At 44.3% G+C, this 67,797-nt stretch overlaps 3 protein-coding genes across 6 annotated transcripts; all 3 read right to left on the bottom strand.

Moving 5' to 3' along the window:
- Positions 1-7,259: 7,259 nt before the first annotated feature.
- RBM38 (RNA binding motif protein 38) lies at positions 7,260-21,613 on the bottom strand. Of its 2 annotated transcripts, none has more exons than XM_059480642.1 (4): positions 21,266-21,613; positions 20,457-20,580; positions 19,789-19,843; positions 7,260-8,097 (listed from the first exon to the last, which is right to left on the bottom strand). In XM_059480642.1, exons 1-4 carry the CDS (start codon positions 21,431-21,433, stop codon positions 7,824-7,826), a joined length of 621 nt encoding a protein of 206 aa, XP_059336625.1. In that variant the 5' UTR covers positions 21,434-21,613; the 3' UTR covers positions 7,260-7,823. The 2 variants fall into 2 exon arrangements, with proteins under 2 accessions (XP_059336625.1, XP_059336624.1); XM_059480641.1 differs by lacking the exon at positions 7,260-8,097 and adding an exon at positions 8,266-8,698 and having other exon boundaries at positions 21,266-21,612.
- A 12,496-nt stretch (positions 21,614-34,109) lies between these two features.
- RAE1 (ribonucleic acid export 1) lies at positions 34,110-41,769 on the bottom strand. Of its 3 annotated transcripts, none has more exons than XM_059480836.1 (12): positions 41,596-41,769; positions 41,053-41,149; positions 40,816-40,920; positions 40,147-40,239; positions 39,669-39,755; positions 39,153-39,239; positions 38,847-38,918; positions 38,240-38,347; positions 37,827-37,933; positions 37,648-37,723; positions 36,948-37,142; positions 34,110-35,440 (listed from the first exon to the last, which is right to left on the bottom strand). In XM_059480836.1, the coding sequence occupies exons 2-12, from the start codon at positions 41,140-41,142 to the stop codon at positions 35,354-35,356; spliced, it is 1,107 nt and encodes a 368-aa protein (XP_059336819.1). In that variant the 5' UTR covers positions 41,143-41,149; positions 41,596-41,769; the 3' UTR covers positions 34,110-35,353. The 3 variants fall into 3 exon arrangements, with proteins under 3 accessions (XP_059336819.1, XP_059336822.1, XP_059336821.1); XM_059480839.1 differs by having other exon boundaries at positions 41,636-41,751; XM_059480838.1 differs by having other exon boundaries at positions 41,556-41,664.
- A 928-nt stretch (positions 41,770-42,697) lies between these two features.
- SPO11 (SPO11 initiator of meiotic double strand breaks) lies at positions 42,698-53,774 on the bottom strand. The gene is made up of 13 exons (XM_059480975.1): positions 53,677-53,774; positions 51,507-51,620; positions 49,033-49,121; positions 48,364-48,430; positions 48,063-48,171; positions 47,377-47,463; positions 46,027-46,063; positions 45,695-45,804; positions 44,704-44,803; positions 44,173-44,210; positions 43,450-43,526; positions 43,146-43,257; positions 42,698-42,901 (listed from the first exon to the last, which is right to left on the bottom strand). Exons 1-13 carry the CDS (start codon positions 53,772-53,774, stop codon positions 42,782-42,784), a joined length of 1,158 nt encoding a protein of 385 aa, XP_059336958.1. The 3' UTR covers positions 42,698-42,781.
- Between the last annotated feature and the right edge of the window lie 14,023 nt (positions 53,775-67,797).

The following is a 67,797-nucleotide window of genomic DNA, read 5'->3' as shown; positions in this document are numbered from 1 at the left end:
CAAAACTAAACACAGAATAAGGGAGAGCTGGAGCATGTGCCTAAGAGCTGAGAAAGGCTAAAGCTTTGAATGCCACTCGCTTGGCAGCGCTGTGAGGGCAGAGCCCAGGAACCACAGCCAGGGCACGGTGCTGGCCAGCTGGCACCAGAAGGGTTAAAGAAGCAGGTTCACCCTGCAAGGAAAGAGCTGGAAATGGCCTCTCCAGGAGGAGATGCTGGCACCCCACTCTTGCCCTTGGCACCCAGCCTGAGAGCCACCAGGGCCCCCTGAAGGACACAGGGCAGCACCAGGAGTGACAAAGGCAGAGAGGGGACGCTTCCCTTCCACGCCCCGCTGGTTCCCAGCTCTGCAGAGGAGCTGTGCAGGGAGCAGCAGCCTCCCCCAGCTCCCATCCTGGGCTCTCTGCTTTTGTTCCTGTGCTGGGGATTTGGCCAAGCGGGGTTTGGCCAGAGCCAAAGGCTGCGAGAGGGCACGGTGCTCCTGCAGCCAGCCAAGGATGGGACGGGGCCCTGCAGCGGGGCCCGTGCGAGAGGGGCACCCCAAAAAGGCAGAGCCTGCCCTGCAGAGCTGGCAGTGCCATGGCACACTCACTGCAATGTCACACTCACTGCCATGTCACACCCAGTGCCATGCCACACTCAGTGCCATGGCACAATGCCATGTCACACTCAGTGCAATGCCACATTCACTGCCATGTCACACTCAGTGCAATGTCACACTCAGTGCCATGTCACACTCAGTGCCATGTCACGCTCACTGCATGTCACACTCTGTGCCACGCTGCCTGTAGACCATCGTGCTCCAGGACAGGAGCAGCTCTGTTCTGCCTGTGCTGTTTGCATTTCAGACCCAGCCTTGCTGCAGGGATGGTCCCGGCTGAAGCCAGGCAGGGAGGACAGCAGCACATGGGAAATGCAGTGGCACAGGCCCTGATGGATGTCATGGTGAGCTATTTTCAGACTTTATCTCGCTAGCCTCTGACAAAAATGTGCTGTGGAGCAGAGCTTATCATGTGCAATTTGGCACATGGGGCCGGTGAGGGGACAGTGGAGCTGGTCCCTGGAGCTGGGGCAGGTGACACTGAGCCAGCAGAGCAGCAGTGGTGGGTGCTGCTGGTGCAGATGTGAGTGTGTGCCACAGGGATGGGCATGGACAGGGTGAAAAAAGGTACCTGAGCCTAAATCCCAGCCCAGGTCTGAATCAGGGGAGTGCCAGCTTTGCTGTGCTCCTGTGTTCCTGGCGTCACCCAGAGCACGAGGATGGAGCATGAAGTTGAGACCTTCCTTACCTCCAGTTTCTAAACTTTGGATTTTCCTAAACAGGGTTGATTGAAACCAACAGCAGCACCCTGCACTGCTGGGACCCAGGGGCTCTGGGAGTTATCACCCTCAGCCCTTCGGCTGCTGGGGCTGGAGATTAGGGAGCTGCTCCTTATCAGCCCCAGTCCTGCCCCTGTGGGGCTCCCCTTTCGCTCTTACTCACTGCAGAAATGAGTAAGCCTGTTGTAACCACCGTGCTGGGACCTGTGGGGCAGCGGGCTGTGCTGATGGGGTGGAGGTTTGTAAAGCATCTCTGCACAGTGGCCTGCAGCAGCCAGGACATGCTGCAGACACCCACAGAGCTGGGGCTGTGCTGGAGCTCAGGACCCTGCACATCCAAGGCTCACTGAGGCTGGTGAGGATGGCAAGAGTTAATTCTGTGTGTGTGCAAAGGAGGGAGGGGAATCCAAGGCCCTCACATGCCCACAATGTTCAGTGTCTCACTTGCACACAGACCCCCACACCTGCCCCCAAAACCACTGCCTGTGCACAAAGCTCTTGGCCCAGTCTCTGAATTTGTACCAACTGCTGTATGTGTGTGTATCCATCCATCCATCCATCCATCCATCCATCCATCCATCCATCCATCCATCCATCCATCCATCCACCCACCCATCCAAGCAGGTCTCAGCCCCTGCCTCCTCCAGGATCTCCACACAGCCACCATTTCCAGCAGTTTATTCGACAGCTACAAGAAAATATTCCTGCACTCTCCAGCCCCACGAGGCACATGACCCGGCCAGTGCCAATGGAATAAACATTTGGATTTAATTTATTGTCTCTCCTGCAGGCTGTGTCTCGGCTGGTGGCTGCAGAGGGGCTGGGGCTGCTCCTGCCTGCGGGACAGGGCCCGGGGCAGCCTGGCAGCCTTTGCCCAACTCCATGGGATATTTTTATTTTTTTTCCATTCAAGCCTGTGCAGGATTCCTGGCAGGACTGCAGCTTTCGTCCAGATTGCAGATGCCCAAAATATCTGTATTCTGGGCTGAGCAGACTGAGGCTGAAGTGCCCGGGGTTGGCTGATTGAAGAGGACATAGCGGAATGCAGAAAGACAGACAGACAGAAAGACAGACAGAGGAAAACTGCCTGAGAATGTATGGCAGCAGTGGACAAAAGGATGGGGGATGCCCCTGGGGTCTGCCCCATCTCCAGACGTGGCTCTCACACCAGCATGGGATATTTTTAATGTTTTTCTCAGTCTGCTGAAGCCTGAGCTCAGTCCAGGGCATGGTTTTGCCCCAGATTAGCTTGTGCTACCAGCCATTAAATTTGGTTGCATTGCTGTTATGTTATGCTTCTCATTTTAAATTATCTTCTAAACTGTGCACACCTGGCATCTTCAGGAGCCAGGATTTGTGAAATAAAAGTTAAAATGCCAGTTGAAATAAGGGATTTATGTGTATTCTTTCACATACACACATGAAAGCACACAGCTACTGATAAAAACCACGTGTTTGTTCATACATACATGTTTCTAATCAGATTTATAATGTATATAATATAAACGTTTTTCTACATATAAAATTCATTGGAAACAGGAAACCAAATTAGTTTACCTTACTAAAGTGTCATGAAATAAAGAGTAGTGTGCACTGTTGAAAGGAAGGTAGGATGTGGTTTTTGGAGGACTTTTCTTTCCCCAGGGCTCATTCTACCATGTTTATGTCTAAAACCTGCTAATTTTAAAGCCAGCTCACAGGAGACTAATGGCATGACTCATTTATTTCATTTCACTTTCATTTTGCAGAGCTCAGGGTTTGTTTAAGGTGCTCACATGTCAGCAGCTCGTGGATGCTACAGGAGACCAGGAATGGCCGTGAGTACCTGCACACACTGACCCCCCATTTACCCATGAACAGGAGCCACTCCAATGAGCTGAGTCTGATTTTAAAAGATCTTTTGAGTGTTAAACATGTAATAAGATGCTCAGTGCTATTTTCAAACCAAGACATGTTCCTGGCTGATTTATAAAAGGCCACAGTCTCCACTTTTATGTGGGCAAATGCTTTTAAAAATTGGCTCCTGGGATTTGGGGTGCTCATTGATTCATCCTCTCACAAGCCTCCATCTCTGACCTTTCCATTACCAACTTTTCCATCTCCAACTGCTTCATCATGCTCCTGAGCATGGGCACACAGCTAATAAATCTGTCTTTAATTGCCCTCCCACACTGGGTGGCTTTATCTGAGCCATCATTCCTGTCGCTGTGCCTTGTTGCATCCCTCTGCTTCCAGATTTGTGCTGCTGGAGTCAGCAAGAGGATAAAACTGTTATTTAGGTTTGGGTTTAGGTACAAACCCTCAGTAACACACTCCATGGCTGTGTGGCCCCACATGATGTGTCTGACATGGCTGAGTTGGCTCTGCCTGGGGTAGGTACAAACCCCCTGATTTTATCTCATGCAAGGTCCCATTTTTGATTTTTTTATGCACCTGAAACATTGCAAAAAACTTACGTAGGGAAAAAAACCCACAAACCCACCATAAATTCCCTTGCTAAAGACATCAGTAAGGACAGAGAGTCCTGCTGGCCCAGTGGTGCCAGCAGCACTAGGATGGAAAAACCTCAAGAACACCCATTGCCTTTGGTACCCAAGGGAGATTTATTTATTTATTCTCCCCAGTTTATCACCCTGTCAGGAAGTTTCCCAAGCCCTGCAGGAGTGGGTGCAGCAGTATCAGCAGGCACAGGTCTATCAGGCTGAGCAGAAGCTTTTCCAGGAACTATCTAGTGCCACACGTGACCGTGCCCGGGCGATACGTGACAGGCATTCACCGGCCGGTCAGTTGACTTTGTTATTCAAACTATTTTAGTGATGGTTTTTAATCCCAGGCTTAAGTTTTTCTTTTTCTATTTTTTTTTTCTCCCTCTTCTTTTTTTACTCTCTGAACAAGGGAATCTCTATGCTGGCAGGATTCAGAGAGGCACAAAGGAGGGAAAAACAAGTTTCAGCCAGAAGAGAGAGAGAGAGAAAAAAAAAAAAAGGATGCTGTTAGCATTCCCTGTATTTGAGGGGGTAAAAACATTTTGCTGTCAACTCTGTTTTAAAGGGTAAGTGCTAAAAGCAGCCCAGTTACTATGCAAATAAATGGTGTGCTCAGCCTTTCCCTCTCAGCGCAAACTTGTTAGCCAGGGGAGCTGGGCTGTGGGGATCGGCAGTGTCCCCATGTCCCCAGTGCTCCCATCCCATCCTGGGGACACCCACTGGCTGGGGGTGCCACAGCAAAGATCTGGACCTTGACAGGAGCCCGTGGGGTTGCCCAAACAAGGTGGGACAGCGTGGGGAGCACTGCAGAGGTGTGGGCTGGGTACCCCCTGCTCCTTGTCAAAAGCAGATTCAGGCAGCTGGCAGCAGAGCCCTTGGCTGTGCCTCTGTGTCAGGGGACACCCGGGGAGAGGGAGTGCCTGGAAAGGGCAGAAATCTCACCCAAGACATCCCCTTTCATGGCAGGCAGGTGGGGAAGGTCTGGCAGCAGCCACCCTGGGGTACAGGGCTGTCTCTCACTCCTGCTGCCAGGTGGAACGGGAGGTGATGCCAGGACATGATGCCAGACTGTGGCTGGGTTCATCCACATGATGACCAGCACCCAGCACTGGTATTTATGGTGGCACTTCCCCATGACAGCAGAGGGGCTGCACATTCCCCAGCCCACACAAGCCACAGCTCCCCCTGACAGCCCCAGTGTGATGGTTTCCTATAAAAAAGATTTGAATTTGTCATGCAAATGACTGGGCATGTGGGCACAGCTGCTGAGAGGTGGCCTGGGCTGCCAGCATGGCCACAGGGATATGCCCAGGACAAGGTCTAGCCCCCCAAAGCTGGTCCCACCCCAGGAACTGCCAAGCAGATGGTGCTGCCAAAACCACCCAGCCCTTGCTGCTCCTCCTGGTCCCTTTGGCTCACTGAAGCTTTTAAAACCAGCATTGTGACCCCCCTGCTCGTCCCCTCCCTTGGCTTTTGGCTGGCTGCAGCAGAGCCGAGCTGCCCAGAATGAGCTTTCCTTGTGCTGGGACCACATAAGGAGGTGGAAGATGATGGTCCATCAAGCAATGCACTAAAAAAAAATTAAATTATACTGTTAAGCAATTTCAAAATTATTTAAGCACTTGTGCCACCCTGATCAGTCGGGAGCCAGGCAGCCTCTGCCTCTCACCCACACCCCACTGCTGATACCCTGCAGTTTAGCTCTTGTCCTTCTAACACAGCAACCTTTGAGCTCTTCTCACTTTCCCTGCCCAGCACAGGACAGGGAAGTGCTTGGGCTCCTTCTGGAGGCTGCCAGCCCCACCTGGCAGCACTGCCCCGCTCCCACCAGGAAGGAGCATGGCAGAGCCCATGATTCTGCAACTTCACAGCCGGGTTTTTGCAAGCAGGAAGGAGGCAGGTCGGGCTGCTCCTGCTGCTGTTTTGATGTGGCTGTTTCTCGAAATGAGCCCGGAGCAAAACTGAGCAGGATCCAGGAATGGCACTCGGCACTGCGGGCGCTGGGAGCGCCGCCTGCGCCCTCGCTTCCTGGCAGTTTGGCCACCTTTCAGGAAATCAGATAGCTACATGGAAAATCATCACACTTTTCACTTCAGAGAGCACTGCACCCATGGGTTTTTCAACAACAAATCCATGTTCAGCAGCCTTGCTGTCCCCATGGAGCAAAGACAAAAGCCCAGCTCAGCAGTGCCAGGCACCACTGCCTGGGGATTGGCACCTCAAAGCTGCTCCCCAGCACCCCCATCCAAAAACCCTGCCCTCCCTTCTCCTCAGGAGCACTCCTGACAGGGAGAAAGAAGAATTGCTGAATAATCTCCAGCCCCGATAGCACTTCAAAGGCAGGGCCCGGGCCAGGCTGGATGCAGCGCTCGGCTCTTACTCCTTTGGCAGCCCCACAGCGGTTCCAGAAAGTAATTACTTAAAAAGGAAATAAATGTCACCCACATGGTTGTAAGCAAAACCCCGGGCAGGATGAGCAGAGCCCCACCAGGATCTGCATTCTCACGCAACACAAGCAAGGCAGGGGAGAGTTGTTTCCATTCATCGAGATGGGCTCTTTACTCTGAGGGCTACTGGTGACATTTGACATGCCCACCGTGGGCATTTCAGCTCCCCAGGGCAGGCACAGTGCTGAACTGCCTCTGCTTTCATCCTACAGCATTCTCTTCCCCCAGGATGGCTTTAGGCATCACCACCTGAACCAGCAGCAGATGTTGGTGCCAAAAATGCAGCCCTTCCTAGCACCAGACCTGCTGTGATATTTATGGAGATGAACCAGATAACTGGCATGATCAAACAGAGTCATTTTATTTACTTTTAAAAGATTAATTCTTGAAGTTTGTAATTGTTAAAACCTGAACACCAAACTTCTAAAGCACGTTGGCTGGGCGAAGTCAAGTAGCACCAGAGCAGCAAATGAGGCTCAAGGGTGAAAGGCTCTCTGCTGCTGGCACCTGCCTGTTCTGCTGGATCTGAGACACCCTCAGCAAATCCCCTTAACCAGGACAGGGCTCTGGCAGACTACTCTCTTTCAGAGAAATTCCATTTTAGAAAAACAACCCCCAACTTATTTTAAGCAAATAACAGAAGGAAAGTGATGGCCCGAAAACCCTGGGATGAGATCCCATCTGCCCCTGCTGCCTCTGGAGCTGCACCAGCATGGCAGCACCTCCCACCCTCTGCAGCACGCAGTGTGAGGAAGCAGCTGGCACCAGCCCACGGGGTTCTGTGAGCTCAGAACCCCTGAGGTGCCCCAGGACACGCAGAGCAGGGCAGTGTGGCACACGCTGCAGGATGGTGGCAGCCCCTGACGCCTGCCAGGGTGGCAGCAGGAGCTCCTGTCACAGCCCACCCTGGCACACTGGAGGAGGGTGAAGCCCAGCATGGGCAGCCAGGTGGGCTGGGAAATACCCCCTAAGGCAGCCAAGCAAACATGGTACCATACAGCATGGAATAATCTTAAAAGTTAAAATAGTTTATTGCTGTCTTTGTAGAAATGCACTTACATCGCCTGTTCTCTTCCTTTATTTGGCTGTTGGATTACAGGCATAAAAAGGTTACATTTACCCATTTGTTCAGTGACATAACACCTTTTTCTCTACTGCTCCACTCATGATATTCTCCCAAACCTTGCTGGCCAACAGCCCCAAATCTCTTTTACATAAATACTGTAAATGTCTCCATAGGTTGCAGCATTGTAACAAAAGATCTACCAAAGTAGACAAAATGTTCAGTATTCTTGGTTGGTTTTTTGCATTTAAAAATATACCTAAATTTGAGATAATCTTAACAGAGTAACAATTACAATAAGAAAATAGTACAGTGCGTTGACTAAAGGAATATTCTGCTCTCCTTCAAGGCAATATTCCCTTTTGCATGTTGAAGTGATTCAGCAATTACTTAAGAACTTTTACCTACATACAATAATTTAGTAAAATGAGAATTAAACAAGGCAGATACTTACTACTATTCTTCTGTCTGCAATTCACAGCTCATGCGAATAAAATCGCAATAAATATTAAAAAATAGTTTTTCTTTTGCTTTTTTTTTCTGTAAGGCATCTCTGAGTATTACAAAGTTTTTGTACAACCAAAAAATAAGATTGCTTTTTTTCCATGTTCTCCAAGTACCTCTGTACCTCACCAGTAAATAAGAGGATTGTAGGCTGGATGAGGAAGGAAGGGGGCAGAAAGAAGACCACAGGTGATGGAAGCAGACTGCCATGTGTGCAAGAATCTGTCGCTTTCCTGTGAAACATTTCAGCCGCTTTTAGAACATCTTCAAGACAGTATCTGTCCAGATTGAAGGGAAAAAAAAAAGGGGGAAAAAAACAAACTTACCAGAAGTCCACTTTCATAAGCACAATCAGACTGCAAGGATTCGGGGGTTCGCCCTCAATACTATAAATAGCTTAGGCATCAATATGCACCTACATACAGGGGAATAAAGGGACGGGGTGATTTCTTTTTTTTTTTTTTTTTTTTTTGTGAGCGTTTGTTTTGTCTCTTTTATAATTTTTTTTTTGTCGTTTTGCTGTCCTAGTGGTATCCTTGCAGGGCGGGAGATTGTCCGCGAGGCCGGGCGGGCCCTCACTGCATGCGGTCGGGCTGCAGCTGCTGCGGCTGGTACTGCACGAAGGCGGCGGCGGGCGCCGCGGGGGTGCCGGCGCTGAGGGGCGGCTGCACCGTGCCCGTGGTGTAGCCGTAGCCCACGAAGCCGGCGGCGGGGGAGGCAGCGTAGGGGTACTGGTCGTAGGCAGCTGTGGTGTACTGGGAGTAGGCTTGGCTGGCGGCCGTGTAGTCGATGTAGGGAGACGTGATGGACTGCACGGGGGTGGGGATCACCACGCTGGGCTGGATGATGGCTTGGGGGTAAACATAGTGAGGCGTGAGTCTGTGGAGGGAAAGGGAGAGAGTCAGCGAGGGGCTGGGGTGGGCACAGCCCGGCTTCCCCTCAGATTCATGTGCGCCAGCCATGGAAACGGTGCTGCCCAGCAGTGCTGCCCTCGAGCGAGGGGATGAGAAGCAAACACTCCCAGACCTGAGGGTAGTGCAAGGTGAAGCATGGGCTGCTATAATACACACACCCTGGTCCCCACAGCTTGTAATCCAGGCTGCTGAAATACAAAATAAGCTCGCTGGAAGGCCGTGACACAGCCACCGGCTCACCTCATTTCCTCGGCCTGTCCCTGCCAGCCTTTATGCCTCCTAAATTGTCCATGCAAACTTGGGTGAGGGTCCTGAGCACCTACAGCCCCTGGGGGACACCTCAGCAGCAGGGACGGCGTGTCACCCTCCACGTGTCCCACCAGGGATGGCCATTGACCCCAGGCCCTCCTGCCTGCCAGGTGTTATCAGTTACTACACACACCATGTTTCCACAACACCGCGTGTTTAGGGAATGCTACAGGGTGTTTGTTGTAAAATACGAGATATTAATGCTGCTTTCCTCCTCCCAGTAGCTGGCAGGGCGGTGACACTCCTGAGTCCATGAGCTGTCACATCGGCCCCTGGCATCTCCGCTGCCCTTTCCATGAGGGCCCGAAAGTGCAGCTTCTCCCAGGCTGCCCCTGCCCTGAGGAGCTGTGCTGCTGAGAGCAACCTAACAATGTCACACTCAATTAAAGTCCATAGATGGAGGGATCCTGGAGGCGATTAATGCAGGAGTGCCTACTAATTTGTTAGAAACTGCTAATGAGGAGGAAAGTGGAGGGGGGAAAAAAGCATAGAAATGAAAGGGCTGTATTTTCCAAAGGGCTCATGTCAAGTCAGGCCTCAAACAAGGCAAAAACTGTGCAAACCTGAAGGTTTAGGTACATCCACACAAACGGCCATGGGCCAGGAAAAATGGGGAATTTATGTGGCCTGAAGAGTATGGCAGGGTGACACATCTGGGGTTTGTTTAAGAAATAGGGGGTGCAGGCTATCACCAGCAAATGGACCAGTGCCAGTGGAAGATCAGAGCCACCTGGGGGAGAAGGTCCTGCCTGCTGACCCACATGAGGCAAAGCCATCCCCTAAAAGCTTGTACCACCCTGTCTCCAAACCCAACTCATTTTGGCCAATAAAAAAATCCCCAAGGCAAAACTCTGCAGAGAGATTATGCAGATTCAAATATTTTGGGGATTTTTGTGTGGATGTGTGTGACAGCACATTTTCAAATACAACCACTTTTAAAAGCCTCCCACAGGCTCTTCACAAGGCACAGGGCTGTATGTGGTTAGCCTTATTCCATCTGAACGTCCTAAATCTTAGCCACCACCTGCAGCATGCTGGGGTCCACCTGGGGCTGGTCCCTCCTACCCAGCACCTACAGGGCTGTTCCCACTTGCTTGACAACCAGCACTGGATGGTTTAATCTGCTCTTCAGACAGGAGAAAGGCTTCCCACAAACAAGGGCTCATCTGAACGAGTTTTCTCTCCTTTTCCCACTCCCATATGCAGTTTGTTTTTGCTTGAGACAATTTGCATGACAAGAGAATGACTGCTCTCCTCTCCTCTCCCCACACAGCAACACTGCCTCTGAAATCAGGCTCCTTCCATATGCCCAGGGAGGATGGATGGTGGTGAGCAGCACCTCAACCTTGCATTCAGTGCAAGACCTTCTTCTGAGGCCACCAGACACCCCTGGACAGCAAGAGGGACCTCACAATCCTCCAGCCCATAAGCACACCATCCCCAGCATCATCACCCTGTGGGTAACAAGAATGACATGAGGCAGCAGAAATGCACAGAATCCCTTTTTGTTCAGCTCTGATCTAAACTGGGGCCAGCAGAGCTGAATCAGAGCTGGAGCTCAGGCACCAGCTCAGCCCAAGGGCACTCCATGTCACACACTCGCACCAGGCAGTGGCAGCCACCTCTTGGAGGAGCAGGGCTCAGTCCCACTCAGAGGTTCCTCTGGCTGTCACTGGAGGATTTTCTCTTTCATTTTAAGTAACTCAGAGGTGCAATGCTGCTCCTGGGCCTGCCCATGGTTATTGCTCCAGCCCTGGTGGATCAGCCAACATCCTGCATCCCAGACTGGGATGGATGCTCTGGCTGCTCCTCACTTCTCCCTGCCACCAGGCTTCCTGGTACTCCAGGGCCCAACAAAGCTAAAATCACTCCACAAATGCAACAAAAAATGCACAATCCACTAAAAACCACCCGGTGGCAGGAGCAGAGAAGGGGCCTGCACTTTTCCTGCCCACAGGAATTCCACCTGTGCTCACCAAACAGCCAGGACAGCCCTGGCAATCCAGCAGAGCATCACTCTGCCTGAGCAGCTCCTCCATGTCCCCTGCTGCCACCCAACTGCTCTCCTGAGCTGGCACAGCCCATGTGGGGGACGTGGTGCCATCGGGGTGAGTGGCCATCCCCAGCTCATCCCAACAAACTCTGCACTGTTGGCTTTGCTTTCACACACAGAGCTCCTCAGTGGGCTCAGAGACAGCAAATCTGCAACATCCTGCACTGCATTTTTCCTTCAGCAAGGAAAAACTCCGGCTTCTCAGTGCTACTTGCAATAAAAAGCACCATTAGCTTGGAAGGCAGAATGTGCTGCTGGACCCTCTCAGCTCTCAGAAATCCATCCCACCAGCCCAGGGCATGCACAAGCACACATCACTCACAATAGCTGGTACTGCACTAAAAAACCACACTCAGCAACTCCAAAAGCTGCTTCTAAAGGGGATGTCGATGTAAAAGGGAAGGTTCTCTTGGTCTGTAGGATTTCAATAATTCAGCTAGAAATTTCAATCAAGGTATGATGCAATTTGGTCTTCTGAATTAGGTGGACAGATGGCAATTCATCAATCAAAATAAACACACAACTCAAAGTAAGGTCACTTTGATGACTTGCAGCTACAAACAAAACAAACCAGTGCAGTAGGATAAAGTTCTCTGCTGGCTACATTTAGCATCCACAGAAAATCTTAAAAGTATTTCCCCCTCTTCCATTATTCCAGAACATGATCTTTCAAGAGATAATTTTTTTTAAAAAGAAAGCTGTTCTGGAGTTCTCTTTCTAGAAAACAGCAAACTCTAATCTGAATTTCTACAGGATGAGTCACATCTGTGTTTTAAGATGCCTTTCCCTTCCTCCCTCCCTTGCAGTTCTCCTCCATCCCCCACGATGGGCCCTGCCAGCCAGGAGAGAACTTCATCAAAAACACACACGGTGTGATTATAAAACACCAACCAAGTGCTCAGCCGTGGCCACCACACACCAAAGTCACCCTGTGAACAGCAGATGGACGAGATGCTGCTGGCACCGCCGCGGGCACAGGCACCCAGCACAAGGAGCAGGGTCAAACCTCAGAGGCAGGGTCAAAGCCCAGAGGCAGCAGTGGCACAGGAGGGACAGCAGGGACTTGGCAGGGCCCTCGTGGTGCCAGCCCACACTCCTGACCGTGTGGCACCATGCCCCAGCAGCCAGAATTGAACCAGAACAGGGATGGTTACAGAGCCGCTGGCACAGGGACACAGGCTCTGTCCTGCTTTGGTGGGGACACAACAAAAGGGACCCCGTTGAGGTGCAGGCCTGGGTGGAGATGTTCAAACATGTCAGGGAGGCACCCATGACCCCAGGCAGATGAAAAAGTCCCTTTCAAAACCTGCCATCACCCAGCAGCAGGGCAGGGCTGGCAGGGGGACAGCAAGGAAAAAAGGACAAGTCAGGAGGAAACGTGTCCCACTTCTCTAACCAAACACTGGGGAAGAGGAACAAGCTCTCATCAGCAGAGCTCATCTCAGAGACACTTCATGTATTTGACTATTTTGTATCAGATTTACACCTAAAATGTGCTTTAGCTGCACCTTCTCAGGACTTCCTACACATGAGCCATGAGCTGTTCTGCAAGCTGCTCCTGCACGCTGCATGAGTTTGAGAGCAACAAGGTGGGAGTTCCTGACCCCTTGATCTCTGCCAGCCCTGCTGGGAGCTGGTTTTGTCAGCTCTGAAGAGGTGGAGACAGCTGCACCCCTCTGTCAGGAGGGACACGGCATCACACAAACATTTGGGAAACAAGGAGGGGCACAGGGCTCTTGGCAGCCTCACAGAGATCAGCACACAAATGCCACCACCTCGACCAGCCTTTTATTCCTTGAAGAATAAAAGAAACAGAGCCCTTTGTGTCTGCCACTGAAGGCACAAATTCTGGCATTTGACCCCAGGAATTTGGCCTCCATTTCCACTAGAGCTGACCCATTGGCTGCCACAGGGACACCCACACTGCCACAGCACGTGATGGCAGGGGGTGCTGGGGGTGCTGCAGCGCCAGCTGAGCACAGCCCCTGCTGATGTGACACCCCCAGGCACTGCCTGCAGGGCACACCCACCCAAAGGTGCATTTTGAAGTGGGCTCCTGAGTTTCAAGCTGCTCTGGGAAGCACACCCCACACTTGCACTGGCAGTGCCAGGGCACCACGGCACAGCTGGGGATGCAGGCACATATCCTGTGTGACTCACACTCCAAGGAATCGCTCCTGAGGGACACTCCCAAGCCAGCAAGCACTCACCTCGAGGAGACACTCAGTAAACGTGTGTGGAGTGCAGGCAGGGCTGGCCACAGGTATCATACGGGCCCCAGCCACGGTGACAGGCTGTGGAAATGTGAGAAATTCAGGTGCTGTTCTCAGTGCAGACACGAGGAGGAGGCTGCAGGATGTCCCTGCCTGCCCGCCAGGACTCCCACTCCAGGAGGGGATCACAGTTTATCCACTAACACCTGTACAGATCAGGACACGGGCTGTGCCCTGATCACTCCACCATCCCTCACCATTCCCTGACAGAGCTGGGCTCTAACCACAACATGACAAAGCTCCAACTCCTGAAATGTCCCCACTAAAGCTGATTTTAAAATGCCCTGAAATGTCAACAGCTTCTGCCTCATCAGCCAGCTACCCCAGCCAGCTCAAAGTCACACAGGGATGAACCCTGCAGCTCCATGGGATTTATCATCACCTGCTGCAATACGACACAAACACAAAATAGCAAAGCAGTCAAGGCAATTTCTGCTCCTCTTGTAACTGATTTGCCTGTCTGCCTTCTCCTCATCCTCCTCTGTCCCTCTGAGGAGATGCACACAGCAGCCTGTGCAGACAGGTACAGGACTGAGCTTCCTGCTTCCCTGCTGGGAGCAGATGTCACCGCATCAGTGGCAATCACCAAGGCATGACATGCCACAACAGACGGTCCCAGACTGCATCAGTGGGGGGAAAAACAGAAAGAAGCAAAAAAAGGCTGCAGACCAAAGAGGGGAGTGCACCTCCCAAAGATCTAACACTTTTCCTCAGCTTGACCAAGAGTCTGAGATCAACATGCTGAGCTCCACCAGGAGTTACAGCCAGGCTCAACAGCTTTATCCTCTGCATCTTGCTTCCCCCACACCCAAAGGAAGAAGGAAAAAAAAAAAAAAAAACAACAACCTATGATCCTACACAAAGGCATGCTGGGCCAGACCAAAAATAGTTTTGGAGAGAAGCAGGCTGAAAAACACTCAGGTAGCAGGAGATAACATCTGCCTGAAACACGAGCCATCTGGCACCAAGGAAAAAGCCACATGGAAGTTTATCCACAACTGGTCAGCTCTCCAGAGAATGAAAAACCCCTCCCCTTTCCAGTTATCAGCACAGCCAAACCAGAAATTAACTGTCAGAAGAAACAGGGACTGTTTCACACCAGTGCATGACAGGAACCTGAGTCCTTAAACATCCTTGTGTAGGATGGTAGGGAAAACCAGGGTCTCCAACAGGTCAAGTCAGGAAGCCCCAGAATTCTGCCTTTAACTGAGCTCTCCAATTTTCTTCTGCAATTTAGAGAAAATTGATGGCAGAAACATCTCTAAAGTCTTCTGAAATACCTGACAAGTTTTGGAATAATACACATTAGTGACTGCTTTCAACTGGTTCCATTTTTAACAGACTTTCCTTCTTTACACGTGATCCCTTCCACTGAACTTTAATTAAAACCATCCACTCATTTGATTTATCTAAACCCCTCTCTTGGAGATTAAGTGTTTTGAAGTAGACTGTTCAGCTACAGAAAAAGCAATGAAATCTCTCTTTTTGATAAAAGAAGGCCTGCACTTAATAAAACAAGTAATTAAGTAATTTCTCAGTCAAGAAAGAAATTCCATTTTAAGAGTTTGTGATCTCAGCTACCAATTGCGCCTTTGTGGCAGTAGAACATTTAAGACATCTCAATCCAATCCATCCACACCTTCCTGCAAGCTGGAATCATGGCGGATGCCTGGATCCAGCACAGGTTTTCCAGCCTCTGCTGCTTTGGCCAGGACAGCTCAACTCTGACAGAGGAGAGCTAAAAGCTGGTGACAGGGAAATTGCAGGGGACAGCACAACTCTGTTTACAGCACTTGGAGACTGAGAAACAGGAGACTGAGCTTTAACTCCGAGGTCCAGGACTTTTCATCTTTTGTGATCATGGAGTATATTTAGTTCTGGTATGTAGCTTGCTCCCATCCGTGGGGAACAAGTTCTTCATAAAAGTCGTATTTAGAAGTGACCCGGTGTCCTTGCTACCAAATTATCAGCACAACAACTGTCTGGTTCCCTGGCTGGTGCCCTCAGCGCCAGGGCAGGGTGCCCAGGGCTGCATTCATCATTCCAATTACTGGGCATGTGCTTAATACTACGAGTTGGGGCCCATATGCCAGCAGCTGCTCAAAGGAAACATGAGATCAAGCACAAGCTGAGCTGCTCTGGAAATTCAGACGTGTGCATCTATCTGCCACATTGGGACTCTGTGGCACCAGCCACAGCAACACAGGTGGGTTTTGGATCTGCCTCTCCCCAGCTCCTGCACCAACGGGAAAGGACTCAGGCTTCTGCTGCTGAGGAGGATGAAGAGGAAATCCACCAGAGGCAATGGAATCACAGAGAAGATAGCACAACTCAAGCCATGTGCTGCAAAGACAAAGCTAGAGCCAGCTCAGGCTCTCTCCATCACACACAAGCCCATGCCCTGACTGTCCAGGAATGGCTCAGATCCTTCACCCAGAGCCTGTCCCTCGCAGCAGGTCTGAGCTCACATCATTCACATAGCCAAGTGTGAGGTCACTGTATCAGACCATGCTTTTGTATTGTTTTACAGGCAGAACATGAGCAAATTCTGCCCCAACCCCAAAAAACAGGCACACCAAACCCTTGGGCCTGACACCAGCATTTGCCATCTTGAAGTAGATATTCAAGAAAATTCTCAAAGTTGTCTGAGTTGCTTATAAATACATGTTTATGCTTTAAAAAAAAACTAAATAAAATAACTAAAAAAATAAGAAAGGGATTTCTTTCTGACTGGCAAGCATTTGGTCTGAACAGCAGTCACCATGCATGAGAACCAGCAGCTGAAGCCGTTTGGAAAATGGATTTGGACATTTCTTAGGAAATGCCCCCTTTCCCCCCCAAGCTTTCATGTTCCTGGCACAGGCTAACACCAGGTGCTGGGTGCTCCATCCCCATGAGCCTGGCAGGGTGGGATGGGATTCTGCAGCCTCCAGCTCTGGGCAAGTGGGCAATGGGAAGCTGGAGCAGGGGGATGCCAGCTGACACAGGCTGGGCACAGCACGTGCCCCTTTTATAAGCATAACCACAGAAAAGATGAAAGTTTGTTGCCTTTTATTTTTAACCGAATAGAGAAATTTTAAGGATAAACAGCTGCAAGGGAGGCTGGGCTGACACAAAGAGAGACTTTCTTCACTTCCTAACTGCAGCAGCATCAACGCGTGAAATTTTAAACTCAAAGGGATTTAACTCTTTCTGATGTTGCTGAGGCCAAATGTGGGCCAGAGGCAGGGGGCCACCAAAACAAGTAACTACACACGGATGGGGTCTCTGGAGCAATGACATCCAACGTGCAACTATGGAAAAAGCTGGATCCTGCCACAAGAGACAGCTTTATGTTTGCAAGAGCTCAGTCACTTACTCAGCCACTGGTAGATCTCCCACACAGATAGCTCCTTCGCTGAGGCACAGCCACAGGAATGCATCTGCCATATGCTGTGTCCAGAGCAGCAAGCACAGAGGAGAACCAGGGAATCCCCACTCCCTGCACAGACTCAAACCTGCCTCCCCCTCCAGAGTCCCAGAGGAGGGAGCCACGAGGTGGGACCAAGCAGCTCTGCCACATCACCTGATCACATGAAGCATGGCAGCTGCAGGGACACACTGGCACTGCCAGGTGCCTCCAAGCAAAGCACAGTCTGCAAGCCCCAGGCTGAGCCCCAGGCCCAATGCTGCTTCCCTAAACTCAGCAGCCGGATCTCCAAGTCACAGACAGATCCTTTGCCTTGCATTACTGTTAAGATCTCTGGTTACAACAGGCTAGAAACTTCTTTTCCAAACAGGATTTACTACTGACTCCGTGCTGTCTGCTGCGCAAGTGCCTCCCCTGCCAGGACAGCAGAAGGAAGGAGAGAGGCTCCTCGTGGTTTCTCTTTCTGTTCCGCATAGCCCTGGCAATATTTACAGCTGCATTGAGGTGTCTGGGGCTGGGGGGGAAGCCTTCAGTCTATAAATAATCCTCTCTGGTGTTTGGGTAATTTTCATAGTTTCCATTCATTTCAGGTTTCACCAAAACCTGCGTTTTGTGGCTTGATAGCTGGGACATGAGTGGCTGCTTGCTCTTTGTTAACTGCCCAGGAGTTAACGGTTCTTCATTCATTCCTGCCCTGCCAAGCCCAGCTCGCTCACCAAGCACCCTGTGCCCCATGACAATCATCTTTTGGAAACCACAATGCCAACCCCCGGGCACAAACACTTTGCAGAGGCAGGAACTGCAGGAGGGAGAGCCAGGCAACATCTCACACCAGGGGCAAAGCAGCCGAGCCACTGCGCTCCCTTTGGGAAAGGTCAGGATCCACCCGGCGTGGTGCAAACAGACAGCAGCAATTCAGTGACAGACCCTGACAAACTCCTCATCTACCACTGAGGGCCAAGGAAATTGTGGGTCCAAGGGAATGCAGGAGTGGAGCTTGGCAGGCTCTTAGTTTTGTTGGTCTACTGAGGAGACAAAGAGGGAACTGGCAGCCAAGCTCTGCTGCTCAACTGAGCACCTGAGGCTTTGCTCAGAAGCCACAGAGCAGCACCAGTTGTGGTGCTCAGGTAAAGGTGGTGCTCAGGTAAACACATTCTGCAAAACCTACATTTCCAGTGATTCTGCTGCAGCAATGACTGAATTCAATTAAATTCCTGTTTACTGATGCTTGCAAATAATGATATATAATCCCCTGCCTCCAGCCCTCCATTCTCCTGGTTCCTGTCTCTTGGCAACTGATAAATAATTTATAATGTTCTCCACTGTATGTGCTAACTGCAGCTCTGCTGGTTTAATGATGAAACCAATGCCTAAGAACTGCAACAGGAACTGTCTAGATCATAAGGAACATGTAATCAGTCGATCCCACATTCCTCTGGATGTGAAACCAAAAGCAAACTGTTGGTAAAAAAAAAATGCTTTCAAGAGCTGCGGCTGCGGGGTAGGAAGGGCACCCAGAAAACTGCAGATAATCTGCGAGGTGCTCCTGCCAAAAAGAGGAGTTTTAACGGGCTTCACCACTTTGTTCTTCTCTGCTCCCATGCACGGCAGGACTCGCCAGAGGCTGCTTTCATTGGCAACTTCTCTCCTGCACTGCCATGCAAAAGCCTCTGGGTTTGCATCTCAAGGTGCGGCTGCTTTGGGGGCTGTGAAAGCTCTTGCAGCCCCCATGCAAGGAGAACTATTAAAAAGCAGCATTTGGTCTATGCAGACTGATGTGGCTGTTGCCCTGAAGAAGGGGAGACTCTTCCTTTCATGGCAGATGTTTTTCAAGGCCTTCAGCAGTAAGTGCTTGTGAGAAGCAGCGTTTGAACCCCACACAGCACACGTACACGGGGCGTGCACTATTGTGGCAACACAGCCTCTCACATCCAGAAACTCAGAGGAATGAGATTACCCAGGCAGTTGGCAACTGCGGCCATAAGGGCAGAGGAATGAAAGTTTTATTGTTAGCAGATTTCTTTTTTCTTAAAAAAAAAAAAAAAAAAAAAAAGGAAAAAGAGAAAGAAAAAAACACCCCAAAAAAAAAGGAGCGGGGAGCAGGGAAGGGATGAAGTATTGCTGTTGACAAAGGCCAAAATCCCATCTATTTATATTAGAGTCACACAAAAACCACACCAGGGCAGTGCTCAAAAGCACTCATTTAAAAAATGCACCTACTTTCTTAATGCTCTTAGAAAATAATAATAAAAAACCTTATCAATATTCACTTTCTGAAATGGTGTAAAAAAAGAGCTGCATCAATCATTAAACAGTTAAATGAGGGCAGTATGACAGTCACTATTGTTCTCGTGAAGCACACTTGTCTTTTGCCGAGCAGCTGCCAGATCCTATTAGATGTATAAAAAGAGGACTTTTCTAACTGAGTAGGGATGGTATAAGCTATTGAAAACAGCAGACAAAAGCCCACTTTTGCAGACTATTCAAGCCTTGTATAACATCTGTCCAAAATCAATTTTTGACCTAATGTTACTTTCATTAAGTAACAGACTTTGTTTCCAATGCAATTTGTTTTCTAGGATAAAACTGTATCCTAAGCGTTATTACGTGGGAAATGGCACAGAGGAAGCAGAGGATCTTATTTGAGAAACATGAGAACAGAATTTGCTTAATTGTTTTGACACCTTAAGTACTATAATAGAGAAACTATTTTCCATTTATTTGAATTCCTGTGAATTCTTGAAGTTGGCAAAACAGCGAGCAATGCACTGGGTTTATTATGACTAAGATTTACTGAGGATAAAGAAGGATCTTTGGGAATTACATTAAAGCTGACAAATGCACAAAACTTCTGAAATCTCCACCAGAAATAAAGTACTCTGAACATTAACAACAGCTGTTGAAATTGTCCACTCCTGATGGCGAAGGCTTTTTTCACACATTTTAAATAATGAGGAAGTTGATTTGTGAATCTGATCTCAAACAGACCGTTAGGAAACATCTCCACTTACCCAAAGGGTCTTTGAATGAAGGCTGGATGTAGCTGCTGCACACCTATGGTAAAACCTAAAAAAAAAGTTCAGAAAAAAAAAGAAATATTAATGAATGGCATCCATTGTACCATTCAACTGGTAACACACAGGCAGAATTACAGCACACGTCTTTGCATTTGATCTGCTATGCATGTGAGCAAATTCAGAGCCCCATTTAGAAACAAGTTAAATTTAACATGCATATGTGATATGCACGAGGAGCAGATGGGAATTCATGATGAAAGCCCAGTGTGAACGTGCTGCTATGGAACAGACAATGGGGTATAAAGCCTTATTTTACACACTGGGTACTGTGGTCATTAAACCAAAGGCAGAAATGACAAAGTGGATCTTGCAGTTAATTCTCATGTAACAAAGAGGTTAACGGGCAAACAGATCTGCCGTGGAAGGAAACAGCTTTAACACAGTTATGTGAACTTTGCTGAGTAACATTAGTGCAGCAGGGCTGAATAAGAAGATACAGCAGAGAGGTAACTGGACCATGCAGTGTCCTCAGCCAACAATCAGAACTATGGTGGACAGATAAATGTGCATTGTCAGATCAGATGATTCCAGCCCGAGGTACTTGTTTCCTTGTCTTACAAGTTATTCTAATACAGAGAGATGTGATCTCCTGGATGCCTCACCAGTTTGAATACTCCGTGGTTTTGCTCCCAAATACGCCAGGTTCACATTTGCTTTCCTGCCGTCAATGATGGGGTTTGGGTCTTTGCAAGCTCTTTCAGCAGCAGCTCTGTCTGCCATGGTCACCTGGAATCGAGCACAGCCTTGTTTGTAGCAACAGCGCTTTGTAAACACTCCAGCAACAGGCACTAAAGTGGAGTTTATTTATTGTTCTATTTTGAATCGGTAGCCGAACTCCCTTCGTGCAGCCTCGCTTGCACGGCGAGACGGGAAGGGCTGCTGGGACCCGATGGAAAAGCGGGCGCTCCCCCCCGCCCGGTTTCCCCGCTGGGCCGGTGCCAGCTGCTTTCCCCTGCCCTTCCACCTCCTCCCGTGCCTTTTTTAAGGAGCTGGTGGAGCCCTTCCCGAAACCCCCAGCTCAGAGGAGCTCAGGGCAGCTGCGGCGGGATGCGGGGACCCGCACGGACACCGGGAGGGGGGAGCAGGTGCTGAACGAACGGCACGGCCTCAGACAACACGGGGGGCTCCTCCCGGGCCCCAGCCCAGCCTTTGTCCCGACCCAGCCCCTCGCTCCCGCAGCGGCACAAGCTCCGCGGCAGCCACGGGACGGGCGGCGGCTCCGCAGCGTCCTGCACCGGGGGGTCCGCCCGGCCACACCGGGACTTTGTCCGGGAGTCTGTCCGGCCGCACCGGGACTTTGCCACCGCACCGGCGGGCTCGGCAGCCCGGGGCTCGCTGCCGGCCCTTCCCCGGGGCGGCGCGCGCAGCGCCCGTCCCGCCGCGGAGCGGAGCAGAGCGGAGCGGCACTTACAAAGCCGTATCCTCGGGATTTGCCGGTCTGCCGGTCCGTGATCACCACCGCCTCCTCGATGTCCCCGAAGACCTCGAAGTACTTCCTGAGGGAGGAGTCGGTGGTGTGGTAGGGCAGCCCCCCGACGAAGATCTTGGTGAAGGTGGTGTCCTTCTGCACGGTGTGCATGGTGCCGGCAGCGGCCGGCCCCGGCCGGCATCCACCCCGAGCAGAGCCGCGCCCCGCCGAGCCCCCCGCGGCGGCCGAAGGCAGCGGAGCGGCGGCGGCTCCCGGGCCCTACAGCCGCCTCATGGCCGCGCCTGCAGCCGAGCGCGGCCCCGCCGAGCCCGCCGGTGCCGGTGAGTAGCGGCCGCCCCGCCGCCGCCGCCGCCTTTGTAGGGCCGCGCGGCCCCGCCCCGCCGGCGCGCAGGGGCGCTCGGGGCGCGTAGTCCGGCCCCGCCCGGGGGTCCCCGCGCCCCGCCCCGAGCCCGGCACCGAGCCCGGCAGCGCCGCACACACCGGGGGCTCCCCCGCTGCCGCACACACCGGGGGCTCCCCCGGCCGGACCCTCGGGCCGGGCCCCGCGCTCCCTGCAGCCCCCGGCGGGGCCGGGCAGCGCTCCCGCCAAAGATCCCGCCTGGGCAGCGCTGTCCCGCACCCCTGCCCGCTGCTGTTGCACAACCATCGCAACGGCGAGCGCTCGGTCCCCGGCAGGCTCGGGCACGGGACAAAGCCGTGGGCAGCTGGCAGCCCTTGTGGCACGCGGTGGAAGCAGGGCAGGAGGAAGGGATGGTGCTGGACGGAATCGCCAGGGAGAAACAGCCAGGGAGGGGTCGAAGAGTGAACAAAGGTTCAGAACTATCTGTCTTTTCTCCAGCAGGTGCTTAAGCCTCCTGCTTCTCCACTGGGCACCTGGATATGCACCTGTGCAGCCTCTCTGGGGACAAGGATGCACCGTTCCCATTCCCACTGGTAGTCAGCAGTGGGGCTCTCCACCGTCCTCCTTTTGCATTTTGTTCCATGAAAGGAACAGGCAGCTCCAGCCACTGACCTGACCTGCAGGTTTTCTGCCCTGACCTGCGATTCAAACCTGGGAGAATTGTTACTATAAGACAGCCCCATATTTGCTGCATGTAGCCCCTGGTCCATAACTGCAGGAAAACAAAAGCTGAAAACCCAACCCACCACTGGGGAACTCAATGGTGGGGTGCTTGCAATGCTTTAATCCCTCCTCTCCAGCATCAGCTGGAGTTTGGGGTGTGGGACAGGATCACAAAAATCATTATTTGTTCATACTTTCCATCACCCAGAATCTCAAGAACTGCCCCTCTGCCTTAGGTTTATCATTTCTCAGAGAAAGAGATTTTTTGCAACATGATAAATGCAGAGATAACATTTTAGAAAAAAAAAAAAAGAAAAGCAAGCCAGTGAAGTTCTAAATCATCATCATCTACTTTGGCTTCTATACAGCAGGTTCAGACTCTGCAGACACTTTTTTTGTTACAGACCCCACCGAGAAAAGCCAGTTATTTCAAGAGAAAGGAATGCATTAATGTCTGCACTCCATAGTTATTCATTAATATTTTTCTTGCACTGCTTCCATAGTTCTAAACACCCTATGCTTCATAAAAGAGAGAGGGGGGGGGAAAAAGCCAAGGAAAGCCATTAAGCTTTCAGTCCTGAACCACCAGACTCCAAGACTAGGGTGCATTTCCTTTGATTACTGTGAAAGAAAGATGGAGCTGGGCCAGCAGCACCCAACATCACTGAAAAACTGACATCAAATGGATGGTCCATGGAGCCTTTGTGTCTTGTGAAGCTGTGCCTGGTCCATCCAAACAGCCTGGAACACACCTTTGGGGCCAGGCTGCAGCCAGGGGCTGGGGCCTCTCCACGCCCTGTCACCCCTTGTGTCTGCATGACTTCCACCACAAACTGCACATCAGCTGCTTCCTGGGCTGCCCGAGCTAATGACAGCCCCGCTGGCATTCAGGCACTGTCCTTTACAGAGCTTCATTCTGCTCCAAATGATGGCAGAGATTCAAACCATCCAACCAGACTCTGGCTCCTCGGCAGGGCAGGCAGGGCTGGCAGAGCTCTCCAGAGACACCAGCAGCATCTCTGTTCTCCATGCTTGCGCTTGTCGGGGGTGGGAAACAGCACAGGCTTTTTCTTCTTCAAACACGAGCCCCACATCTCTCAAAGGAGAAATCCCAGCTCCTCTTCTTCCCTGGAGGCAGGAGCAGGAGTTTCCTACAAGAAAGGAGCTCAGGCTCAACCTGTGCTCAGTGAGCAGCACAAACCCCCGGTAGCAGCCTTGGTTCTGCCACATCCTGGAAAGCAGGAGGGGAAATGAAATCTCCTGTCTCATGCTGCAGCTATTGCAAACACAGGCTCTAATGAGCTGTTACCACAAACACAGCAGGAAAGGGAAGAGAAAATAAGTGAGGATAACTTTATGGAAGTTAATGAGTTTGCTTTTATTTTTTTCCGCCTCGTTCTCGTGAAAAGCACTCATCCTCCTCAAAACACCTACAGATAAAATCCAGCCATCAGATTAAAGCTGCAGGAGTTTGGCAGAGCCAGTTTGCTGACATCTCCCATGCTTTTACTGCAACAATAGGAGTATCTGAGAAGAATATATTTCAACTTTCTTTGAGTTATCTCAAAGATAACTCCTGTAAAAACAAACATATCTCAAAGTATGGAGCTGCCTTGGAGAAGGCAGGACATTGCTTAGCACAAATCCAAGAGCAGACTGCAAGCAAGGAGAACACAGACCTGATATAAGCTATTGTAGGGTGCATTTAGTCCTTTGTTGTTATTAAGAAATAAAACTACACAGGTCAGTCAATGAGGAGGCTGGGAGAAAAGTCATGTTTTGCTATGGGTGTACAACCATCCACATCCGTAATGTACAGGATTTGTATTGCAAATCCAGAGCATCCTATTCTTATTCAGATTGGGAAGATTAATTTTATGATAATTCAGCACAGTTAAGAGGACTCACTGGGTTTTTCCTTACCTGTTAATACATTCCTCAAGGCTCAAGCAAAATTGATACACAAAGGCTCCTTCTGGTGGATTTCAGCAGTGTTATCCAAGAGGTGGAATGGAAGAGCTGTACCAATGTGCTGGATTCCACTGACAATCCTAGAGAAGGTGGCAATGCAAGGCCATCCAGGTACAGAACCATATAGAAGTGGTCCCTGCATAAAGATTAAAAATAGATTATAGCAGGAAGTTGTACCTTTGGGAGCACAAGAACAGGACCGAGGTGGGGAAAGAGCAGCAGGGAAAATGTTCCCTGTTCCTTGGCCTCTGCAAAGCCCCAGAGTCCCTTCTGTTCTTGTCCCTCCCTTGGCAGTGAAGCTCTGTGCTGCTCTCCTGTAGACTTGTCTGAGCATTTTCCTTCCTTCCCCCAGTGTCTTTGGGAAAATTGATTTGAGACACCCCAGGTCTGACCTGCAAGCCATTGAAGAACCTGCCTCGTTTCTTAGCAAGCTGATGGGCTTTATTTTTAAAATGGAGCAGGGCTGCTGTGGAGCTCTGACCTTTTCCAGTTCCTGCTGCTGTTTAGCCAAGACTTCATTGCCGTAGGGCAGTGCCCTCGGGTTTTGCCATGGATACCCGCTTATTGCAACAACAGCACATGAAACATCCCCCGGAGAAGCTCCACAGTTAAATAAGTTAACTGGAGAGCAAGGCACTTACTGTGGGAACTGTTTGGTTTGTTGGTTTTGCTAATGCTCAGTCTGGATGCTGGCCACCAGCGAGGCTGTGAGCAGGGAGATCTTGAGGGAGCTGCATCCAGTGGCATTTGCTTTAGGTTATTGCAGGGAATTCTGCGTCTGGGTCCTCTGTCTCAGATTTTTTGGTTTGGTGCCCTAAGCACACCATAACAATTGCTTAGCCCAGAGCTGCTGCTGCAACAAGAATTGAAAAATGAAAATCATTCTTCTTTGGGCCACTTGTAACAAAATAGTTGAGCAGAGGGGGTTCCCAATCAGGGCTGCTCTTTGGCTTTGGTTTCTGTAGGAATCCTCCAGAGTATTTTCTCTTCTGGGTGTTCCAGAACTGGGCATGCTGAGTGAACTCTGTTTCCTTTTGCTGGCTGCACTGGTTACACAGAAGCAGATCATCAGCTCTAGTGGGCATCTAGAGTGACCTGATTTATTATTCCAGTAACCTGCATTTAAAAAAAATATGGCTATGGGCATTGGTAACTCTGGGACTGAGAGAACACAAATGGACACCTCACTCAATTCTGCTGGACCACAAGCATGTGTTAGAGTGTGGCTAAAGGAAATGTTATTAAAAATCTAATTCTACTTCCTCAAACTCTCCTGCCCTCCCATTTGATGTCCCTTCAGAAAATGAAAATTGCATATCTGTGCCATGACAAAGGACAAACAGAATCATGGTAATTGCAAACAAGATTCCTGAAAAAGAAGGCGGCTTGGAGGAATATTGCAGAGCTCATAACTACTTGGAGGATCTTGCCACAGGAAGTGCACTGCAAGCCTTGGACATAAGTCTAGATGAAAATAAAGGCATAAAATATGGCCAAGGAAACTAAGAGGCTGTGCCATCACATTGCTCATACTCTGCACTGCCAGCAGGGAGAATGTCTGATATTCAGGGGTCTTGTGCTTTGCTCTTTGTGCCACCATCACCATTTCCCAGGAGTTTCTCAGAGCACAGCTTGGCCCTTTTCCTTCCCCATGCCCTTGTGTGTCAGGAGAGGATGAAGCACCTGCTTGGAGCAGGAAGGACCAGGTCAGCAAGGAAAGGTGCTTCAGTGGAGCCTGTGGTGGGGCAGATGTGCTGCAGCCACCCTGAATGGGCACACCTGCATTTCTTGGTGCTTTTTACTCTGCCCTTGGGGCATTTCTCCTCCACCATCTGCAGTTCTCTGTTTGTGCAGGTCCAGCTCCTGGGAGCTGTGTGTACAGACTCTCCCCAGCCCTGGCAAACACTCTGGGGAGCTGGAATGACACTGGGCTGGGGATTGTCACAGTGTGACAGCAGGGAGCTGGGCTGGCTCTCTGAGCAATCAAAATACTGCCCTTGATTAGGATGGTGCCTTGTTTGCTGGCATTGCTGGCATCTCTGCCAAATAGTTTTGTCATCATCACTATTGTAATGTCTTGGCCTAGAGCAATGGTAACCCTTGCCTTTCCTGTGACTTGGGGATGATCTCTCTTTAACCTCTTAGAGAATGACTAAGGAAAAGTGCAGGTGTTCATATTGCAGCTAAATTATGCAACAAATCCAGGAAACCCTTCACTAGCTGATCTTAGTTTCTTCTTTACTTCATAGAAGGCAGGAAGGGGATGATAAAGGGTTAGAAGCAGAAAAGGAACAGGGCAAAGCAAACAGCTCATGGTGGTTTCTGGGACAGAAGTTTCTCTCCAGATTTTCTACCACATCTCCATTGGCAGTAAGCAGTGGGGAGCAGGAGCTGTGAGATAGATGCAGGAAACATTTTCCTGCTATGACAGCATCTAGATCTCAGCAGAACATTAAATATGTAGGCTAAAATACTGCCTATTTCTCCATGGTTTGGTGATGTCATGGAGGAAGAGTCTCTGTATTCCCAAATCTGCAAGGCAGGGCATTGAGAGGAGAGACAGAAGGATTAGGAGATGAAACCACTTGTTATCACCTGCTAAACACAACCTCCAATAAAGATTCTGTTCCTTCCCTGAACCCCTGCCCAGAAACTCTATCTCTCTTTAATGGAAATATGGTCCCATCTCTCTCAGGCTGGGATTTAATCATCACAAGGGCTTTCCTCCCACAAAAAGTTTTTTAGAAAAAAACATTCCATTTGAGTCAAACATGCAAACTACATCTCAAAATAGTTAAACAAATATTTTTGCTATTTCAATTTTATGTTGTACTTGGGGAAAATATTAATTGTAACTTTATACTTCTGAAGTTTGAAAACCATAAAACTACATTTTAAAATGAACAAGAAATCATTTAATATTCTTTAAAGGAAGGGAGCAGAAAAAGTAAGGCCTTTTAAAACAGCATTAATAATTATATTTTTTCCAAATATTTGTGGAGTTAAACTAAGTGGTATTTTCTGATTTAAAAAAAAAGGAAATGCCAGAGGGCTTCTAACAATCTCTGCCAAAGCTGCCAGGGCCACATCCCATGACCTTTTCATGGGAGTGCATGTGACACTGGTAGCACAAACTGAGCAGGAACTGTCCACCCACTCCAACCAGGGAGCAGCCAGGACACAGAACAACATTAAACAAGATGTCTCAGCTCTGGGATGTAGAGCACAGCTGTATGGACACAACAGATATTCTCAACAGCAGAAGACTCTCACCCATGGATCCCCTCCTTAACCTCATGGTCCTTTTCCCCAGGTTGCTGTGTTTTAGTCCTCACTAATCCAGACTCTTCTGTCACATCACATCCAATGAGATAAATAATCTGTCTACTCTGATATCACTTTTCCACTTGTGATACTTGTAGAAATTGTTTAATGCCCACAATGAACCTGGCCAGAAGAACATACACAAAAAGAAAAAGTGTTGGCATGGCAATTAACCTTCCTTAAAGGTTTTGTTTGAAACTCTTAGAGCCTTCTAGTTACCATGTCTACTCTATTTAAACACAAGGCAGCAAAGGTTCGTTGCAGTGGCTCTGAACAGGATATAAACACAATTGGAATGTCAAGACAACAAACCAACATATCAGATACAGAAGCTTTTTCCATGGAGCCTGGAAAGGTATTGAAAAAGAAAAACAGAGTTACCTGCACTGAAATCTGGGCAGGATGATTGCAGCTTCTGCTTGATCTCAAAAAGTCCAAAATGGGCCTTTGACAAAACAAAAAGAACCAGTTACAATGGTGCCCCAGCAGGGCAGCACAATCACTGACTGGAGGGGACAAAGCTCACCTGGGCAGTGCCACTGGCTCCTGAGAGTCCAACATCCACAACCAGTCTGCTGGAGCAGTGATTCCTGGTGGGGAAAAGCCACCAACAGCTCAGCAGGCAGCAACACGATGTCCCCAACACGGCCACAGGACAATGGCATCAGCTGAACATGACAAGGGGAACAAAGGCAGGCCAGTCCTGCTAAATCACACAGCCCAGTTAGTGCCCATCATGCCTTTAGTTAGTGGGGAAGCACATGGAGAAAGGTGCAAGACAAGAAAGAGGGCAGGTTTTGCATCCTCAGGAGGACAAAAAGGCTGGCAGATGGGCTGATTGTAATTTGAAGTCCAGCTTGTGAATGAAGTGTGTGGATCAGTACTGAATGAGGAAATCCATTCTGCTGCTTGGAGTGTGGTTTTCCTTCTGCCAGCCCTGGGGTGCCAGGGCCAGTCTTACCTCAAAGAACATTTTCATCAGCCTACAAGGAGAAAAAACCACTCCTCTATTTCCAGACCAGTGTGGCTGTGACAGCACCAGCCCTGTTAAGCAGCAAGTAGGTCACTAGTGGGAAATGTTACCCTGGGCCAAGCCACGTTCAGAACAGTTTGGGGAATTAAATCATCCTCTCTGTCATCTCCCTGCTGCTGTTTGCAGGACCACCAAAGAAAGGTGCCCAGATGATGAAGTGGATGAGCTCAGGCATTGCGGCAGACACAGGTCAGCACTGCAGAGTGGCCCCAGCTGCATCACACAGCCAATGGCTGAACAAAAGCTGGAAGGGCTCAATGACAAGGTTTTGCTAAGCTGTTCTCTTTAAATAGACCATCTTTCTGTGGTTCTTTGAAAAGCTGTTTCAGCCCAGTTAAAGTGTTTCTGAAATGCTACATACTCATGTTTGAAGCCTGACAATGTTCCACAAATGCAGATGTTCTTCTTTACAATTATATAGATCCTGCTCTGTAAATTAAACATTAATGCCCAACCAACCAACTGCTGTCTGCAAGCCTGCTGCTACAGACCAAGAATGGGCATTACTTAGGAAAGGGAGACCTCCAAGGAAAAGAGTCAGGTATCTGCAGAAAGCAATTACCTGTCAGTGAGTGATACCTGACTCCAAATAAATCCCACTGTTACAGCAGGAGCATGGCAGACAGCTGTCCTTCCAAAGAAAAACAGTTGTAAAAATTGTATTTGAGCTGCAGTTTAGTCATTTGAGAATAGTTTGAGCTAGTGCATTATCTCTGCCCTTTACTGACTGCAATAATCATGGCATATTCCAAACCAAATGGATCTCCCTGTGCTGTAGATCAGTAGTGAGCTGTGTTTTATAGGCAAGGGAAGGAAGGTGATTGAACCAGTTGGCAGGGGGTCAGAAAAGGACATTTGAGCTTACACCCTTCTGGGAGATGGCACAACTGTGAGCCAGTACCTTGGGAAGGGTTGAAGAAAATCCATTACCTGAGTTTTATTTCACAGTGTTCCCAGGAAATGAACATTGCCCCTCTCCTTGTCTGTCCAGCAGCAAATCAACAATCTGCATTTAAGAAACATGAATGACAGAAAGCCCTCCCTGTCAAACTGCATTTGTTAATGCAGCCCAAGGACAGACTTAGCTGACCTGGGTGTTCAACATGCAGTTTGCAGCATTCTCCCATTCCTGAAACAAACTCGTTGCTGGATCTCAGCCCATCCACACCTCACACTACAAAGCAGTTACTGCCTGCAAAAGACACCCTGGGCAGCAAAGGGTAAACTTTCCCTACACCCAGGGAAGAGCATTACCCTAATCTCTTATCTAGGCTGCTTTTCAGTGGCACTTGATACAGGAGCTATACCAAACACTTCCTTGAAAACATAAAGCCAGGGATTGGGTTACACACGATTCCAGATCTGTGCCACCAGTAAGACAAAAGCTGCTGTATTACCTGGCACATGCTGCTAAATTATTGAAGTGTCCCTTCAAACTGAATATATTCACTGCATAATTAGTCAACAGAAGAAAACGGTCTCTCTTTACAAAGCTAATGCTGGCAGCTATTGTATCTTTTATGCACTGTAACAAAAAGCATTTGCAGAACTGATGCAACACAAACATTTGGAATTACTCTGTCCATGCACGAGTGTTCCCAAGGCACATGTTCCCCTTTGTGGTGCTGCCTCAGTCTCATGTACCTTGCAACCAAGACCTAAAAATGTGAATTACTTTTCCCAGCTGTAGCACCATCCCCATTCCAGAAGCAGGTAAATGGTGCAAACACCTGCAAGTTTGCTTTGCCCATGAGGAAGAAGTGAGATCAATTTGGTCACTCAGGTCCCATTCTGCATCAAGTGGGACCTACCTGGAGCTCTCAGCTCACACTGCTTGCAGCTGATGCCACTCCAGGGGCTCTGCTCTCGTGGGCTTGTCCCTGCTGCTGATTCCTGGGGGCACTGCTGCTCCAGGTGCACACAGAACCAGGGGCAGTCCCAGCAGTCTCCCACAGCCAGCTGCTGTTGCTCCATTTATTCTGACCTGGCAAAGGAAGAGCAGCAGCAGATTCCTCTCAGGGAATGGCTGTGCTGCTGCTGAGAGCAGGATGGGCCCTGCACTGCTGTGTATAAACCCAAGCTTACCTGGAAATGCAGAGATGGCTTCCAGCTGTTAGAACGCCAGCTGCAGGATGAAATGCAATTCTGCCAGCTCCAACCCACAGCCCAAGGTGTGCAAAGACAACATTCTGTCAGTGGAAATATTCCTGGGTTTTTCCCCTTTGAATTACACCTGTTGCACCTGACACTAATGGGACAGATGGGTTCTTTTAGGGGTTTTTGGCAGAATAAAGACAGCACTAAATTGTAGTTACAACCAAGGTTTTCTCAGCAGGATATTCTGATTAGCACAGCACAGAATTTATGATTAGTATGGCACAGGATTTCTACAAGTAGCATCAATATGGTACAAACTGTAAATAGCACAATACAGAATTTATAATTTCTTTTTAGTCTGGACCTTCTGCAAGTCTGAGGCTCCTAACACATGGTTTAGTAAATCAATGTAACAGCCACATACACTTGGAAATGATGTCCCAGAATGAGCCACTCAGCCCTGAGGAAGCAGAGGACAGTGGAGGGCTCACAGGTCACTGCCCAGCAGCAGTTTTGGGTCCCAGCTCTCCCCTGAGCATTTCTAACTCCATAATTTCACAGACAGAGCCCTGGGTGCTCAGCAGCAGCACTGGGCTGCCCAGGAGCCTGGGGCCTTCAAGGAAGGGAGGAATGGAGCCCAGGAATTGAGGCCAGCAGCCAGGGGAAGAAGAAACTGGTTTGGTTGGCTTGGTTCAGGGGACCTTCAGGGCCTGGTAGTGAGAGAAGGGGACAAATCCATGACCAGCCTGGTCAGATGTCTCACTGAGCAGCTGAAAGAGCATTGCACAGTTAGTTCTAAAGACTTTGTTTATGTGCATGGGTACCAGGTACACTCCTGAAAACTCAAAAATGGAAATGATTTCCATCTTTTTCTGTTCCCTGAGTATTTTGGGAGAAGCTGTTTTTACAAATAACTGTACCTTGTATTCCAGCAGCACTCCAGCTCCGTGCAGAGCCCCAGGCGTGCTGCAGCCCCGGCTGCGAGGAGAGCTGCGCTCAGGAGCCATCAGCACTGCCATCGCCTGGCACCACAGCAGCGTTACAGCCGCGGCTTCACTGCTGCATTCCGGGCACCCGGAGCTGCCGGGGTGGGGAAAGTTACCGGGGAATTGTTCCTGTCCTGAATCTGCTCCAGTCGTTACTGTGTGCTGCAGCTCCCGGTGATGATCATCACCTGGCTGTAAAGCTCAATAACCCAGGGGAAATGCTTTACACAATGAATCTGCACCAGTTTTGTGAAATAAATCAGTCTTACCCAAATGACTGCCAATGGCACTTAATTAGCCAATCTGGAGACTTAGAAATTAACAGCCATTTCATTTTGCTCAGGTTCATCTCTGCAGAAAGCAAACAAATTGGGAATCAGTAGTTTCTGTCATTTCAAAGGCTGGAGAGTGTAAAACGTCATGATAGTGATCTGACACAATTCCTTATCGTGGGCAGCTGCCCAGACACCTCATCTGCAAACAGCACTTGCTCAGCACTCAACTGAGCCAGGCACAGCAAGTTTTATTGAAATATCCCATGCACACCAATCCCACCTCAGTCTCAAACCCACTCCCCTCTGCAGAACAACTCAGTGACCAAGTTTTCTGGCCTAGGAGCTAAACTGGAATACTCACCAATTCAGGATTGCATTTCCTGTGGCAGATGGTAAATCAATACTCTGCCTGTCTGCCATTGTGCAAACATGTCTTGTTTCATCTCTGAAAGGCTCTAGCAGACAAACTTTGCCAATTATTTCGTTTTCTGAAGTACATTTCATTAAACCAATGTGCAAAACCACTGACATGTGAGAGCAGCAGCAGGAAACTCATCTGAAAATGTAAAATGTTCCCCTTATGAGGGGTTTAACTGGGCTGCTCTTTATGCCAAAGATTATTTGCCTGCAATAAAACACATTGACAGCAAACTTTCAGAAAATTAAAGAAGTTATTTTATACATCATGTATTCCTATGTTAGCTTTGGATACATGTTAGCATCTTACATTCTTCACTCAGTTTTTTTGGACAGGTAACTGCCACAGAATAGCAAGTGAATACATTTCCAGAAATGCATTAACACTTTAAAGGGTGTGAATAAACTCCATTTTTGATGCTTGAAGGGATACAGCTGTATGTACTTTACAACACAACCTCACAATAATTCCAGGGAAGAGCAAATTGCCAATGTGCTCTCTTAACTTGGGTAATGGAAAACAATTCAGTTCAAAGCCTCACTCTCCTCCCAGCTGAACACATCTGATGTGCACAGCAACATAATGGAAACTATGTCCTTCTAAAATTAGTCTGAACAAGTAGCAAGTGATGATTAAATAATTCTGAAGCCTCAGTGACAAAGGAATTCAGGCCAGCAGAGTAAGCCCTCAACATCCTGACACACAATGTGTTATGAAAGCAGACTCACCAGTGCTGGCCCCAGTGGCCACTGAAGCAGGTGCAGCTCCACTGGATCCCAGAGAAATGTAACCTGCTCAACTCATCTATTTTCTCTCACTCACTCACATTGGTAGGTATTTAAACAAAATGAGATTTTTTTAAAGCAGGAAACAATGACACATTCCATTCCTCCCTGTTCACTCCAGTGGGAGTTGTGCACACTTCAGTGATCACTCACACCTGATCTCCAGCCTGCAGTTGCTTGGTGGCATTCAGTTGACTGGGAAGGCTGGAAAAATGTGCTAACAACCAAAGATTGCTGCATAACAATCACAACCTCAGGGAAAAATCAACAGAAACCAAAGAAATGTTTGAACAAATGATCAGCTACTGATTTAAGTGCTGGGAACTCTTTCCTACCTTAAAGAAAACAAATTGTGCATGAATGCAAAATCTAAAACTATGTAACACAGAGGTAGCAGGGAAAAAAAACCTATGTCGAGAAATAAAACAGAAAAAGATAATGCCTTAACAATGCAGAGTTGGGTGTATTTAAAGGAGTTTCCTCTATACCAAACAAGAAATACCCATCCAGCACAAACTGATGAACTCAGGGGAGAGTCTGCAGTGAAGACAGTGGGCTGGAGGGAGTCTGAAGAGTCTGTGACTCATCTGTACTCACCATGTCAGGTATTTGGCTGCTGAAATAGCAATGAACTTGATTCGTCTCAGAACAAAAGGCCTTTCACACCAGCTCTCCCAATTCTCTGAGGCAAACCCACAGGAATCATTTGTAGTGGAACAGAAGTTGGAAAATGCATTGGGTTCTCAGCTTAGGCAGCTGAAGGAAAAGGAGCTGACTTTCAGAAATGTCCCTGAGTTGCAGTGAAAGGCCAAGAAGCTGCTTTGAAACAGGAAGCACATTGCCTTGCCCACATTATTGGAACAGAACTTCTGAATATAAAAAAGCATTTAGTAGAAATTTTATTTGAAACTCAGCATGAATCCGTAACCACCAGCATTAAACCATAACAGTTTTACAGAGAATTTGTACAATATGCCATGAAATTCTATACATGCTCCCCCCATCCCCTTTTTATTCAGTCATTATCAAACAAACAATAGTTAGACAGGAATAATAAGCATTCACTTCCAAAAAGAAAACTTTGGCATGTATACAACTGGCTAGTTAAAAGTAAACAGTGGTAGATTCAAGTCAGAAAGAGACCCACTCATTTTGTTTCACAGCATTTTTGATCAGGATGAAGCTTCCCAGCACTACTTTCTAGTTAATACAAAAATGAATTTTTCAGTCCTGAACACCCTCTGACAGGACAAAACCATGTTAAAATGCTCAACTTACAGCTCTAAAAGGTGTCAGCTTCAAAGAAGCTTGGGTAAAAGGGATTTTGCACACATTGGTTTGGTCATGAATAAAACCTTTAAAGGTTTGCTCATGTTCCTGAACTCTGAGCTATTTCACCACTTGGCACCACTGCAACTTCTCCTTTGAACTAGAAACAGCAGTTTGCTCAGAAGTCATGTCCACTGCAGGAGTGCCAGAAAAATCTAAAGTTTGCACGGGGCCCATCTTCTGCCTTGAGTTTCTGTCACTGCCCTTGGCCCCCTACATACCTTCCTAGTCATCTAAAACAGGAGGGAAAACTATTTGCAAGGCATTTCTTCCTGGCATACAGCAGACAATGCTTCCATTTCAAAAACCAGAAAGCAATGAAAGAACCCCTGAATTATTAATAAGAAAAAAAACAAGCCTCCTTTGAGAAGAATTACTGGTGATTCTCCAAGTACTTACAAAAAATACAGTATTTATACAACTTCTCCAGAACGATTATAATTAACATATTTTAATGTAATACTAACAAAATAAATCCAGAGATACCAATGGTTGCACTTCAAAGCAGGAATATCCACCCCAGATTCTGATTTTGCTGCAATTTCATTATTGCTGTGGAACAGAGAGTGGTTAAGTCACATCAACACGAGCCTCTCTTTCTTATACACATCAGAGTATCTAATTTGGAAACGTTCTCCAGCAAGTCAGAATACATTTACTGTCATTTTTACAGTTCCTGCTAAATGTTTGTGATCCAAAGTTGACTGAACCATGGTGCAACAGGGCACAAATGGCCAAAGAGCAGAGGCAGGAAGGGCAGAACAAGTAGAGGAGTTCAAGTCAGACTCACTACTTCTTATTCCTGGGCTTCAGCTCTTCTGCTGCATTTCGCAGAAAAATGTAATTTTTCTTCTGTGGATTATAGAATTCATGACCCTAAAGACAAAAATAATCTACATTTACTCTCTTCAAAGAAAAAATATCAGTGTTACTTAAAATGTGAGAATATAAATATTCCATTAGTTTGGTTTATTAAGATTTAATCTTAAATTTAATCTTAAAGCCTTTAAGACCAGATATTGGACCACACTGGTGGATTAGGAACAGCTTACTTGAACAAGCAATTACAAGAATTATACATATAAAGTAAAATTTAAGAGACTTTTATCCATTTTTAAAGTATGAAATATTTTTAATTTAAAAAACAACCACATATCTCTAAGTTCTACTTTACAGATGCAGCCAAGGAACTCAGTATTGTTTCTTTTAAATGTCATTTGAGGCAGAGAAAAAACAAAACCTTTAATGGCCACCCAGCTTCACTTTAGATTTTCTATCTTTTAAATGACATAAGGTCACATTTTTCCCAAGTGAAGCCCAAGTTCTACAGGCAACTGCAGAATTTTGTTCCCCAGCTGCAGATGCAAATGTCCTGTTTTGCATATCATTTTCATACACATTACCAAATGAATACCCAAGTATCCAAATCAGGGAGAGTAAACACTAATAAAGCTACTGAGGTCCAACAGGCAAGCTGGAAATTAGCAACGCCATGGACAAGAAATGGCTCTGGGAAGGAAGGAGGGTTAGCACTTAGCACCAACTGATTTTACTATTTAATACTGGTTTACAGATCTGAAAGTCGACCCAAGCAGCAGAACTGAGGAATTCATCTGCCCTGACACCAACAAATATTTTAATGTGGGCAGAGGACTAAATACAATGCAGTGAATTAAAATTTAGCTCTCTGTGGCATGCAGTTGAGTTAATCTTTGAGATTTCTGCATTCATTTCACTCAAAACCACAAGAGCATTATCCTCCAAGCACCATGAAAATTAGTTACATTCCAAGCTTGCTGCCCTCCCTCCTTAAACTATTAGGAAGTATTGATTTTCCACAGATCATGGTTTGCTGAGGTTCTGCTGCATCTGCATTGTTAAGTGTGGAAGAGAAATAAATAAATAAGCACTATCAAAAGCCTCACTAAGTGGCAGTGAAAATTTAATAGAGAGCATTCAAACACTGGTGTAAGTGTTTATAATCACAGTGACAGCTTTTCTGCCTGCACCAGCAGCAGAGATGTGCATTTCACAAGCTCTGTGGGAAGCTGTCAGGGTGCCACACTGCCCTGTGACACTGCCCACGGCACAACCGTGCTGTGTGAGCAACCATAGCAACCTCTGAATCAGGGAATTTACAGTTTGCTCATCCACATTTGTCAACCAGCAGCATTTAGCAATCCTGTCCTGCTAGAGCTGAAACACCACAGATTCACAGCTTCAATCTTAAACTTCATCAAGTGGCCAAAATGGCCATTTGAAGCTCTCTTAGAAATCAGAAAGGTTCACTTACAACTTACTAAAAAAACCAGCAAAAACCTCACAAGAAGAAGAGTCTTAGGTGTCAACTGAAAGTATGAACATGAGTCTAAATCCTTCTTACCTTTGACCAATCATAGCTGGAAGCATAAGCAAATATATTGCCATTGTGGTTGAAACAACAAGCAGATATTGGCTGGTCCAGCTGCTCTGAGGTTTTTAGCTTTGTCCGTGCATCTTTATCCCAGAAGCTGAATCTCCCATCAGAGCCCACTGTGGCCAGAGTACCATGCACAGGGTGGAATGCAATCCCATTAACCTGCAGAGCCACACAGAACACCATGAAAAACACCACACACAGCAACAGGTGATGGGCACACTCACAGAAGGTGAGCTGAAGTCTACGAGAGTAAATACATTAAATTTCAACTAAATACAGCTCTTATTTCTTTAAAATTTCTTTGGAGAAAGAAATCCCCAAAAACCAGCTAAGAAAGCCCACCAAAGCAACAAGAAAAACACCATCTTTTTGGCTGAGTACCTAATAATCCAATGCATAATGCCATTACACAACTATTGTTTCAGTATCTGCAAGATCAACAAGTGTCAACTCCACTTGTTGACAAGCAGATTCAATGAAAGGCTGATCTAGTGCTTGTTTTATGAGAGTATAAAAATTTGCCTTTCCTCTTAAGGAATGACTATGACAGGTTTTTAAATGTGTCTAAGAGCCTTAGGCAAGATAAAAGGTGAAGGAGAACAGTTCAGAGCCAACTTTACATTAGGAGTGTACAGTGTATATATGACACATGTTGGATACTCACAGCATAGATGTCCTGAGGTGCTGATGTGTTTGTTCCATTGGAGCGATGGCATTTAAAAGTGAAATTATCTTTTGCACTGGAAAGGAAATTAAAAAGTTAAAAATATTTTTAAAAAAAGCTTTTTATTTCCATCCCTGTGACCTGAGCAATAAATAGTGGATGTTTTATTGAACACTTACGGGTTTGGGGGGTTGATATAATGAATAGCTACTCTGCCTTCAATGCTTCCAAGGGCAAATCCAGTTGGTTTGTTCACTTTGTCTTTGAAAATAGCAACACAGCGATGCTGAATTGGAGAAAGGTACACAGGAGTTTTAGGCAGAGACATCTTTTTCACAGCAACACAAAACTTCAAAGTCATCAATGCAAGGTAAGGGAAAACCACTAGCAAGGTCAAGAGATAGCACAGATTCTGTTGAGAATTTGGGCAAGTTTAAATTTCTAAATCCTTGTAAAGATCAGCAACAGATCACTGGCAAACCAGGTCATTGCCATGCTAAGATAACTTGGTTTTGAAACATTGCATGTTTTTACAAGAAATGTCAAGCCCACAATGTCAATGATCTGTATAAATACAAATATTATTATTTACCTGGTGTTTCAGAGGAGATTCTATTCTTCTGAATTCAGAAGGTTGGTTCTCTAACTGATAAACTATCAAACCCCTTTCTGCAGTGGCCACAGCTGCCATAGGATGAACCTGGATAAGGTTGTAAAACAGGTTGGAAGAGAGACACCCGTGTTAATTGCATGGCAGAGCACCCTGAAGAACTTAAAGGAATGAGAGGGAGGGAAATAGGAAGCAGATAAAGAAAAAGTTCATTTATTCACACATCTTTAAACACATTTCAAGTTTTTCCCCGCCACTGAGAAATTTAACACACCAAAAATCTTTTAATTATGAGCTAATTTTTCCAGCATGAAGTGCAATAGTGGTTTACAAACTTGTCCAGAACTAAGGGTGGGTCAGTCCTCAATGCTGACTTTTGTGATGTTAAAAGGACACCAAGGGTGTTTTGTATGATGAAAATCCCGATTTTCCAGGGCCTGATCAAGAAGATCAGATAATGTTCTAGCACTACAATCACACAGACATCAAACACTAACAGTATCCAAATCCTGTCCTGCAGAAGCCCCCAAAAGTCCTTCCTCCTCCCAGTTCTCCAGCTGGCACCAGTTTGCCACATCTCCTGACTTACCACATCTGCACAGTAACACCTTTCAGGGAGCTGCAGAGTCATCATGGGAGTTGGTGAGCGGGTATCCCAGAACTGATGGAACAGAGAGACAAACAAACTCACACCTGGAGCTCAGGACACATTCTCCTGTAGTGATTTTAAGTGTAACTGTTTTATTCTTGTTACAGTCAGAATAGTGCAACTCCCTCTGAAGTGAAGCTATTCCATTAATTATTAGAGATTAATAAAATATTTTCACTGCATGTAAATATTTTTATACACAAATTATTAGAACTCTTTGTCCATGTGTTCAGGTAAAAATCATACCTTCAAAGTTTTATCCCAGCTTCCTGTCATCACACAGCTGTAATTTGGGGCTTTAATCCAGTGGATGGTCTTCACAGGAGCATCATGCTGAGGAAAGAAAGGACAAACACACATGCAGGAAGCAATCATTAAAGAGAACAACTCTGCTTAAATTACAACTGGTAACTCATTTTAGTCACCACAATTACATATTCTACAAACAGACATTAACGTCTCATTTGAAAATGTAAATTGTAATTCTGTTGTTGTTGCAATAAAAAGCTGGTATTTATGAAGTCAATAGAATGACTTCTTAAAAATATTTTTCCCCTCTAATGCATCAGGGTGACTTAGTGAGATCACTGCAGCAGTGGAAAGAGCTCCCTTAAGTAAAACACAAGAAACAGATGCACAGGGATTTTTAATCACCTTGATCACCTGTTCAGGTGCACCTCACTATCACAAAAGTATAAAAATTAGAAAGATAGTTTTTAATAAAAACAGAAAAACACATTTAGTACTTTGGGCTTTACTTACTTGTGCAATCTGAATTGCTTGATTACTGTTGAGATCCCACATTTTGGCAGTTTTATCACATGAAGCAGTAAATACTTTACTCCCATCCTAAAAAATAAGAATAAAACCAAGAGATTAGTGAACAGGAAAACTGTCAAGTGTTGTTCTCTTCTAGAAACAGTGTAACATCAATGTAACATGTAGAGGGATTGCAAGACAAAGAAGAAACATAAATTCAAATTTATTTATTCCTACGTCATAGAAGAACAAACAGTGCTATTTTTATCTAGCTTTTAACACATCCTAACTTTAAAACTGACTTTTACACCCATGCCAGCCCATCCCACTAGGACACACTGAGCACACATTTACAGCAATTTCAGTCTGTGCAACAACCATGGGCTGCAGCTACCTGTGGCAATCATCTGCCTGCAAACCACACACCAATTTATGTGGAATTTAGGTAAAAATGTACATTTGTTTTTAAAAAGCAACTTACATCACTCCAGCAGGCATCGAGTACAGGCCCTGTGTGCATCTGCTGAGCCTTTGGAATTGTCTGTCCGTTATCCTGAACCTCCCAGCAGCGAACCTGCAACAGGAGAAGCAAATGCAGATAAACCACATTAACAGGAGCTTAAAAAAACTTGTCCTGGAGATTCCAGCCCTAGTTTAGTCAACAAAATGCATGGTTATAAATAACAAAGTCTGTGTTTTTCAGAGCCAGTGAAACCTTGGTTTTTTTGCTTATATTCTTCTCAGCTGCAAACCAAAACTCAGCCCCACAACTCCAATTCCACCTCAAGAGTGCCTTGCAAACCTGTAACCCCTCACCACACTGTCCTGGAGAATCCTGAACCCTCAGCTGGGCAGAACATAACAGTAAGAAAACATGCCCACATTTGTCTTCCCTCCCTGCCTGAGCCAGCTGGAATTTCATCCTCCAAATAAACAAAAAAAACCTTGCTATGATAACTCAATTAATAACTTAAATAGTTTGGGTTTGTGATGACTTATCAACTATGTTAAACTTAGTGCCTTGACACCAGACATAAATCTTGCAGTACTTCAACAAGTTATGTTTTCAGGTGCCCTGCACAAGCTTTTAGGATCCCATTTTGCAGTTTAGGCACTTTATTCATCTCCATGTCTAACAGAGAATACTTACATCATTTGCCCACGATCCTGCAATGAGGAAATTACCCGGCAGCGTTGGTGGACTAAATGCTAAACAAGATATGCTGTCATCAGGTGGAGATGTTACTTCAATATCCTATGAAGGACAGGAGACAGAACAACTTTTGAAAACTGCGAACCGAGCCCTTATTACTTTTATAAAGTGAGTCAGTAGGTCCTGCTGTGACAAAGTAACACACACAGCAGCACAGGGGGCTGGCACACGCACCTTCATGGGGTTGTGGTTATCGGCTGTGGTGCTGCCGAACATGCTGGTACCGCCGGTACCGAACCCCGACGTGGATCCGAACAGACTCATCCTTGCCCTGCGAACGAGAGAAAGGTTGAACCCCGCAAGGCCCTCCAGCGTGCCCGGGGCGTCTCAGCGCAGCCACCACAGCAGCACGCCCCTGGGAGGCACCCAGGGATATACAAATATATCAAACAAAATACAGTAAAATAAAATAAATAAATAACAAGACACTTCTCGTTGCTGTTGGACCCCCACACCTCCCACCTGCCCTCTCGGGCCGCGCCCTGGCAGAGCCAACCCCGCCGTGCCCCTCGCTGCACCCGGGGAGCCCAGACCCGAGCGCGGCCGGGGGTGCTGCCGCTCTGGCGCACACCCCAGCGGGGCTCTGCGCCCACCCCCCAGGCCGCCGCTCCGCGGGGCTCCCTTTGCCCGTCCGGCGGCACCGGAACGCCCCCCGGCCCGGGGCTCCCCTCACGCACCGCTGCGGGCCCGCTCCGGCCCGGGGCTCCCCTCACGCACCGCTGCGGGCCCGCTCCGGCCGGGGGCTCCCCTCACGCACCGCTGCGGGCCCGCTCCGGCCGGGGGCTCCCCTCACGCACCGCTGCGGGCCCGCTCCGGCCCGGGGCTCCCCTCACGCACCGCTGCGGGCCCGCTCCGGGCCGGACCTGTGACGCGAGCGGCGGCGAGCGCGGGACGGGCCGCGCCTCCTGCGCAGGCGCGAGGCGGGGCCGCGGCTGCGCCCTGAGCGGGCGGGGCGGGGCAGAGCCTGGGGCGGGGCAGAGCCTGGGGCGGGGCCGGCCGGATGTTTAATTCAAGTTTACTAGTGGTGTGACAGTAAAAAACCCCAACTAAATAAATCTAAATAAATCTGAAAATATCGTCTGCAAGATCTGTGCTGATGCCTGTGGAGATCAATGTTGGAGGCATTTTCTCTGCAGTCTGACTCCCTCACATAAAAATTAATGTACACTTCAATCACCACAGTTTTCTGCTTCTCTTTACTGTTTTACAGACAACAAAATAAATGAAATCAACGAAATGAATGAATGAAATGAATGAAATGAAATAAATGATTCTGTTATGATGTGCATTATTAACAGGATTGTTTATTAAATTCTTAATCAGTAACATCCACTTTCTTATTTGTTCATTGAAAACAAATAGTAATATGATTGCCTGAAGTTTTATAGCTGCTTGAGATATACAGTAATCAGGAATTATTTCTGGTTTTTAATAATTTACAGTAAACACAAAACCCCACAATGCAGTACCTAAAATAATTTCCAAAAAAGAGGCACATATAATTAATTCTTAAGCAAGTCTTTCACTCCCTTCAAATACCAAAAGCTTGGTACAACATCATGAAGTGCTTTAAGACAGAAGGCAAAACAATTCCTGGATATGTTTTTGACCTTCACATTTTTCTGGCCAGAAAGAACATATTTCATTATCTTTTCTATGTGTACTATTCCACATGGCACTGTTTCACAGCAGAAACCACAGAATGGACGTAGCAGCAGTCTGCAAAAATCATAATTACTCTTATAGTTTGAACAAAGGAAGAGAAAAAATTATACTCTAGGTACAGAGATAAAGAAACTGAACAAGAAACTGACAGATACTCCTTTGTCTCTGCACTTTTTTTCCTTAAGTGCAGTCAAATTAAATCAATATATAGAAAAACATTTCATTTGCAGAGCAGCATTCACAGCCATCCACCAAACTGCAGTTTGTTTGGTAAATAGACTCTGGAGAGGTAATCTGCTGAGACAGTAGTTAAAACTTGAATTTCAGCCTTCAGTTTAGATGCTGCCATAATTTCCAGCTAAAAGGGGGAAAAAAAGGAGGAAAAATTAATGTGTCTAGGAAATTAAGTAAGAAAATTCCATCCAGTCATTGTATGTGCATGTAGAGCTGTAAAGTGGTTCAGAGAGACATCCCAGGTTTTCTCAGTCTTGCCTTCTTTTAAGGCTACAAAACCTGGCTGGTTCTGCTGTCCTAAGAGCTTGTCAGATATAGGATCTGTCCTGTGGGGAGTATGAAATAGAAAACAGTAGGTTTATACAAACCTCTTTTTTCCACAGTGGCTGACAAGCAATGTAAGGTCTCTTCTGAATACTTGCTAACTTATTTTCATCTTGCTTTGTAAATGGAATCAAGGCATCTTTGCATATGTTTAATCTGCAAAGAAAATAAAATTCTTACATTTTCTCACACACTTAAAGATATATTTGTCCATCTTACTTCCTTATATTAAGCCAAAATAATGCATGGAAAGAGTAATGGATTTAAATGGGTTTTTGTGTAGTAAAACTGCATTTGCTGGGTGTGAAGCAGAAGGATACTTCTGTTTCTCCTGAGGAAATAACTCACCTCTCGAGGTCAGATGGAAGGAGACCAAGCCACTTGATAGAAGGAACAGTGAGATGATGGGCCTCAAAGGACATGGACTAAAATAAGAAAGGTCACTGTAACATTCAGTGATCTGTGGTTTAACTTGGGATGTTGTTTTTCCATTTCTCTGCTGAACAGTTCCCCCATCCTGCCCTCTGCCTTCATCTCTCTCTGCCTGCCTTCCCTGCAGTGTGCCCATTCCTTGTCTGTAGCCATGTAACAGGATAATATTTCCTTGTTTCTCTTTCCTTCTTCCATAACGTTCCACATTACACAAGTATGCCTAAGCAAATTCTCAGGCCAGAATAAAATCTTTAGCAATATAACATTATTTTGTGCAAATCACCCATCTCACAATTAGGTTCTCCTGCTCCCAAGGTCCCTCCAGCCTTCGTTCCTCTTCTAAGGCAGAAACAAATCTAAATGGAGAGCCCTTTTCTATTGGGACTGTCTGAAAACTGCCTGAGCAGCAGAGAAAAACTTGAAATATGGTTAAATCAAACACCTGGCATTTCTATCCACTTTCTTTTTGTTGCAGGAAGAAGCTGTTTCTGCAGACACAAGGCCTAAAAATCACCTCTTTGTGTTGAATCAAAATGGTAAAAGGCAGCACACATTCTGAAAAAGCTGTAGCATTTCATGCATTCCAGCTTCCAGGCTGGGCTATAAAACAAGGTATTTGAAGGGGAAAAATATACTCACCACAGATCCATATTTGTAGACACACATTATTTCTACACCTGGGTTGCAGAATAGCAAAAGTCAAGTGTCTGTCTGTCTGCACAGTGGGCATGCTTAAAGAGACTGTTTAAAAATCAGTTTCATGGCACAGCAGTTATGGCTTAGAGATTAGTGGTTTACATATATTTTTAGATTATGTCAAAACAATCAGAATCTCAGCATCTCACCTTCATGTAGTTAAATGTTTCACACTATCCGTGTACAGTCAATTCAAACCTAAGGATAATCAGCTATTTTACACATTGTCCAACATCTCTTATTAAAAGTGTATTTCTTTATCCTGTGTAATTCATATCTCTTAATACTATTTCTTTGAGCAGCTGCTTCTCACTTTGCAGTAATCTCCCTAATTTCAGGGGGGATCAATGTAGATACATCACCTTCTGATTGTGTGGGATTTCTGAGCTCTCAGAACCTTCCCATAAGAGTGAGAAAGGACATTCTAAACAAATTTTGTTTTCCTTTTATGCCTTTGAGCCTCTACAGATTTACCATGTGGATCTGCATCCATAAGGGTGAAAATAGGAATTTGAAAAGAATCCCACAGCTTCCTGACCAAAAGTCGTGTATTAAGATCTGGTATGCCTCTTCCCTAAAGAAATAAAAGAAAAGCAGATGGTTTTATATTAACTGAAACAACATCTGGCTACATATGTGTTTATATTTGCCATTAAAAGCAAGCAAACAAACAAAATGCTGGCAGAACCATTTCTCCAGCAGCTGTTTTGCAGGGAAAGTTCTATGCTCCTATTTTGGCTTTGTGCAGAGGGAGGGCCAGGCTGGGAGCAGCTGGGCAGGTGTTCTGGATTATGGGCACTGCAGGAGCATCAGACATTCCTCTGTTCAAGGAGTTGATTTGTGAGGTCTGGGAGTTCATACATAGATGTACCCTGGTGTCTGCATAAGCTGGGGTAAGAAGGTCACTTTTTTATCTTAAAAATTATTTATTTATTTATGGCACTAATGGAACAATATGAAATAAATTCTTGCTATGACTGACTGAAGCTGGACCATTTGTGGCATAGCAGAATAGAAGTGCTTATCTCTCTTAGGAATGGCAAAATGTTTTTTCCTCATTGTATGCATATTTCATTTACACATTCCTGTTAATTCCCCTGGCTCCAGAGCTCTTTCAGTACAGTCCAAAATCAACCAATTCTCTTTCATTTGGGTTTGCAAAACCTCAGGTCCTGAAGGACAAAAGGTCACTCAACAGCTGAGCCTTTCTGAGACTGAGCAGCAGCTTTGCAGCAGCACAGGAAGCTGATAAGCTACCAAGCTCTGAGGAGATGTTTGGAAGAAATAAGCCTTTAGAGCATGTATTTCATATTTCTATGAGGATAATTAAATTTTAACAATTATTGTTAAATATGTTTCATATTAATTTAATTATGGCCTTTTGCCCAAGTTTGAGCAGCTCTACAATGCTAAAGTATTCCTTAAATGAGGTGCAGCTGGAGGATATGAAATACAAGGTGCATACCGTGATCATGATACATGGGGACACTTTACTGAAGAAGTCATCATCCAGGAGTCTCTGGAAAGTTGCATCTTTTTCTACAATTAATATAAATTTGGCATGTGAGGTTAAATCTTTTGGTTAAGGCCAGCTGTGTGTAAAATGATCCATCACACCAATCAATTAAAACTAACTGCTCTAAAATACCTGTTCTGGAGCCAAGAGCAGTGATCATGACTCAATTTCAGAGCCAACAAGGAAAGCAAAAATTACCAGAACGTTGTTTTACTTGGAATATTTCTTGTTTTTACTTTCTTTTTTTCTGTCTATGATTAGAGTCCTTGCTCAAAGGATACTTTTAATTCCTTGAACATTAGATGGCACAGTGACTGCCTAAAACAACAAAAATGAGATTAATCATTTTAAATTGAGAAAATGATATATTTTAAAATAACAACATTAGGTAATGAAGGACACAATTTCATCCTGAAAGCACCATTCCTCCTCTATAAGCAAGATCAGTTCTGACATTTTCACCTCTTGACAAGTGTATTCTACCATTCATGTGCACTATTGTGTAGTGGTCTAGGAGTCCCCCTGTCACAAGATGCTTTTCAAAAGTATTTGTGCCACTGTTGCAGAAAATTGTTCATCCTATGGGCATGATGAAGATAGTAATACCTTGATTAATGTTTTATCTGTCTTAGCCAGGAAAAAGTCTGCTTGGTGAGAAGATTGCAAATTTAATACAGACTTAAAACATTTAAACAATATTTTTGTAAGACCATTAAATTAATACTTTTGCTGGCCTCTAACCTGATTTTATGAGTATTTTGGAGCAACAGCTTGAAGACATGGTGATGTTTACTTTACATCTTCAGTTAGGATTGGCTGAATCTGGCAAGCATATGGATGGGAAAACAGGAACTGGGGGAAGAACTTGGTCAAAGATAATGTATATATGGAAGTGTGTGGTCTGTTTTAACTCCTCACTGTAAATCACCCCAGTGCCAAAGTGGAACAACTCAGCAAATAAAAATATGGAGAACAGTAACAGGGGATTTAGTGCTTACAAACAAAGTGTAATGGGCAGCTAAGGTTACCCTTCAATTTTGAAATGACCAACTAAGGCTTACAATGAACACATTTTTCAGAAAATTGTGACATTAGTCAGCAAGTCTGAGTTTTATTTCTGCTTTCATTCTCTGCACTGCTGTAGAAAATCTTTCAGGACTAGGCCAGTTGAATCTCCTCCCCTTAAAGCAATTTTGACTTGTTTTCTCTCTCTGCCAGAATTCAATCTGCAGTGACAGAAATGCTGTATATTCAGAGTGCCCAGCATTCTTTCCTTCAAGAGCACTCATTTGACAGAACACTGTAACATAAAGCCTAAGATATGAAATATTATATAATGTAATACACCTTCCTCTGCAAGGATCTCATGGTAGAAGGTAGTGCTAAAAACCATATCCAAAGATTTGTTCCTGGTGGGTCTAGCTCAGAATTACAATATAGAGTCTGAGCTCCAGAATTATAATACAGTTCAGCAATATTTTCATGTCTTATTCACTCAGGTTGTAATGCCTCAATTTGTCCCAAGCAGAGGTTTGTGTAATGAATGTACACTGTAACCTGAGCCACAAGGAGTGCAGGTTATCATGTACAGGCAGATGCTATGGATTGTGTTTGTGGTTTATAATACATACTGTTGCACTGCAGGTACAATTCACTTTTGTACCATCTTCCTCAGTGTAACTTAAATTGCCAGCAACAAAACCTTTAGTTGTAGACAGCTGGGAAAAAGAAAAGTTGTACAGAGTAAATGGGAAGCTACTATATTGCACAGACAAAGCAAGAAATCTCAAAAAATAATTCCCACTGATACTAAGCAGTGGTTCACAGCCTTCAGCCTTTTAAACACTAAGAAATGTTTTGCCTTCATGGACATAAGGAATTACAAAAAATAACTTTAGGTATGAAGGAACCCTTGTAACATATGAGATATGAGTCAATTTGCAGGTAGTTACATTTCTGATGTACTTTAAATTTTCATTTAACCCCCAAATTATCAATTCATGTGAGTAGAAACTTGTAAACAGGTTGCCTTGCACTCTGAATTTTAAGCACTTCTCTATATGATAACCAAAGCTCCTGCGATTTTAACTAGCAGTTTGTCCCAAACCCTTTGGAAAAAGCAAACTCTGGATTTTGTGTGAAGAAAAAACCCTTTTGAATGCCACAATAAATCATAGGTTTCATTAGCACCAATGAGACTTTTTATTTTAACCGTTTAATTCTAGCTGACAACTTTTTGTGCTATTTCCCCTTGTAGTTGAATCAGTTTAATAATATTTGGAAATAATGACAGAAATACTGACAAGAAGCCGCTTACCACATGCAGACTTCTCCGGGGTATCTTAAGCATGCAAGAAATGTCATTGATTATTTGGTCCACAACACTTTGGCTACCAAACAGGAGAGTATCTGAATAATATATATCTCTATCAAGACAAAATATTGTATTTGCAATTATAATACTGAAACAGCTGCAGGCCCATGAGAATTTGATAAAGAACAAACCTAAAGCATTCTATGTGCAAGAATCCTGCAGGTTTGTATCCTGCAGGTTGATTTTCACAAAAAAATACTTAAAGCACAGCTTTATTTGAAATTGCAGAAATTGACTCCATTACCTTTTAGTTGCATAAGTGTTGCTCTGCACCATCTTATAGATCATTGATAATATTTTGAGTGTCAGAGCTGAAAAAAAAAAACATTTTACAAAATATTCTATCTCTTTTCAGAAATGTGTATGCAATAATTAGTCTTTATATAAGACCATATTTGTGTCATATAAATAAAAGTTTGACATGTACTGTGAAAATACAGAGATTGTACTATTCAATAGACTCATTAATTTCTATCATAATGAGAAAAAATATGAGGGGGTTAAGTGAGGGAATGTATGCACTAATGTCCAGGCCAAGAAATGAAATGACTGAGTTAGAAAGAGAAATGAGCTTATTGTCTGTATTCCAAGATTCCTTTCTGGCCAGTTTTTTGAAGAAGGGTGATGTTTTTACATTAAGACTTATTGAAAATGCCTTTAGTTGATATCCATTAAGGGAAGGGAGAAACTCTAGGAATATTCTATTAAGTTCACTGTCACTCACTATAATTTAATAGAGAAAAAAAGAGAAAAGCTGAAAGGCTGACCATAGTATCAGGTTATATCAGCCATACACTTCCAATTTGTAGTGTATAATATTTTATTTTTTTGATCTTCTTTAAGAAATTTGGAACTAAGAAAAAAAGAAAAAGAAAAACCCAAGAACTCCACTTAGGACTTTTTTTTAACTTACCAAATCTTCTTGCTGATTGAGGGCAGTCACTTCTTATTTGTTTTGTAGTACAACCTGGTATCATCTGTAGACCTACAGAATCTTTAAATCTGACATAATGTAAACAAACACAATAAACTGCAAACTCCCTGAGTACAGGTGAAATGTTGTCTGCAAGGTAACTCAGACTCAGAAACCTCTTTCCTATGATCAAGTGCTATTTTCAGAGTCAGCACAGAAACCATCAGCTTGGGTGGGCTTGGGGTGGCCAAAGGAAAAAGGCAGCAAAGACTTTCTCAGGAAGATGCTCCAATACCGAATTAAAGTATAAAGTAAATAAGTTTCCAGACAGAAATAGAAGAAAAGGATTTGATACATGTTTAGAACTGTTAATGTATCGACATTAGTAATTACTTAGTATGAAAACAAAGAAGAAATCAGCAGAAAAAAATCTGAATCATAATGAAAATAAAAATCATCTGACACAAGTGACTTCCTCAGGTAGATTATATGAAAAACTGTTACTATTTCAAAATAGAATAATATTATCTAAATTACGCCCTTAAATTATTATCAGGATAACTTAATTGTATTCTAAGTGTTGGGAACAAAAAGGGAGTGTATCCTTCTCTAAACAGTTGTTTAACCTAAATGAGCTGCAGTATTTCATGTTTCACCACTCCACATCTGAAGGTGCACATTTCACCAAAAGAATCAGTTATTTTCTTAAGGACACTCCATTACTTTACTCTAAAGTAATTTAGTGCCTTATGATCATGCCTTTAAAGCATTCTATTTCATTTCGGAGTTTTGTAGGTACATTTAAAAGTGCTGGTGGTTTAACAGCTGTAATTTGATCCCAAACCACATCGTGTTCCCAAATTCTTTTGTGCAAGGTTTTGCTCCGTGCGTCCTTTGGGTGGCAGAGCGCGCACGCTGCACAAACCCACAGGGACAGCCCGTGCAGCATCTGCCCGACAGCTTTAGAGTAACTTTATTGCCTTTGTGTTGCAACATTTTAAAGTTATTTGTGCTTTTCGCTCGCCTGCTCCCGACATTGGAACTGAAAAGAAGGAAAACTGTAACCAAGACTTCCCTGAGTTACTCTCAGGTTAAACCTGGATCATTCCCGTTCTTCCCAGGACTGTGCTTACTCCAGCAGGGCAGTTTCTGTAAGGCATATCTGAGATTACACTTCTCCACCAGAAATAATGGTTCTGCTCTTTTTGATGTGATTGATGACTCTTATTTTTAACATACTGTGATCTTAACTCTTTTTAATTTGAACATTTTCCCCCATATGTGTTCAGATGGTAACTAACAGCTCACATTTGTTTTTCTAGCATGGAATGCCATTTCCCCAAAGACTGCCAAAAATTGCAAAACTTTGTAAGAGTATTTTAATTTTACAGACATCTGAGTGAAACATTTTTGTCAAACTATCAAGACACAAACCATTAAATTCCCTGGAACCTACAAGCTTTTCAGTTAACTGATTGCCTTCAGGCCCCTCAGGTTTTTTGATTGGCAGAAGTTTATTGTTCTCATTAAATGAGTTTTCCACCAGAGTGTTACCCTGGAAAGTTTGCTGTGCTTCCTCAACCTTAAGGGTTTGTAATGTGTACATTTAAAAGCACCTCTGCAATCTTATCAATCTGAATATCCTTTAACCCACTGATGTCCAAAGCTCTTACAAGGCCAGAGACAGATTTGTGTTTTCCTTTATTATTTTGCTAATGTATTGTAGAAATCAGCTAATCTCTCATATTTGATGATTTTCAGTTTAAGTGAATTCCTTGGAAAAATACTGTTGCACAAGCAACTTCCACAAATCACAGAATGTGCTATAAAGGAGGACAGGTTTCTTTTTCTCTGATCCTGTCTAGGTCAGCTGGCAGAAGATCTGAAATTTAAATAATGTACTGGAAGCTTGGTTTGCTGTATTTTGCTGGTAATGAACCCAGAACAACAACACACAGGTAAGAAACACAGCAGGGAGAGATGGGATGCATCTTCTCTGAAGAAAAAAAGGATAAGTTTATCACTATCATTTTAAGAAATATGACACCACGAGGAAAAGCAGAGGAAAAGAAAGTAGGAAGCACTCAAAGGGTTTGAAGAACAGAATTGCCAGTAATTTCTTCCAGCCTAAACCAGGTTTTTTCACTCTAACACAACCTATCATTTCTGGCTTCTAGTGCTTCCAGAAAAGGATTGTTTATAGGACCTCCCTTTCCTTTCCAACCCCTATTACAGTAGTTTTACATTTCCCTTTGTGCTGTGGTCTGCTATTACTTAATACATGATGATGCCTGTTCAGAGTGGTTACTAAGCATTGCTTTTTATTTGTCCATTACTTTTAAAAATTATTTCTTGATTCTAATGCTTATATAATGCTTATGTATGGTTAAGTTTTCTGGAAGTTACATAATCAAATTCATATTCATAGCATTTGTATTAATAGAAGGCAGGACTTTAAAATATTTCCTACTTACTCTATGTTCCTCCAGTCTGCTCTGTTGGCCACTGTGAGAACAGGTGGTTTTTTTTGGGCCAGGCTTTGAACGACACCTTGGATAACATTTTCTATTGCTTCAAGAACCTCAGAACTGAAACAAAGAGAATTAACAACACAGATTATTTGATAAAATCTAGTTCTACTTTGAGTTTTATCAACTATCTCCACTCTTACAAAAATCATGTGAGCCAAAACTGCTTACAGCATACGTTGTGTTCAAAAATGTGGAGGAACACTTTCATTTTTTAATTTTGTTTTGCTCAGTTTCCCTGATACCTTTGCCTTTCCATTGCAAATGCATGAATAGGGGACAAAATTTAAAGTATATTTCTGTTCAATCCTGTAACCATCAAATTTTTCACCAGCTGAACTTCTAGACCAACTGGCTGGTTTGTGACTAATGATTAATGTTTTACTATAAATGAGGTAATATTGGCTTTGGCCATGATTTTGGCAAAGTTGTTTTTAAATGCTATAAATTTAAAAAGTGTTCAGGACTACAAATACTTCCTGTTGTAGCATTGCACATTAACCTTTTGATCTGCTGCCCTGAACTAACTGCTAAGGATTTTAATTACATGAAGGTTCAGTCTCAACAGACACACCATGGAAAGAACCAAATCTGTATCTTGCACCTAAAAAGACAAAGCAGCCTTGCAGCAGATCCCTTACAGTAAAACTCCAGGCTGGGTTGAGTGTTATGACAGATGCTTTTTATTTTCATAAGCAATCTGACTCCAGTGTTTCAGCTGTCCTTAAAATTACAAGCGTACTCTGCATTATCGTGAGTCTAGGTAGGAATTAAAGAATTCATGGAACTTATTTTAGCTCAAAGTTTTATCAGCAAAGTCCAATTCTGTCATTAAGTAATATACAGAGGAAAGATGAGCCAATACCAGTGAATGCTACACAAAATGAATTATCTCAAATCAGCAAGAATGACTTTTTAAATTAAGCAGAGTCTTCTTAAACAATAATAAGCTGTCTTTAAAGCTCCCTTCTATCAGCTGAATATGTTTCTTCCATTTTATAGCTCAGCTCCCACACACTCCCTACATTGCTGAAACTAGATTATAATTTTTAGAGCAACTTAAAATTTCAGAAGAAAAAAAATAGTGTTGAAGACAAAAATATCTGTATAGGCAGGTGGATGAAAGAATAGATAGGTTGGAATTCTAAATCATGTCATTACTTTGATACTCCTAAATATTTTGTTTATTAATTTTATTCTGTCCAGTGTAACTATCTTAATATTCCAGATGTATTTCAGAGTTTGCTGAAGAATTTGCAAGCCCAGGTTTGTGTTCCAATCCCAAATTCTCCTTTTGCTAGCCAACAGAAATGGGAAAAGTAATATCTAAAATGCAAAATAGAAGGAAAAGGACAGGAAGTCTCCGTGTACCCCCTGCTGATATTCTGCCTCTTTTTGCAGAGATTATCTGAATTTTAATAAGCAAACATATGATACTGGCCAAGTATGCCTACTTAAAATTCACTGTGGTTTAGTTAACAATGACATCTGAGCAGAGAAAGGGAAGGTGCTGCACAGCTCACAGGGTTTGCTGATCATTTCTAATAGATTGCAGCAGAGTGGATACTTGTTTCTATACAGAAGGAGAACAGATCTTCGACACAAATGGCACAAAATATCAGTATTATAGCACCTTAAGAAAGCTAACAAGACACACAAAAGAAACAGTTAAAAATTAAAATCTGCAATGTAAGAATCTAACACACTCCAAAACTCAGACCTGTATATTGCCAAAGTCATGAGCCAGAGACCAAGAAATCTCCAAATAATGTTAATAATATCCTTTTCTTCTTAAAATACCTTCATGATACTCCCAGACTGGTCTACCTGCTGAGGCTGATTTCTGTTGTGCAGAAAGGCTCTTTAAAAATTGACAAGGGTTTTTTGTTGGTGTAATTCAGTAAGCTCATTTTGTCACAGTTTTCTGTATTTCTGTAGCCACAGACTTTTTGGAAAGGTCTGAGGGAATGAAGATGCTGTTTGCAATCCAAGACCCCATTTGTTTTTGTATTGGATTATGTCTTTGCTTCAGCATGAGCCTGTTTGGTGCAATAGTGTCCTACCTACTTAAACATTATCATAGGGAGTGGAGGTGCTATTTTTTACATTTTTTTACCTGGGGACGTGGCTCTCCTGAGCAGCCAGACCTGTTTCCCTGAAGCTGGCCTTGTTCCCAGCTGGAGTTTCAGTGGGACACAGACTGTGCTCCTCCATGAAGGCTGCTGCAGGTCAGTCCAGCTTCTCTGGATAGGGAAGAAGCCCTGTTAAAAGGAGACAAAAAGAGGTTATCACAGAAATTGCAAATGGTTCTTCTGCTTGCTGGACGTAAAACACATAACCTGAGCTCAAACCACAGGGTCACAGAGAAAAGGCAGAAATTTGCTGAAGAAACCAGTCAAGGTTTCCCCACCCCTCCTGACTGACCAACTTAGGGCTCCTCCCTCCCCTTATAAAGAGTGGGAGTTGGCACACCCCATCCTGGCCATCTGAGGGCCATGTCTGACTGAGGGCTTTTCCTGACCATCTTGATCTACTTGGAGCTTCTTCCACCCTTCCAGACCAACCAAGCTCTTTTCCTGCTCTTCCTGACCAACCAAGGGATTCTCCCACTCTTCTCAATTGACCAAGGACCTTTCCTGCCACTCCAGAACGACCAAGGGCCGTTTCTGGCCTTGCTGACCAGCTGAGGCTTTTCCCGCCCTTCCTGACCAGCTGAGGGCTTTTCCGATCCTGACTGACCAATGGAGAGATTTTCCCATCCTGAGTGACCAACTGAGAGATTTTCCTACTCTCCTTAACCTACCAGTGTTTTTTCCCACCCTTCCTGACCTGCCAAGGCCTTTTCCCTGCTCTCCTGGCTGCCCAAGGGCCGCTCTGGCCGCTTTGGACACCTGAGGGTTTTCCCGCCCTTTTCTGACTGACAGGTGCTGGCCCCGCCCACCCTTCAGGCCATGGCCGCTGCTGGACGCTGGCCCTCAGGCCTGGCCATGGAGCCCATGTCTGACCACAAACTCCACAGCATCCCAATTTCTGGAATAAACCCAACCAGGCTGGCTTGGAAGTGGCCCAACAGCTGATCTTGATCAGTACCTTCCTCATCCAGCCATTTTCCTTTTCCCGTAATCTCAAATGTCTCTTCCTGGCTGGCGGGAAGCTGAGGGAGATAGAACTCCAGTGCAGCTCGAGCTGTTGAAAAATCCACGTCCTTCCCCAAAGTGGAATTCAAACTTCTACTGAAGCCGAATTAAAGATTTAGTGCTACTTTTTATCATTTGCCTTCAGCATTCCGAAGGTTTACGACAGTCTTGCGATATGTTGTCAAATCTTTCTCAATGCGCTGTTAAAGTCTTGTATTCTGAAAAACAATAAATCCCAATTCTAAGAGTCGTGAATCACTGGCTTCCAGAGAAGCTGAAATTTAAGAAAAGAATGCTAAATTTTGTAAAGATTATGGCTGAACTGGGATTGTTGCTATTCACGTGGCGTCCCCAGCCAGAGGGCAGCGCTGCACGATGAGTGACACAGGCAGCCATAGATGGTGAATTTGGAAAGAAACCCCAAATATTATGAGTATTTTGGTGCATTTCGCCTTTAGACGTTCAGCTTTTCCTACAAAAAATCCTTTCTGTCAATTCGGAATGTTTAAATTCATGGTGATTGCAAAGAGAAAACGCAGCACTCCTGGGAATTCTGGTGAGGGCCAGGGGAGCAGCCCCTGGTATTCCTTGGCACTCCCTGGTTCTGCAGTTATTTTGTGTGCAGAAATCAGGGCTCCTGCTCCATCAGCTCCGTGGCAAAAACCCCAAATAACACAAACTTTAACTGCTCTTACCTTAGCACTTATCATATGCCAAGTTGCATTTTCAACTCATAACTATGTCATCATAATTGATTCCTCATTAGACATCTCTCTGAGAGTGTTAGAAGTTACTTAGGAGATAAATATCACAAGGCTTGTCCTTTCTAGGGAAAAATTTTCAAAGCTCACTATTGATAACATCATGTTTAGTGCACAGCAGTCAGCAGTATTGGAAGCTGTGCTCAATCCAGCTCACAGCCAACAGTGTTTCAAACGTGGTGATGCTTGGACTTGTTAGCAAGTTAGATGATGTAGTTTTTAAGATGTTGCTCCATTAGCTACTGCCACTGAACCTTTTTTCTTTGGTACTCATATGAGTGAGCAATCCAAGTCCAGCCCGGGTAGGTAATTAAAAATTCATGCCTTGATTTATTCAAGGAAAACCTCAGGCTACGATGATATGAGCACAAGGTGCTTCAATTAACAGAGGGAAGCCAAAGAAAAGGGAAATAATAAACGGAAATTTTCAGGGCTTTCATCTTAAGTCTTTGGCCTTTAGGTATCTTGAGATCATTCCGGAAATATTTACGTAAAATCTCTGTAGCTCTTTCCAACAACTCTACATCAAAATCAACAGATTTTTTTTTTATATAGAACTGCCAAAATTATACCATGCCCCCAGCAACAGACTGCAAACAAAACTAAATACACCAATACATGAGAAGCCAATTCAACTACTTACTTCTTCTTCACAGCATCAAAGAGCAATCATAAAAAACCCCAACTAGTTATACCTAGTGTTTATATCTGAGTCAACAAAAAAAGTAACAATAACAAAATTTTCAATGCTTCCAACTTAATACTGCACACATATATGTAAATATAAACATCTCTTAACCAGATATATTTGTATCCAGAATATGATAAGTAAATGAATTACAATCAAGAAGTGGACAAGCAGATTATTTTTCTAGAGTCCTCTTTATTTATTTTCTCTTTTAAAAATCTTCTTTTCAAAAACCCACCAAAATTAAATTCCAGATATCCACTGCTATGTTTAAAAAAAATACAGAAATACACATCTATACATTTATAGGTAAATGTGCATAAATATATACTCTAATATGTATTTATATACATTTATATATGTGCATAAGAAGGAAAATTACTAGGAAAGCAAATGAGGGACCAGTTTTAAATGTTCAGATGGGAAGGAAGACACAAATGCAGCAGTGTAGGGTTGCAGTTCTCTTGTCCTGCCTCTACCAAGCTGTGCAGTAGATGGCACCACAGGTGCCAGAGAAAGTGTTACCACTCAGAAACTGTTAAATTTAACACTGTGATGAAACAGGAACAACATCCATCACCTGCCAATTACATGAAAATTACTGACCTCTTTCTAATGAGCAAAGCCCAGAGAAATAGCAGATGAAATGTCATTCACTGCTAACAGCTCACAACTTCAAACTTCTCCTTCTAAATAATGTTGGTGGTTAAAAAGAACAACCCAAAAATAATGTATGTGTGCAGAGACACCTGGCTCCGGAGTGAGAAACACCTGAAAAATATTTATTCTGTGTTGAGTCAAGTCACTGTAAGAGGAAGTGGGGTTTTGTTACTGAAACTCCACAGACCATTCTTAAAAGGAAAAGTACCTTTCATCTAACCTCTGTCAATTCTGACATCCACATCTTCTAATGCTTTTAGGGATAGTAAAGTATTTTTGGTGGCAGGGCATAATAGGTATTTGAGACAAAGAAACACAAAGTAGATTAAATAAAAGATTACTTTTTGATAATTGAGCATAAATTCCATGTGCACTCATAGTAGTTAAGCTACAAACAGATAGCTCTGTGTGACTGAACATTTGAACACATAATTTTTACATGTTGGGAAGTTTGAGCTTGCCCAGTACTAACTTAGTCACTGTTCCTCCCTCTCTCCTGAATTGGTCTCACACTAAGATTGGACACTTCTCCAGCCTATTAGGAAAAATTCTGATTAAAAAAATATGTTAAAGGGGAAATATTTTGAAACAAAAAAATGAAAGATATTTGTACTAAAATACAACTGGAAAGCATGAATGGCTTCAATTCCATGCTCATATGACAGCTTGAAAATAGCAATCTTGAAAACAGCTGCACCATTTCTTCTGGCTTTCAAGAAGTAAACTGTCTTATTTTCTGTTTTCCTTTTGTTGGCAAAATCCTAGAAAGCACGAACACTCAGGTGTGGTTTTACTCTTTAAATACAAAAATGCCACCTGCTGTACATTAAAACTGTTTGAACCTAAATCTGCTGCATTTATGGGAATGCTACACTAGTGGTGTCATGACCCCAAATTTCTGCCAACAGGTAAAACTTGGGGTGGACTTCAGACAGTTGTTATTAACTATTTAATAAACCCTGGGGAGAATGAAGTCAGAGGATGATGTAGGAGTTCTGACACTGAGTACTCTGGGCCATATAAATGGTGGGTGGGGCAGTTGATTAACATTCTACTTCATTTTTGGGAGTCTAGATTAAAATCAGCCTTATGTCATTCTTTAAAATGCATTTGGTGATTTTAATCGAGCTACTAATCTTAATTGGTCCACACCACAAAAATGCCAGGGGCACTGTGATGTAATTTTGGATAAAGGGCAACCTTTGCTTTTGAGGGTCTTAACACTCAGTATAAAGTATATCAAATAAAAAAAAAATAGCATGGATGTCTTATCTTAGGTTTTTATTTTTCTTCTTTTTTTTCCCCTACTGGAGAAGAGAAAAAACATGATTCAAATATAAATAGGAATTCAGCCCAAAGCATGTCTTACCAAGCTGTTCACAAACAGTTCTGGCTGCAGTGACATTGCTGGTCAGCCTTCAGTGAAAATTCTGTGCTGCTTTTTCAGGATACAATTTTAACCCATTCACACATTTTTCAGGTCTTTCTGCACAGACCACTCTTTTCTCAGTTCTCAGAGCAAACTCAAAAGTATCAGCTAGATATCACTGCTGTGACCCATCCCTGTACCTGGGCATGGAGGAAGGGATGACATTTTGCCCTGTTTTGCCTTGTCCAGCTGCTGCTGGACACCAAACACCTTGGGTTTGGTTTGATGGCAACTTTCTACCTGCTGCTTTAGGGATCCAGGAGGCTCTGGAACAGAAGAATCACCCAGATGTCCCACAGCCAAAGGTGTGTACAGCTCACAGCCACAGGAAGGTGTTAATGAAATGTGTAATAAAACCGTGGAGTCTGTGCAAATAAATACAAACTCCTATATTATAAAGTTCTCCCTCACTGATCTCACATATGGTTCCCAAAGGGAGCTGAGTGCAGAATTTGGGCCTTAAAGAATTGAATAGAACAGATTTATATTATTCTCTAAAGAGAAAAATCTTCTGGCAGAAAGAGGAGTTTGGAGCTGTTGACTAAGGACTTTTCTACACTGGAAGCAGACTGGAATTGCTATTGCAGGATCAGCTGTTCTACAATGACTTATTTGACCCATGACTTTTCCAGACTAGAATATCCACACAGGGAGCTGTTATGGATAGTTTATTCAGAAATAACTATTTTGGTCACTATTCCCACATAGAGAAATGTACAGTGTCCATGCCTAGCTGTAGTAAGCTTGGTTTATTTTTTACAGAAAAATAGTTTTTGTCTGATATATAACATACGGCAAAATGGGAAAGTAGAAAAGGAATTTTGAATAAAATCATGATGCAATTGATTAAGATGCTTTATTTAATTTCCTAATATAAGATATATTATTATAATTTACTATGATTACTTACATACTAAGAACATCTCTACATCTGCAAGGTTATGTCCATTACAGGATGTTGCATCAGTTTAACTAAATCATTTAAAAAATCCTCATTTCTAATTAAGTCAGTGCAAAAATATTAACAAAATTAATTTCTGTAGTCTCTACTGGATTTCATATCTCAGTCATCATCCCTGTGGTTACATCATACATGTTATTAGAAAGAAATGTACAACAGTTCTGTGCTTCTGTAAAATTCAGGCTTTTTTGGTGTTAGCACATTCATTTTAATAAACAATAAACGAACAAGCCATTTGCTGCCAGCAGTACCTTTGCTAGGTTGGGAATTCCTGTTTGTGCCTTGCATGACAAGTGAGTTTAGCACTTGTTAACAGAGTTGCTTTCTAAAAATCTGATGTAGTGTTGATTTATTATTTCAACATTTTCCTGCATGTCCTCTACTCTGTAATGTTACAGGGTCTCTCATGCATTGTACTGGAATTCTTCCATGTTTGGATCCACTCATGAGGAGTTTTGAATGCCAGGAATGCAAGATTGGGACCCTAGCATGTCAAGAAAAAAATAAAAATATAGAAATTACATTGTTGAAGATACCTTCAACCATCCATTAGTCCTAAGAAAAGAATATCTAAAGCTTTCTTTATAAATTAAACTGAAGATTACCGTTCAGCTCTTTAGTGAAGTTTGATACTTCTTCAGAAGGAAAATTAACATGCTCATCAACCAGTGCAGATCCTTAGGTGGTGTGGAGAGCTGGATGAGATCATATCCTCAGCAAAATTATGGAATGCTGGGAAGTAAATCAGGAGAGCCAATTCCTAACTCTCATTTTAACGATGGGGTGCCTCATGTTAGTCATGAAATGTAAGCAAATAATAGGTGTTGCTGAACAGCTGCTCTTACACTATATTGGCTCTTCCCTCTGAAAGATTCAAGCAGGAGAGAACCATTCCTTTAAGTTTAAATACATTGATTTTCTACACATTTCAGCTGCTTTGTGATGGCCAATACATCAAAATCTTCATCAATATTTATGGAGATTCAAACTGATTTCCAATCCTAGTGGAAAACTTCTCTTTTCATAACCTCTGTAGTTAGTGCCTGCTTTATGAGAAATGTTCTCGTAGAATATCCAGTCATTATCCTCATTCATGTTAATTTTCTGCTGTTATGGGGTAACAACAACAGTCTTGATTCTTTTCCTGTGTTGCAGATATTCTGTTTTCTATTTGAGAGCTAAACTGAAAGTGAACTCTTACACTGAAATTATACACTTCAGTGTTTTATATGACACTCTTGTTATAAACAAATTATATACTGTGATGCTAAAGCACTGTAATAAAAGTACTTGCTGCTGAGTGCTTGAGAAATTATGAAACAATTGTTTTCAAGTTTTCATAACTGTAAAATCCCCAAATGGACTTGATGTTGGAGAGACATTTCTGTGCAGCACAAATGCATAATTTCCAAAAGAAAAACCTGTAAGTTTTGCCAACTGACCTCCTAGGTAGAGCCTTGCCCATAAATGCAGCCAGGCAGATTGGTGCTAACGATATGTAAAGTTCATCTTTGTACTCCATTCATTCTCACTTCATTACTGGCAAGATTAGTAATAGCCAATTTGCATTGATTTATACCAGCTACTTACAGTCCCCAGGGCACAGAAGTTATTCATCCATGGAAAAACCTGTCATACTCTCCTTTTTTCTAGCCATGCCTCTATCTATGTGGTAATAGAGGGACGGAGTTTCTGCCTCTGGTGTGTCCTGCACAGAAGCCAGTGTCTCCAAAGCCAAGCACAACAGAAAAATATGGCTCTGCCAATAGCTGGGATGGTGACCTAAAGATTACAATGAGAAAAAGGCTGAAGCTCTCAAACCCTCTTTTACATTGATTTGAACAGGCACGAGCAGCTCTCAGACACCTCTGTGTAAAAATTGGCAAAGAAAGAGGCAGAGATGGAGCAGAGCAGGGTCCTGGCAGTGAGGCTGGGCAAACTCAGATAGATGGGGCTGGTTATGGTGTGCCCAGTTTTGGCTCCCCAATCCTAGAGCAGTGTGGAGAATCGACAGGAGGTGCTGGGATACTCTGGGTCAAGAGCACAGGGGTGAAATGGAGGAACTGAAGGTGCTGGGCTTGCTTGTCCTGGCCAAAAGAGGCCAGGGACTGCTCTCTGCCTGCACAGCACTTACAGAGATGACAGCGAAGTTCAGGGTAGGTAGTGTCAAAACACAGAACAGGGAGCAGTGGCCATAAATCACAGCGTGGGAGGTTCAGTCGAAAATTAGGAAAAAATGTTACTCATTTTTCAGGCATTCTTTGAAAAGCAAAAACAAACCCCCCTCACAAACGACAAAAACAACACCCAAGTATGAGTACAGCTGAAAAACCCAATAGAAAACAAAATAATTGTCATCTTCTGGTTTCTTATTGTTTCAGATATCTCCTACCTTTAACATTACACAAATTACAGTACTACACACATTTAATCTTACAGGCATGTTACATACATGTGTTACCTGGTTTTGTTTAAAATCCTTTGTATGCAATTAGTAGTTGACAGAATGCCATCTTTTGTTGAGGAACAAATTCTTTTTCTACAAGCAAACCCCAATAGTGCTTAATTTGCAATGCAATATTGACTATCATCTCTGAATCAAAAATTAGTTCTTCACAATGGATTCATTCAATTGTTTGGGCACTATTGCATCACCGTGTCCAATGGGATTAAAAAGAAAAGTTGAAAAAAAACTCAATTGAAAGGAAACTGCAAAACTCCATTGGCCCAAAATCCATGAGCATGCTAATTAACTAGAAGCAGTTACTTGAATAATCAAGACAGGTTTTTTCTTGTATTTATTACCTGCACTTTCAGGTATTTGTTACATCAGATGTGATATTTATCTAAGCATTGGTTTACCAGATGTGCACGAGTGTAAAGGGGTTAATTTTGATCACTCAAACTACAGATACTCCATTTAAGGCACTTTGTGACACCAGCAAGTTTTCACCTTTCCCTCAGGATTTTAAATCCACCAGCACTTTTCAGATGGCTTATAGCAATTTTAGTGCTTCCCAAACACAGTTCCAACCATTCAGCTGCTCAGCACCCACTGAGAAAATTGGTTTCCTTTCCTTTGCAACTTTTCAGTTTCCACAGACCAGTGGTTAATATTTTCAATACAGAATCTCTATTCAAGAAACACAAAATGTTTACAACATGGTGACATAATTATCTCTACAGTGTTAAAACTCAAGACATGGATTTGCCTACAGGCAAACTAAGGCTTTCTCCACAGAAAATTTGTAATGGTAAAGATAATGTCTGGAGATATAGAAATATAGATTTATGCTTTATTACATTGATTAGTGTTTGAAACTTCTTTTTTTAAGTCACTCCTGAGATTTTACCCCTGTTGTACTGAGTCCATCAGTTTGGATCTGATTTAACAGTGTGTCTGTGCTTCAACATACTACTGCAAGGATTCATGTGCCCACACATAAATTTTCTTGATGAGAGGAGCTTTTGTATGAACTTCTTAAAACAGTTGGCAACAAAATATAAGAAACATCTACCACACTTCACTGGATTGGATTAAGGGATGAAAAAGTAAGAGGAGAGCAAACACCACAACACTTTGTAGTCCTGTTTGACAACTAAGGGATAAATTGCATCCCGCCCTCTATTCTTAATAAAAAGCATAAGACCTATTATACTTGTTAATCCAAAGTCCACCTAGACTAATATTCTCCTTCCAACAGCAAGAAATACTGGACATCATGAGAAGAGTACAAAACCAGTGTTTAGTGATGTATTCCCAACATATTTACAACTCAAAGACTTCTGGAATAACTGGTGGGAGTTTGTATTCAAGGATTTCTCCTGGTGTCTTTGTATTCATCAGGATTTTTTAATGGATTTCATGCACATTTTTAACATAACCCATCCTGTGACAGGGAGTTCCACAGGTTAACTACTCATTCTCAAAGATGTGTGTTCTTGAACCTGCCATCTCCTAATTATTTATGATGCTCCTTACTCATGAACAAGACAGTGAGTAATCAGCCTTTTTCCACCTTTGCCATGCCACTAGGTTGAGATTTTGGTGGGATTTTTTCTGAATTTAATGTATTTCCACACTGCTTCCCCTGATTCCTATTGTCATGGACTATGGAAGGAAGAAAAGAAAAAAAGAGAAAAAAAAAATAAAAGAGGGTGAAAATGGGATAAAAGACAGAACCACTTAGGAGCCTGAAGCAGAATGGAGGGAATGCAGTGCCCAGGATGTTTGCATCTCTGTCTGGGCAGAGAGGGAGAGCAGGAAAATAGGCTGGGCCCAACACAGAGGAAGGAGAGTTGAAATCCCCAAATGACAAGAACAGGTGACAACTTCAGGCAAAACCGTTTGTCTTGTTTTGATGATACAGATATTGAGATTCAGAAGGAATTTTAGCCATCAGAACTTGGTTGGAATCTACATATTCTCTCTATTCTTTCCTTTCCTCTGTATTTGTCAGGTCTGCAACCAAATGAAAAAAATCCAGTCCTAAATTCCTTAACATCTGGGTGTACACAGGAAGGTTTTATCTCCTTTATATCCCTGCAGTCCTGCTAATATTTCATCCCATGAGAACCTGAGATCATCGTTTGTCTTGAAGGAAATTCAATGTACTGAAGTACCCTAAGGAGAGACACCATCCTCTTTCACCACTGGAGGGAACATTTTTGCCCTTGACAAAGAACTTGGGTGTCATTAAGATAAAATAGATTATGGAGAATTTGATATAGGTGTAAATGCTTTCAGATATTTAATCAATGGGGAAGCAGTGGAACAGGTTTAGGCAGCCCACAGGTTGATGACCTGTTCTGATAAAAGCTGGCTGGACTATTGAAGTCATTCAATATCCATCCCTGCTGCAGTTTCTCATGGCCAGCTACTTATATGGAGCACAGATTCCTGATTTTATTACCTTTTAACTTGCCACCCTCATACAGGTTATTGGAACAGGATGTAAGAAAGTAATTTGAAAGCAACACTGAAGTTTTACCTATCCAAAAAGACCCCCAAAAAACCTCAACAATAAACAGCCCCCCAAAAAATGCTCAAAAAACCCTCAAGGACATAACCAAACTATTATATATATATCCATATATATGGAGAGGAGGAAACTGTAGGAAATATTGGCTATGAGTCCTACCATATGCATAGACATGAAATCTTGGCTGCCCACTCTATGAGCTAAAAGGCTGGATAGTAACAGTGCTCTAGAAAAGATTGAACCCTGGGGCTTACTGTGAGGCAGTGATGGATTTAATGAGCTGGGTGTGACTGGAGGGAATGAAGGAGATTCTTCTCAGGACGTGCCTGCACTTGAAACTCTGTGGATTTTGTGCATCTGTGTTAAATGATTTGAAAAAACTATTGTGTGATCAATGGCACACACACATACCTCCTCACAACAGTGCCCTGCACACATGATATTCTTATTTCTGTCATTACAATTCCTCCTGCCATCACAACAGGCTTTTTTTAGGAGCTTTGTTTAATTTCTCATCTTGTTTAAACTCCTTTAGTGTTTTGTGTTATTTACCACATGTTCAGATGCGAACCATTTCACCCTTTTCCTCTTACAAATAGAAAGAAACCTGGCAGATTAACATGCAACTAAAACAAAAATGCCCAGTGAAAAGGCTAATGCTATGGTTTTGCCTCTGAGCAGCAGGCAGCATTAAAAAGCACATTTCCATTTACGCAACAGAAGATTTTGTTAGTCAATAAATCCCTGCAATCTCAGAGGAAAGAATTAATCTTACATAATTGGAGTTTTGTTTCAGGAAATGAATTTATACTAAGAGATTCAATCTCTTAATTAAAAAGATTTAGTGTGTTTGTGTTCCACTTAGCAGTTTTATTTGTTCCTTAATTTGCAGGAGTCCATACTGGGAAATAATTGAATGAAAATGCCAGGAGGAATGGGATGTGCATACCAGGTCTGTGTGCAGACAAGAACCAGGATCTCTTGAGCTCTGCTACTAGTTTTGACTTTCAAAGACCTCAGAAAATCCCTGCACATGTCAGTTCTCTGTCTGTAAAATGAAATTCAGCAGTGGGTTATCTCACAAGGCTGCTGTTACTGCTGGAATTCAAAGAAGGAGCAGTTGGTAAATGCACTACTGGTATTACCAATGTAACAAAATCAAAGAGAGCAGGATAAGATTTCATGGATGGGAAACACTGCCTTAACAAGAGCCTTTTTCAAATGTCTTCCTCTCCTGACAAAAGATGAGGAAATTACTTGTAAATGCATTAAATTGTATTATATGAGGGGGAAAAAAACCAAGCAGCCACCTTTATATGCTGCCAGAGGAGAAAACCACCATGGAGCTGTACTAGGTACAAAAATGTTTGTATATTGAGAGTGATCCTGTGCAGAGTTCGTGTCTCAGTGTGGGAATTTTGTTTGCAGAGCTGCTGGGATTGTTCTGCAAAGAGCATCCAAGCCTCCAGACATGCCTGCCCTTCCCGGGAACTCTGGCTGCTTGGCTTACTCTTTGTGGCTGGGAAGCCTGAAAAGAGTTCACACGGGAGCAACAGGATCAGGATTCCCCTCTCACCTTTTGTTGCAGAAAAAGAAAAGGGTTTGATCCAGGCCTCTAAAAACTGAACTGAATCACAACAAACTGGTTACATTCACAATACCATTGCATTCCTAACTACCAGAATAAAAACTGTTAAACCTACTGCTTTCAACCAAATATAGCCAAATGTCTTTTTGACCTGATTAAAGATTACTCTGGAACTATCATTTGCTATGACTTAGGTAAGTATTCCACAGCTTCCATTGAAAACTGATGTAAGGAACCCTCACCCATGGACACAGGCACATATTTCATCCAACCCACCACTACCAGTTCCAAGTCGTGCTGATTAATGCTTTTCACATAAACACACGTCTTATTTCAAATGTTAATGCCTTCTTAGTGCAAGGTGAAAGTCTATCCAATGATAGAATCCCTTAAGAGTGTTAATTAAACAGGACAATAATAATCCACTGGTGATTTATAGTGAGGTGGATTACTAGAGCATAGTGGTTGGTCTGATAGGCATTTATTGCCTACTTAACCATTTAAGTATAACAAAAAAAAATCATCGTGGGACAAAAGGTGATGAATGTTTCTGCTAAAACAGTCCATTAAGATGATTCATTAACATTACAAAGAGGTCTGCAGCCTGTGTGCCACTCGGAGCCTTTAAAAGTCTGGGAAAGTGAGAGGCATTACCATAGGAAATGCTTTATGCTAAATGTGCGCTGATAGAATCTAAAGTCCACTTTCTGCAGATAACATCACTTTTTACATTTTGCACTACAAGGTCTGAGGACGCTTTGTACTTCTCAATTCCTCGAGAATGTATCTTCCCAACAGAGGAGAGGAGCAATAAAAGTCCCAATGCTCTGGTATACATTGGCGTCCCTCACACTTCCCTTTGAACTGATGGGCCTGGAATGCTGAATCGCTGGTTGCACCACTGCGGAATGACATGGGAGCCATGAGTTATAGTCACAACAGCTACAGCTTTATTAAATGCACAGCAAATAAAGCTCCTATAATGATCTTTTCAGGTCAAATAACAGCAGATGTCTGCTGTGTAACAGCAAGGTGGTGTACCAGCCCTGGCTGCTACAGGAATTATAGGAGGGTTAAATCAGCGTGTAAACGCATCCAAAACAGCAAAATAAAGTCTTCAGTATTTTCCTAACAAATTATTCTCTGAAAGTGGAGCAAATGAAGCTTGGTTATTCGTGGATTTATGTTGCAGTTCTTACATCTCCCTATTGGAATAACCCCAGGTGTCCTCCACCATATCCCACTCCAACCCTCCAGCCCCCTTCATCCCTCACCTCCCCCCTGCAAGAACATATGCAGGCTCCCTTATTCCTTGGGGAATACCCTAGCTAGCATGCCTTGGCATCTTCTCTCAGCCATTCCTTGACTTTTGTTTTTGATTTGGCAGCTGAATGAAGCAGTGTTTTCACCAAGGAATATCAGAGCAATGTGCAAATCAGTCGAGAGCCTCGCTGCTGTCAAACACAATGAACAATTGCTGAACTCTCCCTTCTCCCTCAGTGGGAGAATTAATAAGGATTCCTTCCTCTCCTTAGATGCTAATTCTTGCAAAACTGGTAAGGACAACTGGTAAGTGTCTCCAAATCATCTACATAACCTGTGACAAATGTGTCAGCATCCTGGAAACTGGGTCAGACAAATAATTAGATTGTGTAAGTGATTTCCCTAGGGAACCAGACTGAGAGGTGTGATAGGATCTGCACTGACCAGAAGTCAGTAGAATCTTGTTTATAGAGTGTGCAGCACCTGTCCAGACTAACTGCATGGTCTCAAAAACAAGCTGGACCAGGTTCTAGGAGCACAACAAGACACTTGCATCAGACCTAATAAATTCTGCCTCTCAGTGGATAATTACCCTGGTTTATTTCTCAGTCAGCAAATTAGCACAGCTACACCAAATCCTGGGCTGGAGATGACTGAGATAGATTTGTTGTCCCTGCATGGCATGAGTTGTCACTTCTAGATGCTTCAGTTAAAAGTGAAACACTACAGATACTGAGTCTGGACAAGGGAATGGAGCTGAGGGACAAT

This window comes from Ammospiza nelsoni, chromosome 12 (assembly GCF_027579445.1).
Source record: "Ammospiza nelsoni isolate bAmmNel1 chromosome 12, bAmmNel1.pri, whole genome shotgun sequence".
Classification (NCBI taxonomy): domain Eukaryota; kingdom Metazoa; phylum Chordata; class Aves; order Passeriformes; family Passerellidae; genus Ammospiza; species Ammospiza nelsoni.
The sequence above is the reverse complement of the archived record's forward strand: the minus strand, read 5'-3'. Positions and strand labels throughout refer to the sequence as shown.

Bases quoted from the DNA above. Each gene is read 5' to 3' on its own strand.
- RAE1 (XM_059480836.1), bottom strand. From the start codon at position 41,142: ATGAGTCTGTTCGGATCCACGTCGGGGTTCGGTACCGGCGGTACCAGC. The intron at 40,240-40,815 runs GTAAGTATTCTC...CTCCTGTTGCAG, and splicing joins CAGGATCGTGGGCAAATGAT to GTTCGCTGCTGGGAGGTTCA. The intron at 37,724-37,826 runs GTAAGTGTTCAA...TTTCCTTTCCAG, and splicing joins TATATCAACCCCCCAAACCC to TGCAAAAGATAATTTCACTT.
- RBM38 (XM_059480641.1), bottom strand. From the start codon at position 21,433: ATGCACACCGTGCAGAAGGACACCACCTTCACCAAGATCTTCGTCGGG. The intron at 20,581-21,265 runs GTAAGTGCCGCT...GCTCGATTCCAG, and splicing joins AATCCCGAGGATACGGCTTT to GTGACCATGGCAGACAGAGC. The intron at 8,699-19,788 runs GTAAGTGGAGAT...TTCCCTCCACAG, and splicing joins TTCATTCAAAGACCCTTTGG to ACTCACGCCTCACTATGTTT.
- SPO11 (XM_059480975.1), bottom strand. From the start codon at position 53,774: ATGGAGGAGCACAGTCTGTGTCCCACTGAAACTCCAGCTGGGAACAAG. The intron at 48,431-49,032 runs GTAAGTTAAAAA...TTTTTTTTTCAG, and splicing joins TCAATCAGCAAGAAGATTTG to CTCTGACACTCAAAATATTA. The intron at 43,527-44,172 runs GTGAGTATATTT...TTCTTATTTTAG, and splicing joins TCTACAAATATGGATCTGTG to TCCATGTCCTTTGAGGCCCA.